Raw genomic sequence first — 72,089 nt, 5'->3', positions numbered from 1 at the left:
ATCAACCTTCGAACCGGGAGAAGATACTCAAATAGATAGATAGATATATAGATACCTTTCAGTAAAGTTTAGTAAAGTGACCCTTTTTGTTGTTGCCCCCCTCCCCACACACACACACACACTTTGGAAGACGCCCTGTCGCCCCTGTCTTTCTCTTACAATTATATTCATCATTAACAAAATGTGAACATTTCATCTTTACACCATGTTAGAATATATCATCATGGGATCAGAGATTGATGATCTATCCTTGTTTGACCTCTTCTTCCCAGCCGCTACAAGCTGCCTTTCTTTTCCTATTTCTGTTTTCTTTCATTTCTTCTCTCTCTCTTTTTTCGTTTTTTGTATGTTATGTGTATATGTGGGGTTGTTATAATAGATTTCATATAAATATTTTATTTTTCTAATTAGTTCTCAGTGTATATAGCCTGCAAGGTGGCTTGTTTATGTAGGTAATGAGCATTGTCGTAGCGGAAATAAACATGCAATTATTTTATTTGTTCTGTTACATGGTTAGTTGTATTCAAAATAAATATTGTTTATGTATGATTTATGCATTGAACGGAATCAATAAATAATATTGAAAAACCAAACCTGTTTCTCTCATGTTCTGCTTCTATTAAAACCAACATAATATCAGGGTGGACTTCTCCTTTGAGATACTGCCTTCAATCTTCATGTACTTTTCTTCCATCTCTCTTTGTCTCCTTGTCCCTCTCCGACTAGTTTGCCCTCAAATCCATCACTCTGAAGTACCTTTTCTTTCCTTTCCTCTCTCTTTCTGATCTACATGTACTTTCTCCTCCATATTCTATCCATCTTCTTTCTGCACCTACATGCACCTACCTCATGTGGGGGGGGGGGGGGGAAGGAGGAGTACATCTCTACTTCATCTATCCTTCTCTCTCTCTCTCTCTCTCTCTCTCTTACCAACTTGTCCACGATCACGAAAATAAAAAGTAGTGTTTAAGAAAGGAGTGAAAGGTAATTCGGTGTTGGTCAAGGACAGGTTTTTAAGAAAAGAGATTTTGTTGAATGCTTCTTCAATGCATACAATTATCTCTTTAAATTGACCACTGTAGTCGGATATACTGGTCAACTTTCTTCCCCTCCCTCCCCAAAAAAGAATAGATACGTGACTAAACGTACAGTACATAAAAACATTAACCCCCCCCCCCCCACTAAAAATAAAGAGAACATTCCTCGATTAGCTTTTGACACTTGACCAACAGTGTGTTTGTGAGTTATTTGTGTAACACCATTACAAATATAAAAATGAACAACTGGAGTCTGTGAGTATGGAGGAAAGAAAATTAGCTCAACATCATTATTCATTTCTTTTTTCTATTTACAAGTTTACATAAACAATCTGTACACATCAGTCGCTCCAGCTAAAGAATGTATGGTAATAATCATTTGCACACTTTCTTGCTAAAAAGAAGAGAGAAGAAGTAGAAGTAGAATTAAAACGAAAACGAACTACATATATAATCAAGTATAAAGACAAGTCGTTGCCACCAGAAGATTGTTCTCATTTATCCCTGTGGCCTTCCAATGTGTCCATTATTATTCGAAAGTAATACGTTACACATGAAGAAAAGAGAGAAATTTGGTTTAACTGTAAAAATATAACGTAAACACATGTTAAATGCCAGTACAAAGCGTGAAGCGTCTTCCAAAGTGGGCGGCTGAGGGGGGGGGGGGGCAACAACAAAAAGGGTCCCTTTCTGGAAAAGGGGGCACCAAAAAAGGGAAACCTCGAAGCGAAAATATGCAATTTTTAGACATTGGTAATTACCCCTACATTTTCATGATTGTTGATTACATCATCAGGAATGATTTCAATATTTGTTTCTCTTTACAAATCTAACTACATGATATATACGAGAGGAACTGTCCAGAAGCGATTGAAAACTGTCTGTAAAGTTATCGGGAAATGTTGATTATGCAGAATATATAGGAGTAATTGTTTAGGCTAAATTGTGTAGGCATATTGTAAGATTTCGGAATCATTAAAAAGATAACACACTGATATCAATCTTGATGCAAATCACAAACAGTGAAAACCGATGCACACAGATATATCACTTCAGCAATGCTGTTTTGCATTGAAATAAGTGTATCCTCGTAGGATTCCATACGTTAAAAAAAATTAAGAAAAATGTTGACAATAAAAAGGAAAGAGAATGAGAGAAATGGAAGGAGATAAAGGAAGAATAGTGGAGAACGAAAGGGTGACATATAAGTGTGATTATCGTCGTGTACCCTTCAAAACAAAGTGATAAAAGCGAACAAAATGTGTTGCTCTATTACCTAGGTTTTTACTAAAGTGGATCTCCGACCAACACAATATATCCACAATTAAAACTAAAAAAGTTGCCCTCTACGTTAAATTGATGAATACCGCCGAAAGTTCAAAGGTGCTTTAACGCTGCGTGCGCTCTCTGTGGGAAAACCCTCTTCTATTTATAACATGCACAAAATGTATTATTCTCACAGACGATCTATGAAGTGCGAGTTTAGTATTGTAATCACATTTGTATTGATGTATACACTTGAATAGAGACTCGGTAGTTTTGATCAACGTTATCCGCACCTCTTTCGACACAATTGTAATCAACGTGAAAAATTAATATAGAACTACATGCAGTATAGGACTCACTTGTTATATAGACTCAGGATGTTGGTACAATCAAAGAGATATTTCTTTGGTACAATCTACTACGTGACTACGTCACTGCATATAGTTTGTGCTTGCATGAACTGACTGTTGGCTTTAAGTACACATTAGCTGATCACACTTTAAGCTGCATTGGACATTGGATATATGCGTAGAATGAGCTCGTTTTTGTAATAAGCCAAAAATCTTATATTCGCTCCAATGGCTGAGAAGACCAAGGAAGAGAAAGCTCCAAGCTCTTCAGAGAACCTGACGTGTCCACTATGTCTTGATATCTTCGACGAGGCAACCATCCTGACTTCATGCGGGCACACCTTCTGTCGGAAATGTCTCAAGAACTATGACCTTTCCCACCAGGATCTCGATCACATGCTCTGTCCTCTCTGCAGGAAGATCACCAAGTTGTCAGCTAATCGTGTCGATGATTTCCTCACCAATGTGACTGTCAACGGACTTGTAGACAATTACCACGCGCAGTGTGGAGGGATGAACGCTGTCCTTGAGATGCGTCCAAAATGCACTGCTTGCAAGTTTCAGCAAGATGCCGTCTCATTCTGCTGTACATGTAATAACTACATTTGTGATAGGTGTCTGGATTGTCATCAATTTCTTAAAGTCTATGAAGATCACGAGATTGTATCCATACAGGATATCAACAACGGGAAGGTCAGTATTGGTCATCTATCCGAGAAGTGCTGCATCCACAGACAAGAGAACAAAGATATGTTTTGCGAGGATTGTAAGGTCCATGTCTGTCTCAAGTGTGTGATCGTCGGTCATCAAAATCACAAGATCAAGAATCAGGCTGACTTCGAGCAGCAGTTACGGCTTAAGGTAATTAGTGGGTTCATTTGACAAAAAATAATTGCGTTTGGCTAAGGCCTGACAAGATTTACTCATACAATTCAGATAGAGAAAGGTACCATAGGCACCAGAAGCGGGGAGGGGACTGGTCGAGGGAACTGCATGGTTCAATAATCACGTGGGGGTTGTTCGCTTCGCAAGGAAAAAAATATATATATATGTATGTAATTCCTTTGCATTATAACGAGATAACAAGTACTCTGAAATCTGAATTGTACATTTTCAGCATCCTAAAATCAACGTTTTACCACTCGTGTTTATCATATAGCCTACATGTATATGTAAACGTTGTCTACAATATAGGCACCGCAAACATGGGAGAAGATATTCTTATCTTCTAAGAGGTTGGGGAAAAGTGAGTCCCCCCCCCCCTCCCCTCTTTTGACAATAAATGTTTGGCAGCAAAGCCCTATCAGCAGATAAGTTCTCTAAGATCTAAGATCCAGAATTCATCAATTTCCAAACCTAAATTTACTAATTTATCGGTCGCTACCATCCCTTACAAAAGCAAAAACTATAGGGGCATATTATTTCCTCTATCGGGGGGTGGAGCCAAATTGTTTCTGCATCCACTCCTTCACAAGGCCAAATATCTTTACAAACAAAGGAGGATTTGCTTTTCCCGCCTCCCTTGCCAGACAAAATCTTTTGACATCAATAATTTTGCAGCATAAGCAACAACAAAAAAGAGATTCAACAAAAAACAAAGTGTCACTATTCCATATTCTAAAATTCCCTCTCGATTGCTACACACCCTCGCATAATAAATGTACCCTTTCTTCCAAAACATAAAAGCGAGGAGGCTGATGATTTTTTTTCTTTCTGTCAAGGTGGCGGCTAAATTATAAATTATTTCCCCCCTTTACAAGCCACAATTTAGCCGTGTATCGATTAGCTTTAAATATTTCTGTAAAGATGCAAAAATGCAACATGCAATGAGCTCAATGTTCACGTTTTCAGTAAACCATGTTGAAATCCTCAATGTAGTTCCTAACTTGCATGTATAACGGTATATAGTCTTCTTTAGCTATAAAATACAAAAGCGCTTTAATACCCAAGGCCCCAAGTATTCGGGTAGAGCTTTCCTCTATAAAGGGGGAGAAGGCAAAGGCCCCGCCCGGCTCGCAAGACAATAGCACAATTACATGTGATGATATTGCAGATTAGAAAAGCAATTAAGTGGTCTAAAATACGGTTATAACTTTCCAAAACACTCTCTTTTTCCTCTCGGTCACTGGTCTTCCTTGCATTTTAATAGTTGGAATGTTTCTTATCATTGTACAAACCCTGTCTCCTATATATATAGTAGTCTTGAAGCGGATAGAGAGTGAAGATCGATGCTTCTCTCTAGTTAAGTGGGTAGGGCGACACTTTTGCCACCCCCTCTTAGAAGACATGAAGCTCTTTCTGTTGCTCACATAATTATATGCAAAATCATTATTTTGAAGCAGGCTGGGATTTGCCGTGGTGTTTCAAACTATATTTGAACTTTTAAATTTCGCAGAAGCAAATAATTTCGCTCGGTCGCTACACTCCCCCGCGTAATAGTAAACTTTCTGTCGAGCTATATAATCCTTGATATCATAGAAACACTTGTATATGAGGTATGCTATGTCATTCTTAAAATAATAATTTTAAATATGCTTCAATTTTCAAATATCTTAAATCTGTTTCTGTGTTTTAAAACATCTGCTTATTTTAAGAAGCTACATTCCAATCCAATACTACAATCAAAAAGAGGAATGCAAAGTCTTGTTCTCTTTTATAAATATCAAGAAAGGAGGGGGAGGGGGGCTTTTGAAGGTAGTAAGCGTAGCTACATTTCATAGCTATACATTAGTCTAAAATCCTTAAAAATCGAGAGTGTTTGCCCCCCCCCCCCCCTCCTCCATACATGGTATCATCTTAAATTCAGTTCATTTTTTAACCATTTAAAATCAAATATATAAGCATGTAATATAAAAAAGAAAACAAAATAAATGGTTACGATGCCCCCTAAAAGTGAAGCCTTGAAAAGAGTGGTTCTAACTTTAGTGAAACTTCAGGCGCGTGCAAAATCGGTGTTTCATTTTCAAACCAGCTCCATGTAATTTGCATACATCTCATTCTATATAGAAAATGTTTTTTTCACTTCTCTATTATTTGTTTTGTTTAGGTGAATGACCTTGTCCAGCGATGTGCCGCTAAGAAGACGGAACTGGAGAAGAACATTCAGAATGTGGAAGTACAACGCCATGAAGTATACGTTGCCGTGCAGAAACTACTGGACGATGTCAGTCAAGCCTACAGCATCAAGGCCAAAGAGCTTGAAGAAAATCATCGAAATCTCATAGAGCAAATCAATGCATTAAAGCGCAGTTTCGACGACAACCTCAATGTCTTGAAATTCAACAATCGACAGAGGATCAAGAGTATTTGTAGTTCAATAACACTGGTAGCTAATGACAGACTGGGTCGTCTTGAGACAGACAATCTGTCTGCTCATACCTTGCTCTGTGAGGAGCTGGATGCCATGCTGAAGAAGGCTAGTGATCACACTTCTGCGGCAGCCATTACGAAGAAAGCTCAGGAGAAGAGGTTCAAGCCTGCAGATGATACTCATCTTGACCTCGGGAGCATCTCAGAATCAGATCCCAAGTTGCAAGTCATTCAGTGTGTAGATCTACTGGGATTCATGTGGGGAATGACCCAGTACTCTGATGATAGTGTGGCTATCGGATATTATCGTTCACATGGTATAGATATCATTGATTCAGCTGGTAAAAAGCACCAGTATGCAAACATACCAAGTAACATGAAGTTTACTGCTCTTGTGTTTCAACAAGACAGGTCGTTATGCGTATCGAGGGATAGTAAAGAAGCACACATATATTCTCCCAATGGATCCAGGAAATCATCTATCCACGTGAATAATAATGAAAACGATCTCCAACTAAACAGAAGTCCATCAGATGAAATCCTCATCGCTAACTATGATAATCAAGTCTACATCTATGACCTGACGGGATCCACTCTCAAACACACTGTTCCAACAAAACACAACAAGACGAGCCAGGTATCTGCCACCAGGTCGGGTTTGATTGTCACGAGTTCATGTGACACTAATCCAAGCGTGTTGACGGTCTATGACAGGGATGGGAAAGCTGGTAAGTCTCTACAAGCTCCAAGCGGTGTCTACTTGTATGCCGCCGTGGATGAGCAGGACAGGGTGTATATAGCGAGTGTTGATTGTGAGAATGATCACGTGGTGATCAGGCTCTATGACCTTGATGGTTTGAACCTGAAGGAGAGAGTTGAGTTCAATGTACTTAATCTGACGCTTGGTTTTCGTTTGTGTTACTTGGTTTCCCTCTCTCCAGACATGCTCGCGTTTTCTTGTTACGATAAGTTGTATTTTATCAAAGTAACACTGTAATCCGTGTCACACTATATACCATCATTGTATACCTCTTTCCTCCAGCTCCACTGTAATAAGGGCCTATCAAGTGTCATAATTATATTGTTTGTTATGTGTTAACCAACCGAATGAGAAGATGCCTATCCTCTCGATAGATGTTAATTGCCTGAATACCGTTGCCAATATCCTATATAATCATAACTTCCCTCTTTAGAAATAGTATGTAAATTGTGTAATCGTTTCTCCTAGATATTTACTGAAAGCCAGTAACATGCTAACATAATAAACAACTTGAAAATTGGTAAGATATTGATTAACTTGTTATTAGTGTCATTGCCCTCATGTTGTTATTCTCAAATATTTGTTTTTAATTTTCGTGCTTATATTTCTTGACTATTGTGGTGATTAAAATGATAAAATAATTAAAAATGACACTAAATAGGACCTCAATGTAAATAAGCTTTTCAGCTTTCACGGGTTATCCCGTCAAGTTATCAATGTATTATTATCATGTTGTCATTTTTAAATATCATTTTACTCTTCGTATAAATGTTACATTGAACCTGCCTGTTAAATACATCAAATCAAATTGCTATGTTCCCTGAAAAAATTCCTACGTATTCAATTTGCAACCTGTCTAAAAATCCATTAAATTGAAAGCTCTGGGAAGTGATAATGTGACGGATTTGTTCGTTATGATGTAGAGAAGAACATTGTGGTTTGGAAAAAAATAGGCCTCGGTTAACAGTCGGAAGTTTTGTTCCTTGACTAAACATCTTAATTGGGCAAAAAGAATTTCCATTTTCGGTTTAACTTAATGAAATTTGGAGTGGACTTTAAAAGATTATTATTATTATTATTATTATTATTATTTAAACGTTTACTGCATTTCTGTTATAATTGGCAATGCAACTTTGCATATTTTATGTGAATTCGGCAGTTTTTCTTTTTATAATAATTACCTCTTAAATCCAATTCTGTTTAGTTTAATTCGTTTTAATTCAATTAAATCTATACAGACCGTCGATTAGTGACGTGGAATTTGGAATAAGGCAAGATAGGATTGTGATTATTATATGTGAAATTGTAGAAATGATGAGGATATTAAACTTCCCTTTGGTCATGCTGGTAGACATGCTTGGCATACCCAGTGATAAATCTGGAATAAACGTCATTTTAATAATTTATTTTTTTCTCATCGTTAGAAAATGACATATCAGAACAAAATGTTTGGATGAATGTGATTATGACATCGCAGACAATTTTCGTTCTCACATTTTTTTTGGTCTTTTATTATTATTTTATTTTTATAGGGGAGGGGGTCTTTTTTAGTAGGCGCATCTCGATGGAAAATTATATCATTTTATGTTTTGGGTGACGTATAGTCATGCAGTTAATAGGTCTTTCGTCTGAAAACCCATCCCGACCTAAGATTTTGTTTCAGTTTTTGTGTCATAATACCTACAACTTACTCCTGACGAAGTTTGGTGCATGGGTATAGATGCGATGACCCAAGGTGATCGACTTGCATTCCCTTTTCGAGGGCTCTTGGGACCAACTCCGGGGGCATTCTCCAGACTGGCGTTTTTTCGAGAATAGCATGGATGGTCTAAGTTTTTACTTTGTTTAGTCAATTCTTATGACTATTTTGGGAAAGACTTCTGGCCTCTACATATAATGTTTTGTACACAGTTTTGTAAAGTACCTTTAAAACATTTTCCTCTAAATTGTTGTCTTTTTTAAAAATTAGAAATATAAAGGAAAGAGAGCATACATTACATGTACATTTTGTTGTTGTAAGTACATGGTATTGTTGATTGACACTGGATATTTGTGTCAGATGATTGTACTCGCCGATATTGCCACCTGCAAAAAAAAATGGTATTCTTTTGTTATTACTACATGCGTAACCAGATTAAAAATAACAAGAGCAGCCTATTTTTCAGATTATAAAAACGTTTTTCTGAATTTTTTTCAGTGTTACTGAGGTAAAAAAATTTTTTTTGAAGGCATTGCATATATCAAAGTCTTTGGAAATATTCATTTGTTTATAGGGGAGATGGAGAAATGGAGAGAAAGAAAGAGGGAGTGGGAGAGAGAGAGATAGTGAGACGAACAGACAGACATAGGGGCAGAGATAGAGGATACGTAGACAGAGAGAGAGAGAGAGAGTGTGTGAGAAAAAAAGAGATTGAAAGCACGAGATCGAGTGTGTATCCTTGTGTTTGAGTGTTAGAGAGAAAGAGAGAGAGAGAGAGAGAGAGAGAATGAGAGAAAGAGTGACAGAGAGAGAGAGAGAGAGAGAGCGAGACAAACAAAATTAATGATAGAAGCATATATCCGACAGAATTGTGATGAGAGAAAATCATATCTTTATTTCATGGTCCTATGCTATAGAGTCTATGCATGATTATTCTAAATAAATCATATTTCCGTTTAATATGGGGTATAGTAACATATTCAATTTGATCTATTTTTGACATTATCAGCTGTTGAGACAGAGACGTAATTCACATATCAGGGTTATACGCCTAAATCATGAGGTTTTTAATGAGAGGAAGTGGTAAAATATTTTTATTTCAGGCAAATGTTAAACGAAATTGTTGACAGAGAAAGAGTAAAAGAAAGAGAGAAATAGATAGGCCGGAAAGAATAATGGAAAAAGAAAGGGATGTAATACAAGTTACCGTCCTTTACCCTTCCAAATAATTGTAGTCATGAAAACAAACGCTCTGTTACCAAGGATTATTAAAGTGGATCTGGAACATAATTCCACACTCAAAGTAGTACAGATTCTGTCCGTTCTATACAATTGTGTATTTTTGGATCATCTATGTCCTCCTACCTTTAACACAACCCACACAGATAGCGCAAACCCCTAACTTCCTAAGATACACCAGTCGTCAAATCCCAAAGGTACCGGAATGGAAGGCAATGGCTGTCTCCGTTTTAGCGTTGAGGGTGTCTTATTTTCTAAGCTGATTGGGCGCGCGACAAGGGAATAGTCCAGGCAGTGGACTGCACCCAAAGCCGATATTAGTCGCCCTATATGACTGAATACTACCATCAAGTTCAAAGGTTTTGTATTCATTGAATATATATCTGAAAACTACTATTCATTTTTCGTAAATAACATAGAAGCAAAGAATACACAAGCTGAAACATTATATCGAAGCTTTTTTGTCATGGGATAAACGAACATGAATACAACATAATACATGAATCATAATTTTACAAAGTATATGACTAAAATATATCGCAATTAAATAATAAGAAAACATTATCGCACTTCACAGTTATTTCATCCCCGAAACTGGAACAAGCAATGCTTTTTTCAGAATAAGACTGGATACTTTTATAAACAAAATCGAGTTTCATATTTCAACATTTCAACATATTATTAGTACTTTTTCTTATACTAAAACAAAATCTACCCCAAAACTCTCCCCCTTCCTTTCCTCCTCCTCTCCAACTCCTTATCTCAAGAACTATGACCTGTCTCACCAGGATCTTGATCACATTAAGCTGTCCTCTCTGCAAGTCCTGTCCTCTCAAAATGCAGTTTCACAAACTTAACTCTTACGATTACCTTATTACATTATTATTTCAAATGAATCATATTTCCGTGCAATAATCGGGCCTACACATTGTATTTGATATAGTTTTTTTTTTTCCATTATCAGCTCTTCAGACAAACGTGATTCACATTATCATGGTAAAAAGCCTAAATCATGAGATCTTTTTTAAAAGAAAGGAAGTGGTGAAATATATTTTAAGGCGAATTTTGCATTGAAATAAAAATAACCTCGTAGGATTCCATGAGTTAAAACAAATTAAGAGAAATTTTGACAATGAAAAGGAAAGAGAATGAGAGAAATGGAAGGAGATAAAGGAAGAATAGTGGAGAACGAAAGGGTGACATATAAGTGTGATTATCGTCGTGTACCCTTCAAAACAAAGTGATAAAAGCAAAAAAAAATGTGTTGCTCTATTACCTAGGTTTCTACTAAAGTGGATCTCCGACCAACACAATATATCCACAATTAAAACTAAAAAAGTTGCCCTCTACGTTAAATTGATGAATACCGCCGAAAGTTCAAAGGTGCTTTAACGCTGCGTGAGCTCTCTGTGGGAAAACCCTCTTCTATTCATAACATGCACAAAATGTATTATTTTCACAGACGATCTATGAAGTGCGAGTTTAGTATTGTAATCACATTTGTATTGATGTATACACTTGAATAGAGACTCGGTAGTTTTGATCAACGTTATCCGCACCTCTTTCGACACAATTGTAATCAACGTGAAAAATTAATATAGAACTACATGCAGTTATAGGACTCACTTGTTATATAGACTCAGGATATTGGTACAATCAAAGAGATATTTCTTTGATACAATCTACTACGTGACTACGTCACTGCATATAGTTTGTGCTTGCATGAACTGACTGTTGGCTTTAAGTACACATTAGCTGATCACACTTTTAAGCTGTATTGGACATTGGATATATGCGTAGAATGAGCTCGTTTTTGTAATAAGCCAAAAATCTTATATTTGCACCAATGGCTGAGAAGAACAAGGAAGAGAAAGCTCCAAGCTCTTCAGAGAACCTGACGTGTCCACTATGTCTTGATATCTTCGACGAGGCAACTATCCTGACTTCATGCGGACACACCTTCTGTCGGAAATGTCTCAAGACCTATGACCTTAAATTTCCCACCAGGATCTCGATCACATGATCTGTCCTCTCTGCAGGAAGATCACCAAGTTGTCTGCGAACCGTGTCGATGATTTCCTCACCAATGTGACTGTCAACGGACTTGTAGAGAATTACCACGCCAAGTGTGGAGGGATGAACGCTGTCCTTGAGATGCGTCCAAAATGCACTGCTTGCAGGTTTCAGCAAGATGCCGTCTCATTCTGTTATACATGTAATAACTACATTTGTGATCGGTGTCTGGATTGTCATCAATTTCTTAAAGTCTATGAAGATCACGAGATTGTATCCATACAGGATATCAACAACGGGAAGATCAATATTGGTTATCTATCCGAGAAGTGCTGCATCCACAAACAAGAGAACAAAGATATGTTTTGTGAGGATTGTAAGGTCCATGTCTGTCTCAAGTGCGTGATCGTTGGTCATCAAAATCACAACATCAATAATCAGGCTGACTTCGAGCAGCAGTTACGGCTTAAGGTAAGTAGGTTCATTTGACAAAAAATAATTGTGTTTGGCTAAGGCGTGACAAGATTTACTCATACAATTAAGATAAAGGAAGGTACTATAAGCGCCGGAAGTTTGGGGAAGGGCAGAGGGGCATAATGTCCCTGCGTTATTTAAGTTGGGGACAAAATTGATTTCAGCATTTGTCTCCCTCCTCGCAAGGAAAAAGAGCAGAAAGTTACTTTGCATCAAAATAAGCTTTCAAGTGCTCTAAAAAGTAGTTTTTCAGCATCCTAAAACCGAAATATTCTCCACGCAGTCGTTACATACACTCCCTCGAATATTAATAGGCCCAGTGTTAATTATATGTATGTAAACCCTATCTACAATAAAGGCCCGCAACCGAGGGAGCAGAATCTCTCATCTGTCAAAGGGTGGGGCGAAATAAGACCCCCTCCCCTGACAAGGATGGTACAGTCCACGTCTGTCCCAGTTGGTCATTAAACTCAAAAAATCAAGAATCGGGCTGACTTCGAGCAGGAGTTACGGCTGAAGGGAAATTTGAATTGTACATTTTCAGCATCCTAAAATCAACATTTCCCCACTTGTGTTTATCATAATGTATATGTATATGTAATCATTGTCTACAATATAGGCACCGCAAACATGGGAGAAGATATTCTTATCTTTTTAAAGATTGGGGCAATACAATAAATATTTGGCATCAAAGTCCTATCAGCAGATACCTCTTAGATCCAGAATTCAACAATTCCAAAATATTAATTTACTCATTAATCGGTCTCTACCATCCCTTACAACATATAGAAAGAAGTGTATTCCTATGTCTATACTGGATATAGAATGCCTGTCTCCAAGAGGCAGCAACATCTATAGGGGGCATATTATTCCCTCTATCGGGGGTGGAGCCAAATCGTTTCTGCCCCCATCCTTCACAAGGCCAAATATCTTTACAAACAAAGGAGGATTTGTTTTTCCCCGCCTCCCTTGCCAGACAAAATCTTTTGACATCAATAATTTTGCAGCATAAGCAACAACAAAAAAGAGATTTCACCAAAAGAAGTGTCACTATTCCAAATTTTAAAATACTCTCTCGATCGCTACACACCCTCGCGTATTAATAAATGTATCCTTTCTTCCAAAAGCGTCAAAGCAAGGAGGCTGATGATTTTTCTTTTCTGTCAAGGTGGCGGCTAAATTATAAATTATTTCCTCCTTTACAAGCCACAATTTAGCCGTGTATCGACTAGCTTTAAATATTTCTGTAAAGATACAAAAATGCAACATGCAATGATCTGAATTTCATGTTTTCAGTAAACCATGTTGAAATCCTCGATCCTCAACGGTTTCAACTTTCCAAAATTCTCTTTTTTTCTTCTCGGACACTAGGCTTCCTCGCATTTTAATAGTTGGAAAGTGTCTTATCATTGTTCAAACCCTGTCAATTGTTTCGCTCGGTCGCTACACTCCCTCGCGTAATAGTATACAAATAATGAATGGTTATGAGTTCAATAGTGCGAATATGTTCATGAGTTGAAAGATTAACATTCTATTCAACGAGGCGTCAGCCGAGTTGAATAGAATTAATGTTAATCTTTCAAAGAATGAAAATATTTGCACCATTGAACGAATGAAAAACATTCATTATTTGTTTTATACAACATCGAAGAAGATCTAATAGAACGTTAATCAACAAATTATGCTTTACTCCTTATATTAAAGATAAATTCAAGTTGGATTCAAGCCTTCTCGATTACGTTCAGATTGCCTTCGCGTCAGATACACGCAGGGATACGCGCGCGCACGGCGGAGAGGTACGCAGTCTGCATATAACCAAAAATGCACGGCGCATAGAACCAAAAATGCACGACCGTGCAATATACCATCTATTGAATATCATGTGACCAACAATCCTCCAATCAAATGACAGGGATCCACGTAGGTGTTGTATAATAAACTTTATGTCGAGCTTTATAATCCTTAGAATTATAGAAACACTTTTGAATAATATTTGTTATCTCATTATTATATTGATAACTTTAAATATGCTTCAATTTGCAAATATATTAAATTGCTTTTGTGTTCTAAAGCATATTTCTTTTAATACTTTATTGAAAGCTATACATTTCCATCCAATACTACAAGAAAGAGGAATGCAATGTCTTTTTCAAACATCAAGAAATATTTGTATGAAAGGATTTTTTTTGGCCAAGGAGGGGGGGGGGGGGCTCAGGTACAAAGTGGTACGTGGTATGATGGTATCATCATCACAATTTCAATTTAGGTCACTTCAGTTTGTTTTATTCAACCATCCAAAATAAAGTATACTAAGCATGTAACATAAATAACAATACTAAATGAATAGTTAGGATGCCCCTATAAGCCAAGGCTTGATAAAAACAGAGCATTCAATACATATATTTCTTTCTTCTCTCCCTGTCTGTCCGTTTCTCTCAATCTCTCTATCTCTGAGTTACCTCCTCCGTTTTGTGGCTTACCATTTAACGTTCCCAGATTATTCAGATAACTAACCATTTCGGAACTGAAAATCAAAATCCACAAAAATCATATAGATAAATGTAGGGAATCAGTGAAATTTCATTATGTTGTAGTTGTTCAAAAAGGCCTAGATAGCAATTGTTATCTTTTTTAGCACTTTGCTTTAAAGTAACAATGCAGAAATATTTGTCCATGATTATGATGACGATGAGGATAATTTGTTTTCATAAATAATGAATAATGCTAATAATAATAACACTAATAATGAAAAGAAGAATAGTAATAATGTTAATGAAAATCATCATCACCATAATTGGTGATAGAAGTAGTCAGGCGCGTACGCAGGATTTTTTCAAGGGGGGGGTTTTAACATTTATAAATCGGTCCGAAAATTTCGCAACGACTCAGCCAGCCGCTGAATAAGCGGGGGGGGGGGGGGGGGGGGGTAAGAGGACACATTTTTTTTTTTTTTTTTGGTCCCAAAAAAATCGCAACGACTCAGCCGACCGCTGAATAAGCGGGGGGGGGGGGGGGGGGGGGGGGGGGGGGGGGGGGGGGGGGGTAAGAGGACACTTTTTTTTTTTTTTTGGTCTCGAAATTTGGAAATTTGACATTTTGCTCCGTTGGGGGGGGGGTAAGGTCACCTTTTTAGGTCGGCCATGGGAATAATTTTTTTTTTTTTTTTTTTTTTTAATAATTTAAAAAAAAAAAAAAAAAAAAAAAAAAAATCCAAAAGGGGGGGGGGGGGGGGGGGGGGGGGGGGGGGGGGGGGTTTTAGGTTTTTTTAGGGGGGTTTACACACAAAAATTTTCCAAAGGGGGGGGTTTAACCCCCCAAACCCCCCCCCTGCGTACGCGCCTGGAAGTAGTAGTATCATTAATCTTCTTATTATCATTATATTGCTTTTATTAAATATTTATTATCATTATGTTTTCATTATTATCATCGTGATGACTATTATCATTATTATTATTATTATTATACTATTAGTTTTTGGTCCATCTCCATTCCGTTTATTTGATATCACTGCTTTCATACAAATGGATTTATTACGAGGGCTGGATTAATTTTTAAGAAAGCAGAACAATGTATTCAAATCCTCTGTCCTCGTATGATATATGATGATGGTGGGGGGGGGGGGGGGTTAGTTGGTCGTGGTTCTAACATTTGTGAAACTTCAGGCGCGTACATAATCCGTGTTTCATTTTCAAACCAGTTCCATGTGATCAGCATACATCTCTTGCTAGAAAATGTTCTTTTCACTTCTCTATTATTTGTTTTGTTTAGGTGAACGACCTTGTCCAGCGATGTGCCACTAAGAAGACAGAACTGGAGAAAAACATTCAGAATGTGGAAGTACAACGCCATGAAATATACACTGCAGTGCAGAAACTGATGGACGATGTCAGTCAAGCTTACAGCATCAAGGCCAAAAAGCTTGAAGAAAATCATCGAAATCTCATAGAGCAAATCAATGCATTAAAGCGGAGTTTCGATGACAACCTCAATGTCTTGAAATTCAACAATCGACAGAGGATCAAGAGTATTTGTAGTTCAATAACACTGGTAGCTAATGACAGACTTGGTCGTCTTGAGACAGACAATCTGTCTGCTCATACCTTGCTCTGTGAGGAGCTGGATGCCATGCTGAAGAAGGCTACTGATCACACTTCTGCGGCAGCCATTACAAAGAAAGCACAGAAGAAGAGGTTTAAGCCTGCATATGATACTCGTCTTGACCTCGGGAGCATCTCAGAATCAGATCCCACGTTGCAAGTCATTCAGTGTGTAGATCTATTGGGATACATGTGGGGTATAACCCAGTACTCTGATGACAGTGTGGCTATCGCATATGGTGGAACGCATGGTATAGATATCATTGATTCAGCTGGTAACAAGCACCAGTATGCGAAAATACCAAGTGGCATGGATTGTTATGATCTTGTGTTTCAACGAGACAGGTCGTTATGCGTATCGACGAGTTACAAAGAAGCACACATATATTCTCCCAATGGATCCCGGAAATCAACCATCCACGTGAAAGGCACTGCGAATTTTCTCAGACTAAACAGAAGTCCATCAGATGAAATCCTCATCGCTAACAATGTAAAGCAAGTCTACATCTATGACCCGACTGGATCCACTCTCAAACACACTGTTCCAACAAAACACAACAAGACGAGGCAAGTATCTGCCACCAGGTCGGGTTTGATCGTCACGAGTTCATGTAACGCCAATCCAAGCGTGGTGACGGTCTATGACAGGGATGGAAATGCTGGTAAGTCTCTACAAGCTCCAGACCGTGTCTACCTGTATGCTGCCGTGGATGAGAAGGACAGGGTGTATGTAGCGAGTGTTGATCGTAAGAATGATCACGTGGCAATCAGGCTCTTTGACCTTCATGGTCTGAACATGAAGGAGAGAGTTGAGTTCAATGTACTTAATCTGACGCTTAACGATGGTTGGTGTTACTTGGTTTCCCTCTCTCCAGACATGCTCGCGTTTGCTTGTGGCAAAAAGTTGTATTTCATCAAAGTATCTTTGTAATCCATCTCACACTCTTTATTACCATTATTATTGGTGTATACCTCCCGCCTCCAGCTCCACTCTAATATGGGCCTATCAATATTCTATTGTTTATTATGTGATAACTAAACGAATGAGAATATGCCTATTCTCTCGATAGATTTTAATTGCCTGAATACCATGGTCATTATCCAATATAATTATAACTTCCCTCTCTCGAAATAGTATGTAAATTGTGTTATCGTTTCTCCTAGATATTTACTGAAAGCCAGTGATATGATATCACAATGAACGACTTGAAAATGTGTAAGGTATTGATTAAATTCTTATTAGTGTCATTTCCCTTATGTTATTATTCTCAAATACCTTTGTTTAATTTTCGTGCTTATGTGGTGATTATTTTGTATCTTTAAATGAAGAAATAATTAATATTGACATAGTAAATAGGACCCCATTGTAAATAAGCTTTTCAGCTTTCACGGGTTATCCTGTCAAATTATTGGTATTATCATTTTGTTTTCATTTTATAATATCATTTTACTCTTCGTTTATATGTTACATTGAACCTGCCTATTACATCAAATCAAATTATAAAAAATCCTTGGATTCCATTGTATTAATTTTGCACCCTGTCTGAAAAGCTATTAAATTGAAACCTCTGGGAAGTGATAATATGACGGATTAGTTTGATGTAGAACAATGTATTAAGGAAAAATAGGCCTAGGTAAAGTCGGAAGTTCTGTTCCTTGACTAAACATCTTAAAGAATGTAAGAATATAATGATATCTTTGTAAAAGTTTATTTCATTTCTGTTATAATTGGTAAAGTCACTTTGCATATTTCATGTGAATTCGGCAGTTTTCCTTTCCATAACGACTACCGCTTCAATTTAAATCAGTTAAGTTAAATTTGATTTAATTCAATTAAATCTATACCAACCGTCGATTAGTGACGTGGAATTTGGAATATCTTTCTCTGAATTTTATAATGGTAGAAAGAGAATTGGGTAAGATAGGATTGTGATTATTATAATGATGAGGATATTAAACCTACCTCTGGTCATGCAAATATACATGCTTGGCATACCCAGTGATGAATCTGGAATAAACGTCATTTTAGTAATTTACTTTTTTCTCATCGTTAGAAAATGACATACCAGCATATGTTTCGATTAATATAATTTTGACATCGTAGAAATTCCTTGTACGCTTAAGCAACCTGACTTGGGGACAATTTCTTTCTCACGTTTATTTGTTGTCTTTTATTATTATTTTATTTTTATAGGGGGGGGGGGTCTTTTTGATAACCGCGTCTCGATGTAAAATTGTGTCATTGTATGTTTTTGGTGACGTAAAGTCATACAGCTTTCATCTTTCGTCTAAAAAACCCATCCCAACCTAAAAAGCTGTGTCATGATAATGTACCTACAACTTCCTCCTGACCTAGTTTGTTGCATTGGTATAGATGCGGTGACCCAATGTGAGGCCTAAAAAAAGATGTTGTTTTGCCCTTTGCGACGGACCCCAAAATATTGAAATCTACGGTCGGCTTTTTAAAAAAGTTTTTTTTCTTCTTCGAAACTGAGAAATGTCAGCCCAAAGAGGGAGGGGAACAAATTAAAAAAGAAGAAGATTTCCGACCGACCGACCCAGGTTTTGGAACCTAAAGGGCAATACAGCATTTTTTTTTGTTAGGCCTGATCGACTTGCATTTCCTTTTCGATGGCTCTGGGACCGAATGCGGGGTCTTTCTCCAGACTGACATTTTAGCATGGAGGGTCTAAGTCTTGTTTGGTCAATTCTTATGACTAACTTGAGACAGACTTCTGGCCTCTATAATAATTTGTACACAGTTTTGTAAAGAACCTTTAACACATGTCTCCTAGCTCATATTTTGAATTTTCCTCTATTGTTGTCTCTTTTTTAATTAGAAATAGAAAGTAAAGAGAGCATATACTAGATGTACATTTTTTGTGTTGACACTGGATATTATTTTGTGTAAGATGCATTGAACCCGCTGATATTGCCATCTGTAAAGAAAAATGGTATCCATTTGTTATCATTACAAGCATGACCAAATTAAAAATAACAAGAGCAGCATATTTTTCAGATATAAAAACGTTTGCCTGAATTTGTTTTATTGTTACTGAGGTGAAAAAAGAAAAACCTTGAAGGAATTGCACACACCATAGACTTTGGGAAGATTCATGTGTTTATGGGGCTAGATAGAGACAGAGAGAGACAGAGAGAGAGAGAATGAGAGAGAGGGGGGAGAGAGAGTGTGAGGGAAAAAGAGAGTGAGAGCACGAGATCGAGTGTGTATATGTGTGTTTTTGTGTTAGAGAGAGAGAGAGAGAGATAGAGTGACAGAGAGAGAGAGAGAGAGAGAAAGCGAGACAAAAACAAAGATAGAAGCAAAAATGTATAACCGACAGAATGGTGATGAGAGAAATTCATATCGTTATTTTATGGACCTATGTTGTAAGGTCTTTGTATGGTTATTTCAAATAAATCATTTCCCCGTGCAACATGGGGTATAGTAACATGTTCAATTTGATATACTTTGCACATTATCAGCTTCTGAGACATACATAATTCACATATCAGGGTTACAAGTCTAAATCTTGAGATGCAGTAGAGAACGCCAAGTGATGTACGCTGCAGCTGAAAAGGGACACTCAACAGAGATGAACAAAGGTACTTGTGAGAATGGAAAAGGGAATCTGTTGAAGGAAAAGGGCACCTATCAGATTTTAATAGGGGCATTTAGCAGATGTAAAAAGGGGCATTTTGAAAAGGGGGAGGGGCTCATTTAAAAAAAGGAAACGGGGCACTTATCCGAAGGAAATATGGTACTTATTAGAAAGGAAAAGGGGCACGTGTCAAAATAAAAGGGGCACTTATCAGAGGTGAAAAGTGGCATTTAAGAGAAAGGGAAGGGGGTTCTTATTACAAAGGAAAAGAGAAACGAGTCAAAGTAATAAAGGACAAATATATCAGAGGTGAAAAGGGGAATTTCTCGGAACTGAAAAGAGGCACTCATCAGAGATGAATAGGGGCACAAATGAGACTGGAAAAGGGGCGCTTATTATAAAGGAAAAGGAGCACCTGTCAGATGTTGATAGTGGTTATTATTGGGGGTGAAAAGGGGGCATTTTAGAGAAGGAAAAGGGGCACATTTAGAAAGGAAAAGGGGCACGTAACAAAACAAAAGGGCACTTATGAGAGGTAAACAGGGGCATTCATCAAAGAAGAAAAGGAGCACTATCAGAAGGGAAATGGGGCCAATTATTACAAACTAAAGGGGGCACTTGTCAGAGAAAAACGTGCACCTGTCAGATTTGAATAGGGGCAATTATCAGAGGTAGAGGGGGAACTTCTCAGAGGTGGTAAGGGGGTACTTCTCGTACCTGTAAGAGGCACTTACCAGAGAAGGAAAAGGGACAGATGAGAATGGAAAAGGGGCACTAATCAGAAGGGGAGGGGACAGTTCTTATAAAGGAAAAGGGGCACTTTGGGGGTACCTGAAAAAGTGGGGGCACTATGTCCCCTCCCTGGCCGCCTCTGATTGTAAGGTCCACGTTTGTCTTAAGTGCGTGATCGTTGGTCATCATGAGAAGCTCCCTGATCGCACAGGCTTTCGTTCACGGAGAAAGTCTCAAGGTATATTTACAATGATTCCTTTCAATAAGGGGCGAAACTCTCGAGGGTCGGAGAGTTGCCCCCCATGATTTTGACGAGGGGACAATATCAAATTCCCACCCATTTTTTGTTCCTGTATTTTTCTCTATAGTTGTTGTTCACACCAATCATAAAAATACATTATTTGTGAATTAATCAAGTAAAAAATAAAAATTGGTACTCCTAATTACCTTCGAAAGTAAATGGAATCTTTGGGGGCGGGGGCGGGGAGGTCGGGAATCCGCATTACATGACAAGAAAATCCTCTGTCATTTTGGCTCGTTTTCAAATTGTCCTATACTTGAATATTAATTCAGTCCTATAACGTCGCTGTCATTGCTTCGGAAGAGGAAGAGATTTGCAGAGAACAACGTCATCAACGGCACAGAAGGAGAACTTTGTAAGAATGAGGTATGCTAATGAACAAAATAGATCGCAAGCATTGTCATGATTTAACCCACAACAAAATAACAATAATACTCCATTGATGACGCCAGACCGACAAAATACCGAACAAAAATTTGATAAGAGTCGATCGGTTTGGAGGCGGTAATAGCGGTGTAACAGGGGCATGAAACCATAGACACACCCCCAAACCGACTTCGCACCGGACCAAACCGATTCGGACCGTTCGGGGTAATTTAATTTGTTTTCGGTCTAGTGTCGGTTTCGTTGGTGTGACTGAAGCATAATAGTCGAGTCACTGAAGCATATTTCATCGAAGGGTAAAAGAGTATAGATCAGAAAACTAAATTGTAGACCATTCCAAATAATCTGATGTATTGTTGTATCCAGGGGCGGCGATCACTGTCTATAAAGTTATCATAAAATGTTGATTATGCAGTATTTAGGAGTAAATGTTTAGGCTTATTGTGAAATTTCGGAATCATTAAAATGATAACGTACTGATATCAATCTTGATGCAAATCACAAACAGTGAAAACCGATGCACACATATATATCATTCGAGCAATGTTTCAGACTTATTCTGGCTACTTTGCTGGTCCAAAGCAACCCATTCACTTTGCTTTTAATACAATGAAAAGAAAAACAATTTTGACAGTTTCCCCAAAATGCAGTATCGGAAACAAAACTCTGATTAAAAGCCTAAATCATGAGGTTTTGCATATAAGAGAGGAAGTGGTGAAAAAAAAATTTACGGCGAATTTTGCATTGAAATAAGTGTAACCTCGTAGGATTCCATGAGTTGAGAAAATTAAGAGAAATGTTGACAATGAAAAGGAAAGAGAATGAGAGAAATGAAAGGAGATAAAGGAAGAATAGTGGAGAAAGAAGGGGTGACATATAAGTGTGATCATCGTCGTGTACCCTTCAAAACAAAGTGATAAAAGCCAAAAAAATGTGTTGCTCTATTACCTAGGTTTCTACTAAAGTGGATCTCCGACCCACACAATATATCCACAATTAAAACTAAAAAAGTTGCCCTCTATGTTAAATTGATGAATACCGCCGAAAGTTCAAAGGTGCTTTAACGCTGCGTGCGCTCTCTGTGGGAAAACCCACTTCTATTCATAACATGCACAAAATGCATTATTTTCACAGACGATCTACGAAGTGCGAGTTTAGTATTGTAATCACATTTGTATTGATGTATATACTTGAATAGAGACTTACTAGTTTTGATCAACGTTATCCGCACCTCTTTCGACACAATTGTAATCAACGTGAGAAATTAGTTATAGAACTACATGCAGTTATAGGACTCACTTGTAGACTCAGGATATTGGTACAATCAAAGAGATATCTCTTTGGTACAATCTACTACGTGTCTACGTCACTGTATATAGTTTGTGCTTGCATGAACTGACTGTTAGTGTTGGCCCAAAGTTCACATTAGCTGATCACACTGTTAAGCTGTATTGGACATTGGATATATGCGTAGAATGAGCTCGTTTTTGTAATAAGCCAAAAATCTTATATTCGCTCCAATGGCTGAGAAGACCAAGGAAGAGAAAGCTCCAAGCTCTTCAGAGAACCTGACGTGTCCACTATGTCTTGATATCTTCGACGAGGCAACCATCCTGACTTCATGCGGGCACACCTTCTGTCGGAAATGTCTCAAGAACTATGACCTTTCCCACCAGGATCTCGATCACATGCTCTGTCCTCTCTGCAGGAAGATCACCAAGCTGTCAGCTAATCGTGTCGATGATTTCCTCACCAATGTGACTGTCAACGGACTTGTAGACAATTACCACGCGCAGTGTGGAGGGATGAACTCTGTCCTTGAGATGCGTCCAAAATGCACTGCTTGCAAGTTTCAGCAAGATGCCGTCTCATTCTGCTGTACATGTAATAACTACATTTGTGATAGGTGTCTGGATTGTCATCAATTTCTTAAAGTCTATGAAGATCACGAGATTGTATCCATACAGGATATCAACAACGGGAAGGTCAGAATTGGTCATCTATCCGAGAAGTGCTGCATCCACAGACAAGAGAACAAAGATATGTTTTGCGAGGATTGTAAGGTCCATGTCTGTCTCAAGTGTGTGATCGTCGGTCATCAAAATCACAAGATCAAGAATCAGGCTGACTTCGAGCAGCAGTTACGGCTTAAGGTAATTAGTGGGTTCATTTGACAAAAAATAATTGCGTTTGGCTAAGGCCTGACAAGATTTACTCATACAATTCAGATAGAGAAAGGTACCATAGGCACCAGAAGCGGGGAGGGGACTGGTCGAGGGAACTGCATGGTTCAATAATCACGTGGGGGTTGTTCGCTTCGCAAGGAAAAAACAAATATATATATGTATGTAATTCCTTTGCATTATAACGAGATAACAAGTACTCTGAAATATGAATTGTACATTTTCAGCATCCTAAAATCAACGTTTTGCCACTCGTGTTTATCATATAGCCTACATGTATATGTAAACGTTGTCTACAATATAGGCACCGCAAACATGGGAGAAGATATTCTTATCTTCTAAGAGGTTGGGGAAAAGTGAGTCCCCCTCCCCCCTCCCCCTCTTTTGACAATAAATGTTTGGCAGCAAAGCCCTATCAGCACTAGATAAGTTCTCTAAGATCTAAGATCCAGAATTCATCAATTTCCAAACCTAAATTTACTAATTTATCGGTCGCTACCATCCCTTACAAAAGCAAAAACTATAGGGGACATATTATTTCCTCTATCGGGGGGTGGAGCCAAATTGTTTCTGCATCCACTCCTTCACAAGGCCAAATATCTTTACAAACAAAGGAGGATTTGTTTTTCCCGCCTCCCTTGCCAGACAAAATCTTTTGACATCAATCATTTGCAGCATAAGCAACAACAAAAAAGAGATTCAACAAAAAACAAAGTGTCACTATTCCATATTCTAAAATTCCCTCTCGATTGCTACACACCCTCGCATAATAAATGTACCCTTTCTTCCAAAACATAAAAGCGAGGAGGCTGATGATTTTTTTCTTTCTGTCAAGGTGGCGGCTAAATTATAAATTATTTCCCCCCTTTACAAGCCTCAATTTAGCCGTGTATCGATTAGCTTTAAATATTTCTGTAAAGATGCAAAAATGCAACATGCAATGATCTGAATGTTCACGTTTTCAGTAAACCATGTTGAAATCCTCAATGTAGTTCCTAACTTGCATGTGTAACGGTATATAGTCTTCTTTAGCTATAAAATACAAAAGCGCTTTAATACCCAAGGCCCCAAGTATTCGGGTAGAGCTTTTCTCTATAAAGGGGGAGAAGACAAAGGCCCCGCCCGGCTCGCAAGACAATAGCACAATTACATGTGATGATATTGCAGATTAGAAAAGCAATTAAGTGGTCTAAAATACGGTTATAACTTTCCAAAACGCTCTCTTTTTCCTCTCGGTCACTGGTCTTCCTTGCATTTTAATAGTTGGAATGTTTCTTATCATTGTACAAACCCTGTCTCCTATAGTCTTGAAGCGGATAGGGAGTGAAGATCGATGCTTCTCTCTAGTTAAGTGGGTAGGGCGACACTTTTGCCACCCCCTCTTAGAAGACATAAGGCTCTTTCTGTTGCTCATATAATTATATGCAAAATCATTATTTTGAAGTAGACTGAGATTTTCCGTGGTTTTTCAAACTATAATTGAACTTTTAAATTTCGCAGAAGCAAATAATTTCGCTCGGTCGCTACACTCCCCCGCGTAATAGTAAACTTTCTGTCGAGCTATATAATCCTTGATATCATAGAAACACTTGTATATGAGGTATGCTATGTCATTCTTAAAATAATAATTTTAAATATGCTTCAATTAGCAAATATCTTAAATCTGTTTCTGTGTTTTAAAACATATGCTTATTTTAAGAAGCTGCATTCCAATCCAATACTACAAACAAAAAGAGGAATGCAAAGTCTTGTTCTCTATCATTTTTTGAAAATTCAAACACTATTATTTATAAATATCAAGAAAGGAGGGGAGGGGGAGGGGGGGGGGGCTTTTGAAGGTAGTAAGCGTAGCTACATTTCATAGCTATACATTAGTCTAAAATCCTTAAACATCGAGAGTGTTTGCCCCCCCCCCCTTCATACATGATATCATCATCTTAAATTCAGTTCATTTTTTACCATTTAAAATCAAATATATAAGCATGTAATATAAAAAAGAATACAAAATAAATGGTTACGATGCCCCCTAAAAGTGAAGCCTTGAAAAGAGTGGTTCTAACTTTAGTGAAACTTCAGGCGCGTGCAAAATCGGTGTTTCATTTTCAAACCAGCTCCATGTAATTTGCATACATCTCATTCTATGTAGAAAATGTTTTTTCACTTCTCTATTATTTGTTTTGTTTAGGTGAATGACCTTGTCCAGCGATGTGCTGCTAAGAAGACAGAACTGGAGAAGAACATTCAGAATGTGGAAGTACAACGCCATGAAGTATACGTTGCCGTGCAGAAACTACTGGACGATGTCAGTCAAGCCTACAGCATCAAGGCCAAAAAGCTTGACGAAAATCATCGAAATCTCATAGAGCAAATCAATGCATTAAAGCGCAGTTTCGATGACAACCTCAATGTCTTGAAATTCAACAATCGACAGAGGATCAAGAGTATTTGTAGTTCAATAACACTGGTAGCTAATGACAGACTTGGTCGGCTTGAGACAGACAATCTGTCTGCTCATACCTTGCTCTGTGAGGAGCTGGATGCCATGCTGAAGAAGGCTACTGATCACACTTCTGCGGCAGCCATTACGAAGAAAGCACAGAAGAAGAGGTTCAAGCCTGCAGATAATCGTCTTGACCTCGGGAGCATCTCAGAATCAGATCCCAAGTTGCAAGTCATTCAGTGTGTAGATCTACGGGGATTAATGTGGGGAATGACCCAGTACTCTGATGATAGTGTGGCTATCGGATATTATCTTACACATGGTATAGATATCATTGATTCAGCTGGTAAAAAGCACCAGTATGCAAACATACCAAGTGACATGAAGTGTTATGATCTTGTGTTTCAACAAGACAGGTCGTTATGCGTATCGAGGGGAAAAAAAGAAGCACAAATATATTCTCCCAATGGATCCAGGAAATCAACTATCCACGTGAAAGGCGATCCCATTTTTTTCAGACTAAACAGAAGTCCATCAGATGAAATCCTCATCGCTAACTATGACAAGAAAGTCTACATCTATAATCCGACTGGATCCACTCTCAAACACACTGTTCCAACAAAACACAACGAGACGAGCCAGGTATCTGCCACCAGGTCGGGTTTGATCGTCACGAGTTCATGTTACACCGATCCAAGCGTGTTGACGGTCTATGACAGGGATGGGAATGCTGGTAAGTCTCTACAAGCTCCGTACGATGTCTACCTGTATGCTGCCGTGGATGAGCAGGACAGGGTGTATGTGGCGAGTGTTGACCAAGCGAATGGTAACGTGGTGATCAGGCTCTATGACCTTGATGGTCTGAACATGAAGGAAAGAGTTGAGTTCAATGTACTTAGTCTGAAGCTTGGTTTTCATTGGTGTTACTTGGCTTCCCTCTCTCCAGACATGCTCGCGTTTTCTTGTTACAAGAAGTTGTATTTCATCAAGGTATCACTGTAATCAATCTCACCCTCTATATTACTATTATTGTTCCTGTGTATACCTCTCTGCTCCAGCTCTACTCTAATATGGGCCTATAATGTGTCATATTCTATTGATTATTATGTGATAACTAACCGAATGAGAAGATGCCTATTCTCTCGATAGATTTTAATTGCCTGAATACCGTGGACATTATCCAATATAATTATAACTTCCCTCTTTAGAAATAGTATGTAAATTGTGTTATCGTTTCTCCTAGATATTTACTGAAATCCAGTGATTATGATATCATTATGAACAACTTGAACATTGGTAAGATATTGATTAACTTCTTATTAGTGTCATTGCCCTTATGTTATTATTCTCAAATATTTGTTTTTAATTTTCGTGCTTATATTTCTTGACTATTGTGGTGATTAAAATGATGATATAGTTAATAATTACAGTAAATAGGACCTCAATATAAATATGCTTTTCAGCTTTCACGGGTTATCCCGTCAAGTTATCAATGTATTATTATCATGTTGTCATTTTTAAATATCATTTTACTCTTCGTATAAATGTTACATTGAACCTGCCTGTTAAATACATCAAATCAAATCGCTATGTTCCCTGAACAAATTCCTTCGTATTCAATTTGCAACCTGTCTGGAAATCCATTAAATTGAAAGCTCTGGGAAGTGATAATGTGACGGATTAGTTCGTTATGATGTAGTGAAGAACAATTAAGGAAACAAAGGCCTAGGTTAACAGTCGGAAGTTCTGCTCCTTGACTAAACATCTTAATTGGGCAAAAAGAATTTCCATTTTCGGTTTAACTTAATGAAATTTGGCGGAGTGGACTTTAAAAGATTATTATTGTCATTATTATTATTATTATTAAAACGTTTACTGCATTTCTGTTATAATTGGCAATGCAACTTTGCATATTTTATGTGAATTCGGCAGTTTTTCTTTTCATACTAATTACCTCTTAATTCCAATTCTGTTTAGTTTAATTCGTTTTAATTCAATTAAATCTATACAGACCGTCGATTAGTGACGTGGAATTTGGAATAAGGTAAGATAGGATTGTGATTATTATATGTGAAATTGTAGAAATGATGAGGATATTAAACTTCCCTTTGGTCATGCTGGTAGACATGCTTGGCATACCCAGTGATGAATCTGGAATAAACGTCATTTTAATAATTTATTTTTTTCTCAAAATGTTTGGATGAATATGATTATGACATCGCAGACAATTTTCGTTCTCACATTTTTTTGGGGGATCTTTTATTACTATTTTATTTATATAGGGGGGGGGGGTCTGTTTTAGTAAGCGCATCTCGATGGAAAATTATATCATTTTATGTTTTGGGTGACGTATAGTCATGCAGTTTAGGTCTTTCGTCTGAAAACCCATCCCGACCTAAGATTTTGTTTCAGTTTTTGTGTCATAATAATGTACCTACAACTTTCTCCTGACGAAGTTTGGTGCATGGGTTTAGATGCGATGATCCAAGGTGATCGACTTGCATTCCCTTTTCGAGGGCTCTGGGCACCAACTCCGAGGGCATTCTCCAGACGTGACATTTTTGGGGAGAATTTTTTTGTTTCGTCAATTCTTATTTTTGGGACAGACTTCTGGCCTCTACATATAATGTTTTGTACACAGTTTTGTAAAGTGTACCTTTAACACAATTTGTCTCTAAGTCATATTTTGAATTTTTCCTCTAAATTTTGGTCTCTTCTTTGATTAAAAATAGAAAGTAAAGAGAGAGCATATATTACATGTACATTTTGTTGTTGTAAGTACATGGTATTGTTGATTGACACTGGATATTTGTGTCGAATATATTGTACTCGCTGATGTCGCCATCTGTATAGAAAAATGGTATCCCTTTGTTATTACTACAAGCGTAACCAAATTAAAAAATAACAAGAGCAGCATATTTTTCAGATTATAAAATCGTTTGCCTGAAATTGTTTCATTGTTAATCAATTCATTTCAATTCAAAGTTTATCCAACATATTCTTCATAAAAACATTTAAAACATACAAATACAGAATGGAATTTTAAAGAAAAGGACAAGATAGTACAATGCCAATCTACGAGAGCATTTGGAATAGGCAGAAAGGAAGGATTCCTTATTATGAAAGCATACCTTTCAACACACATAAATGTACAGGGAAAACAAAGAAGAAGAAAGAAGGACCTTGAAGGAATTGCACATATCATAGACTTTGGGAATATTCATGTGTTTATAGGGGAGATGGAGAAATGGAGACAACGAGAGAGAGAGAGAGAGAGAGAGAGAGAGAGAGAGAGAGAGAGAGAGAGAGAATGAAAAGAGAGTGGGTGTGTGTAAGTGTGCGGGATGCGGGGGGGGGGGGGGGTACGATGTATACTTGGAGATAAGAAAGTCCCAATTCATGACAACAATATGAAATGAGACGACACAAATTAAGATTGGATCTCACACCTCCACACCCCTCTAGCTGCCAACGGTGAACGCCCTTGGACCGAGCCGACCTTGGAATGAAAGGCAAAATGTAGCCCAACGGCCCCTTTTTGCTCTAATTTGGATGATTAATCAATTATACATTCTCTTAACTTTTAAAGCATATATGATTTGACTTGTAGTGATGTAGATACCTTTCATTGATGTTTAGTACTTATCATCCGCTTATTTTGATAAAAAATAATTCGAACTCTAGTGATCTAAGGGGCCCGATATACACTGTCGCTCATATAGTTGGTATATTTTTTTGTTACCCCAATTTATGGAATTATTTTGACAATGATTTATTCCTAATAGATCTAGATAATGGTATACATTCTCAGGTTTTATTGAATAATAATTTGCCAGTGTTTGTTTTGCGTGACTGCTAAAGCATGTGTATGCTACTATGCTTATCAACTGGGGGACCAACGCCCTTGTCATAATTGACAGTAATGAGGATTAATGCCCCACAAAAGGGCACTAATATGGCACATCGACACGGTTTTTATCATGGGGCCTCACAGTTACGAGGCCATTGCTTTGCCACTGAACCATGACTGTATGCAGCGGGGGCTATAGTCCAGATTCTGGCCTATTTAATTTTGATCTCCACCACACGTAACACTACCTCTCCCTACTTACTTGCTACCAGCCGATGATGGCGTGATCATTAAATTAGGACACCCGCCAGGCTAGGCTTGCGAGCATAATTATGAGTTTGTTGATAACGCCACCTTCGACGGCTTGAATCAAGTGTGTAGGGAAATTATAAAGGACCGTGCAGATTCTGGACTACGGGGGCTAGGGTAGGGAACAGTTCCCACAAATAAACAAGGGAAACGCTCTCGGCGGTCTCGCCTGCATAACGCAATTCAATATGATAAACCAGAACGTCAATGACGTAGCGCTCATCCGCATCTCGCAACAACAAATATCGTAAATTGTATGTGGTACACTTTTGAACAGGTCAAAAAATAAAAATGTGATGCCCTGGAAGGGACATAATTTCATTTCATTTGCATAAAGTACCATAAATAATCAATGGAGCAAAATCTCACAATTCTGTGTAGAAGTATACGTTTAGTGTTCCAAATTTAGCTCTACCAGATAAGGCAAACCACATCAAAATCGGTCAAGAAATGAGGGAAAAGAATCAATTTTTGTTTTTTTTGGAATAAATTTGTATTAATTACCATAATTAATTAATGGAGAACAATTTCAAAATTCTGTGTAGCAGTTTAGTGTACCAAAGTTAGCTCTACGATATAAAACAAACCAAATCAAAATCGGTTGAGAAATGAAGGAGAATATTAAGAAGCCTTTTTTGTGATTTAGAATAAATTTGCATAAATTAGCATAGATAAGGAATTTCACGATTCTGTGTAGAAATGTTAAATCCCCTCCTAGCCCTATCATATGAAACAATCAGAATCAAAATCGGTTGAAAAATAACGAAGAAGAAGCATTTTGAAAATCTTGATGTTGATGCCACAACAAAGTCTAAGTTTGTTAACCTTAAATGACCTTTGACCTTGACTTTGTGTTCTGAAATTCTACTCACATGATTGGGGATACTTGATAACCCTATAGTCAAAGTTTCATTGACTAAGAACTTATACCTTAAAAAATTATATCAAAAATTCAAAAACTTAACCTTAGGTTAAGTTTTTGATGTTGACGCCGCCGTCGCCGTCGTCGCCGTCACCGGAAAAGCGGCGCCTATGTCTCGCTTTTTGCTACGCAGGCGAGACAAAAACAAACAAGGTAAAGAAAATAGATTATCAATAATTCATTTAATTCCCCCCCCCCCCGGTCCCCAACAGAAAAAAAAACATCTTCTGTGTGCCCATGCCTTGAGCCATAATGCATATAGCCGTATACAGACAATTTTGTTATGTCGGGGACCGGGGGGAACTCAATGAATTATTGATAATTTATTCCATAAATTGGGGTTAAAAAAAAAATATTCCAACTATATGAGCGACAGTGTAGTAATTGCTCCCTGAATTCAGGTATAATTATACATCTCTTAGAAGGCACAATGTGTATACATGTTTTGACATCAACTGAGTTATTTTGTTGCCTAAAATAGCATACAATATAATTTTAGTTTGCTAATCAGTGGGTCAGTTCGGCCAACCCAAATCTTCTTTTACTGACTTTGGTTGTCCGATAGTACTTTGTTTGCTTCGAGACCTCAAACAAGTTAAAAGTTGAGCTCAGTTCCGAGGATAGATCTATTCCATGCTAATAATTGAAGGAAATGCATTTTCATCAAACGTCTTGGTAACAGTATTGTATTCGATGAATAGACGAAGATTAGAGTATGTGAATATTTTAATGTATAGACTTATTTTATATTCATAGAGCTGTGTCTTAATGGGATAGTACATTAACCTTTAAAGGTACTATGTCCCTTTTGCAGCCAACCTCAAATGCTGTAGAACTTTGCAGGAATTATGAATATGTCATGTATGTCCTATCTGTGAAATTTAAACGTTAGCAGTGTCCTCATATTCAAATTATGCAAGGAAACCCGTTTACTTGCTAGACTTCACTGTCAGACACTATTGAGTGACTGACTGGCTTTTTTTCTTCTTTGGGAATAACATACATGAAAAGAGTTGTAAAGGGTACATGAGCATTTGTCTACATCAATAACCCACTTCTTGTGATGGCCAAGATTAAACTGATTGAATCTTTGCGCAGCATAAAACATATGACCATTCAGTACAATTGTCTGAAAATCAAGACTATTACTTTTGGGCTCTATAGCCCTAAAGTCGATTTGACAACTAACAGTCGTTATTTTCCCACTTGAAGACATTTTCAAGCCCCACCTTTTTAGGGAAGTTCTAAATTAGTATTATCTTTCAAATGCAGTTGGAATTTAACTTTTTCATTTTTTGGGCCTGCAAATGGGACATAGTACCTTTAAAGGCTCTTTAACAATAAATATGTATAGTTGAATCCTGAGTACATATCACCACAATACCACATGTATAGAAAGCTTACCTGCATATAAAGACCAGATTTTTTTTGTATCACTTAAATTGTGTTTCTCATTGAAAAATGTATTAAAAGAACCCGTACGTAAAATCATTCATGTTTTCTCATTTTTTTTCTTCTCACAACGTTTCAAATGTACCTTATAATTTATTCCATGGATTTTTAACCTTCTGCAATACGTTCCCCCACAATCCCTCTGGAAAAAAGAAGAGGATTTTATGAAAAAATAAAATAATATTATTATAATAATTTTGTTTACCCCAGGAAGCTTCATCAGCCTCGATGCTTTTTCTCTTCAATCCCTGCGATTATAATTGCCAGAGGACATTAGTGCCTGGCTGGGATTCGAACCCTCAACCCTTAGATTGTGAGTCAAGTGAATAAACCAAAGAGATAAAAGACATCCAAAGTAAATTCAACACCCTTTCGCTATCATCATACGATTACAAAATAAATAAGTTTTCTTCTCATCTTCTCCATCACAAATAACACTTAAACTCTTATTTTCAAGGTAGTATTTGCACTTTATTATACATGTATTTCAATTGATTTATTCTGCCACACACAGAGTCACATGAACACACGGATAAGGAAATCATTCTTGAAACAAACTACATAAAGAAAATGCACATCCATCTGATGAGTGACGTCATTGCTTACAGCCAATCATCAATTCTGAATTAATGGATAGTGAATACAAGATATATATATTTATACATGTATAATAAAAACAACTGTATTCATTCTCAAACAAATGTCACGATTTTTTTCCATATCTGAAGAAAGAAACAAATATAAGAAATAATAAGTTATTTTGAATTACTCTTTGGATTACAATCGCATAACACTTTTAAGTATAAGAGAGGTGTGCTGTATATCAGAAACAATAGGAAATTACATATTGGAGTAAGCGTCTTAACGGTTTAATAATTCTACAGAGGACAGTCTACAAGAATGGTACATTAAAAAAATTACATGGTTTGAGAATCTCAAAAAGATTTACTTACTTTCTGATTTATTTGGCAATATTTCTAGTCATGTGAAAAGGAGATGTGTTACTCTTAGATTCTATTTTTCCCTGATATTAAAAAGAAAATTTGGACAGTAAAGTGTTGCTAGAAAACTTCCCAGTAGATAACATGCTCTAAGAATTCAAGAGATTTGAGCAACAAATATATCTCACAATTTGAAAAATATCTCACCAAAAAAAAATCACACAACACTGTATAATAAGACCACCAAAGTAACAGAAAAAGAAGCTATTTAGATAGCACAATATATCCCAAGACATGCACATTTGGAATGAAATAAATAGAATAAACACAAATAGATATTGATTTACCATACATACATCAGCTGTGATGGTTAAGTGTTCAACATGTATCTAATTTTACATCAGGACTGTATAAGTCTGGGCCGGTATTCAATTCAATACTTAAGTTTGAAATATGAGTATTTTACTTAGGCTTAGATAAAATCCTTAGCCAATTTTGGTTTTCAGTTCAAACTTTTGACTAAGTATTTTACCATAAATTTAAGACAGCTCCCTACCAGACTTAAAGTCAATTAATTGGAGGCCTTGATTGGTAGGCATATGGTTTTCTAACCCAGGATAATATCCTATGCACAATTATATTAGGACCCATTTATTGCGACGTATTTTACTTAAATTTTATCTTACGTATTTTAAAGTCTAAAATGCGATTTGAATACGAGATAAGTAAAGTTCTAAGCTTAGTAATTTATTTAGTAAATTTCTCACTTATTCTAAGTATTGAATTGAATACCGGCCCTGAAGTACATAACTCTTCAAGCAACCCTAGCCCTGTGATGAGAAAACAAATCAATAATTGTAAAAAAAAAAAAATTACTATTTGAATCACCGAAGTTAAAAGATACAAGCTTTACTTTATCTGGTGCCATCCCAGGTCAATACATGTACATCAGAATAAATGAGAGGAAGATACCCTCCATTCCCAATCTGAGTTGTGAACAAATGTTTCATTTTCATGTTTCATCCTTTCGGCCAAATGTTTCATATCAACCGATTCCCCAACAAAGCAAATGGAAATGAATATTAAATTCTATAATTAGCAAGTAATCTGTAACATAAGGAGATCAATCACCCCTATCAAGACCTACATAAATCCAGAATATTTTTATATCATGCAATATGAGCTTTTTTTTCTTGATTAAACAAAGGAAAGCATCTTCAGGTCTTCACCATCCTTTCAGCCAAGCACATATAAACCTCAAAGCCCCACTGCACTACTTATAGCTACTTGCGCCCTCTATATAGCAAACAATGCCTAAGCGGTGACCGTTGGTCCCCCATGGTCCCCTTTTTCTTACGTTAATTGAGAGCTGATTTGATGAGATAACCACCTGCCAGTGACCATGCAGGGAGGTCTTATCCCTCCTGGCCAAAACTAGTGCAGGTAGGCTTAACCCTTACTGTACTGGGCTATTTTGAGCACCCACTGACTGGGGGGGGGGCCTGGGAGGCCCCCCCCTATGATCTCGGCCGTCGATTGTCCGATGAACACGAAAATTTGCATGTTTGTAGATATTTACGTAAGGAACAAGATGGTATAATTAGTTTTTTCCGAATATGCAAATTTTTGTCGTTAGCCTAATTAATTATGCAAAATGCACTAATTTTATGCATTTTACCGAAAACGTGTCAAACTCCACTTTTTGAATGTTGAAACTCATTATTCATATGAAACTTCTTTTCTAACACAAAAAAGTTATTTTAATGTAATTAATAATGATAATTTATGCAAATTTTGATGCGATTTTCATTTTTTTTTTTTTTTTTGATGACATGCGCATACTAATTGTTATGTAACGCCTTACAGGTATATCCGATTTCGACGAAAATGGTATCAAAATGTGCGTAAGACTTGAGGAAAAAAAGTCATGAAACGACAATTCAAAATTCCAAGCGGTTGCGGCGCAATCTCCGAAAATGTCGAGGGGGGGGCCTCCCAGGCCCCCCCCCAGTACAGTAAGGGTTAAACATGGACCTACAACATTGGAGGAAAACTCCAAGGCATTCTGTCCAATGTGTTTTAGTTTTTCTGATCATTACATCAATGTGACAGCCATAATTTAGCTTAGATCAGAGGGAGGAAATATGAAGGTCAAAGGTAGCTATCATGTTCAATAATTTCAGCATTACCTAATACAGTCAAACCCCCCAGGAAAACACAAAAAGTGGTCTTTGTAGACAGGTTCCTTTAGTACATGTTTCAATGAGAAACCATTTTCAAGGAAAACTAAAAACATGGTCTTTGTGGACAGGTGGTCACTGAAGCAGGTTTGACTCTACATGGTAATGGACACAAGGAGAACACAATGAGACCTGGGGGGGGGGGGTGTTTCACAAAACTTGTCATCAGTGACAAATGACAGTTTTTTTTAAAAGCTACTGAAATCCTTGCTGCTGATTGGTTATCAGCAGATTTGTCACAGATTTTTGTCATTTGTCATTGATAAAAGGCTGTGTGAAACGCCCCCCAGATATCTTGGATTTGCACTTGATCATTTAACTATCGTAGCCAAGACCTACATATACATAGAAATTATGTAACACATAACAAAAATGGTCTATTGCGTGGAACCCAGGACATGACTCATAAATATCACAATCTATTTTATAAATCAGCTGCAAATCCTTATATGTCGGTTAAGATATAAAGCTAAAATTAATTGAGGTAACATGAATAACACTCTTTACTTTCAATTGTAAGATGCATGATGCTCCCTGTCACTTATACTGGTACACATACAGATTTCCAGCTATGTGTTATAGACCTGTTCCTATGCATGTAGTTCCAGGTCTTGGAACACAAGTTCTAGACTACATCACTGATTTGCTGCATGATTCTACAGGTGGAAATTCAATATAAATTATAACAAAAATAGCTGTAATAAAGAGAACCTTGAGTGCTAGTGTAATAATTTGTGAGCTTTACAAGGGTACGGGTACCATAGAAACCATGTCACGTGAAAAGAATTTGTATTACCCGGCTATTAGATTTAAAACAGTTTCAAACTTTGGATAAAATTGTGATGCAACTTGTCAGTGTAGTTCCATATACTTAAATCTGTGTTCAGTGCTTTTCAGTGCTTTTCATTGTTTGCAGTTTTCAGCAAGGTTGAGACAATTTGTTACCATTTTGATTATAATATTCTAAAACCTTCCAATACACAAGTTATCTCTTATGTAATACATAATCACCCTTTCCTATTAACTTATCTACAGACACATGCAATCTTAAGACCACCCTCAATTTAATCTTCAAATCCGCCCCCTAACCCTCCCCTTCTCACAAAGAATTCATACTGCCCATATAGAATTGCCTTTCAAACAGATGACTGAGCAACACAGCACAATCAAAGAATCCAGTAAAAATGGATATCTACCGGGTGAAGATACAAAGCAGAAACATGAGAGGCATGTTACATAACAGGGTCAGAGGTTACATAACAGGGTCAAAGGTGAGAAGAGGCACATTTCTTGGGATGAGCAGGGTGAGATAGTCAAGCCTTGGTGTTCACAAAATGGTTGTTGTTGTCAACTGCAATTTAAAGATACAGATATAGGAAAGGTGAATACAAATTAGTGTTGTTGTAAACATTTCATTACTATTCACATTCAAGAAAGGATTATATCACTTGCTTCAAAACACAACTCTGGAATAGATATAACAGTAAAATGTTATACTATCTACTCTAAATTCACATGTTCAATGTTGATTCTGCTTGATTTTTCTTTTGCATTCAACAGAATCAGGCATAAGGAATAACATTTGCTGGTAAATGCAATTATCCTTTTACTGTATGCAGGATATTGGTGCCGCAGCGGGACTTGAACAGCGAACCATGTCATCCATAGACCGGTGACGTATCCACTAGACCACGACACCTCCACAATGTGCTTCACATTTCTGTATCTTCTTCACACAGACAAGGTAACAGTGATGACTACCGTACAGTAATAGCATATCTGTAAATGCTTACAGATATTGTCATAGTCATCAACGCTTTGTATATTATTTACCATTCCTGCATTTTTCTAGAATAAATGAAAGTGATCTTACCTTCTGGGTCCCTAGGTATAAGATCAGCTACAGGTGCAGCCTGAAGGTGGGGAAGAAAAACAAGTGTTTGATATTATAGTTCATTACTTCAAAAGTATATAAATGGAACATTCCTAGAAAAAAATGTTTACCAAAATGACATATAATTTATATGTTATAATGCAACTAATATTGAAAATTCACTCTGACAATGCTTTTGGATGAATTTTGTTTTCCTATTTAAAAAAAGGTAGGGGTTTTAAAGACAAGTCAACAAAAAAAAAACACAGTGCTCTAAATAAAATCCATGATTTAAACAAAAACAATATTTACTTAGACTGCATTACAGGGGATGAGGCATGCATTTTCAAGGAAAATGTTAAGGTTTCTAGACAAGATATATCTCTGAAAATAAGAGGGAATCCATTGGAGATTTCTGATGCAGCAACTGTAACCCCTCCTCCTCTCCTTCTTCTAAGGGCTATGCAGCCTATCACGAAGATCTGTAGAAAAATTACCGGTTTTGTATGCAGGCACGCGAAACACAGGGTTTACACCCTACTCTTTTTCGAGAAGTGTAGCGTATTTACGTGTGACTCTACTCCAGATGGGGCCTCCGGTTAATGCTCTTGTCCGATAAACGGAGTGTTTTCCCCTGAACCCAAGCATGCATCTATAAGGAGGGGAGGGGCGCGCTCTAATACACACAATGCGCGGCAACCATTTTGCATTTTTGTCTGCTTAGCGCGGGACTCAAACCCAAGCGCATAACAAAAGCATACCTGCCAACATTTGAAAATAGGATTAGGAATTTTTATCACTGTATACCTTCGAAAATCAGACTTGCAACGGCAGCGTAACTGGCAATACGTGGTAAATCTTCACCAAAAAGCGAATACAAATTCGCTGCTCGATCATGCACAAGACGTGAAGTCTCACATCGCGGCACATGTTAAAACAAGCTTAATATGGCTTTTGAGTATTTAAAAAAAAAATACTAATAACAAAATAATAATAATAATTTTAATTATTTATAAAAAATAAAAAAAATTGAAATTTTGAAAAAAACAGAATATTCCGGATTTTCAGGTCCTAGAAATCCGAAAAACGTAATATTCAGGATTATTCTTGAGGGTTGGCAGGTATGCAAAAGTCATGAGACCCAGATGACGATCCTCTTGCGCCACATCGCCTCCTCAAAACTAACCTTGTCAAATTCTGCCTGCGCCTCTGCGGCAGACACCTTGTACTTGCTGGAGTCCACTGTAACATTTTGACTGTGGATAAAGAAAAGGGATAAATAATGTGACGTTATGGCAAGGAGCTGGATATCTAGGAAGAACAGAGCCATTTCATAATAGCTCTGAGTAGAGCAATCCAGCCATATTCTTTTCGAATAATAATTTTTAATGTTCATAAAGAACATTGCATGTACATGCTTTTAAAGGTACTACACTGTATGTCCCATTTGGAGGCCCAAAAAATGAAAAGGTTAAATTCCAACAGCATTTGAAAGACAATACTAGTTAAGAACTTCTCTCAAAATGAAAGGGTTCGAAAATGGCTTTTAGTGGGAAACTAACGACTATTAGTAGTCAAATCAACTTGAGTGATTGCAATCACCTAAGTAATAGTCCGATTTTCAGGACATTTCGCCAATTGGTTGTACGTTTTGTGCTGCAAAAATATTCAATCAATTAAATTTTGGCCATTACAAGTAGTGGGTTATTAATGTAGACAAAAGCACATGTACCTGTTACAGCTCATTTCATGTATGTTATTAGTTATTACCAAAGAAAAAAAGATGTCAGTCAGTCACTCAAATGACTCAATAGTGTCCGACAGTGGAGTCTAGAAGGTTAAACGGGTCTCCTTGCATAAGTTGAATACTAGGACACTGCTAATGTTTAAATTTCACAGCTACAACATACATGACATATTCATAATTCCTGCAAAGTTCTACAGAATTTGATGTTGGCTGCAAAAGGGACATAGTATCTTTAAACCGGAAATAAAACAAAACAAAACAAAACCAGCTAAATAAAATTTGAAATGGGTTCCACATTGGGGATATGGTCATGAAAATACCGAGTGTTACGAGCAACTGAGAGAGGTAACTTACCAGCTTAATTTGCCTGCATCTGACTCGCCAGAGATAAGCTTCTGCCATTGTCCTGAGGTCTCGTTAACAATGCCCATGGCAAACTCCTGCAAAAAATACAGAGGAAAAATATTTGTGATTCCATACATGTATGCACATATCTTTTGCCACAGTGTGTTTCCATCGATTGTGTACTAAAGAGAGAAGATTTTGGCTGCATTTCATATAAATTGAAAGGAAGACCTTTTATACAAGAATACTAATTATACATGTACATGTCTCATTTCAAAAGCAATAATTCACAATACTTAAATCTACTACTTAGGCGATAGAAGCAATCTGCTAATCCTTTAGTAAAAACGAAACAGCAGCACAGATAATTATCCAGGCCAGTTATCATTAGAAAGTTGTACAGGGGTGATTGTACAAGGGGCAATCATCCATGTACAGTAATTTTCAAGTATTCTAGAGTTTCTTAGACTGGCAAGACCAAAGTCACCAAATATTGCTGAAAGTAATTTTTAAAGGAACATTACACACACGGATTACAGAGGACTAGGAAATGAAACCTAAATGCCACTCAACTAGATTAAATCAAGGGTTCAGTGACAGAAAGACGTAACTCAATATTTTGCCAAAATGAGTACTAGTATTTGATATAAAAATATTCACAAAAATGTGGGCTTTCCAGGAAACACAAAGACTGTTCTCCACCCAACACCCCATTAAAGTCAATGGCTAGTGAAACATGTACTTAACTATTTAAGGCCGAATTGCTCAGTGACACATAAACCACTTTTTCTCAAAATGGCCAGAATGGAGTTTCGTCTTTGTGTCAATGACCCCTCAAAATGTTTCTCCAGGTCAGACGCTGTAAAAAGACACCTTTCATTTGCTTACCCTGTTCTTTGGCTCTTCATTGAAGGCGAACTCATTGAGGGGCTTTCCGTCGGGAACCTTGTAGATCTTGAACCAGTTCACACTTGCCTGGAAAAGGAAGCAAACAATAAACCAGTTCATACATACAATCTGCACATGGTAGCAAACAATAAGCCAGTTTGAAGATACATCTGTGCAAGAGCTATACAGGTCGTTTGTCTAAAATTGTAAAACCCATCAGGACGAATACTGGATTAGTTCTAAAAAAAAGTTATGTTATCATTATGCACCAACCTGGTACATTCTATAAAACACAGGTGGAAGTATTCTTCTCAATAGTATTCACAATGCACCTTCATCACTCTGGCAGTGATTATTCTAAAATGAACGAAGTGGGACTTCTCCATGATTAAAAGATCTGTGAATAGTTTGGGTAATTTGAACCATGTGCTAACTACGGAGTGGTCTATCCCAATAATATCATATGCCAGGAGAAGAGAAAATGGATGCACATGCAACAGATGAATATTTTGAGAAAAATGTGTCCAACAGTCATTATTATTCTTTAACTACACCTACAAAGAATGGTACATTGTCTAAATTGTTATTAATCAGTCATATTACAAATTCAGCAATCCCTAACCTGCCTGAAAGGTTGACAATAATTTGAGCTAACGCCGATCTGCTTGGAATGCAGAGAAATTGTCTGAGAGGGTGTTAACTCTGTGTTAAAGAATATAAAGTGGTTTACTATGTCAAGTCTTTGCTGGGCTTAATAATAACAATATGGGGGCCTCGTTGCAAGTAACCATCACAATTGAAGTTCATGTTGTTTTATTTATTTTTTATTTCATTTCATTTCCAGCAACATAAAGTAGTAACAATAACTAGAAAACGAATTACAATAATTAATACAATAACCAGGAAAAAGCCATCAACTAATGCCGTAGGATTACCGAAAGAAACTGAGTTTCTGTAGGAGGCTCTCTTCATTAGTTGATGGTATACATAAGTATACAAAAATCTACATAAATTACATAAGATCGTTCATCCAATCCAAATGTATGTAACATTTTTAATATTAAATTGAATGACGGTTTTTTTCAATTGACATACAGCTGTACAAGTTTTAAGGGTATCCATCAAATGTTGTAAGATCTTGTTTATTTTTAAGAACCATTTCTACTCACCTCCAGAAAGCCGGGCATCAACCTCCGAATGTCATCAATGTCTGAAAAAATTGTTTTAAGATAAGAAATGAGAAGTAATGAAGCTCCATATTTATGAGTTATGTTGAAATGTTCAAAAAAAGAGGAAAAAACAGCTATTTTGAACCTCTTAATTTCATCTCATTCTAGAAGGAAACATGTGTTGAAGAACCTTTCTAGAAAGGCCACCTGTCTACAGTGGTTATCTTATGTGTTTCCCTGGGGTGGCCTAAATACACAGGTTTAACTGTACGTTTTTTTCCCCAGAAAATGTCCATGTGCGCACGACTATGGGGCAAACAAGACGAGGCACCCCCTGCATCATTGTTTTAAAGGCCCACTGCACTACTTGTAGCTACTTGCGCCCTCTATATAACAAACAATGCCTAATCGGTGACCATTGGTCCCCCATAATCCTCTTTTTCTTATGTAAACTTAAGGCAGAGTTGATGAGATAACCACCTGTCCAGTGACCTTGCAGGGCAGTCTAATTCCTCCTGTAAACTACGGCAGATAAGCTTTAATATTGATGAAGTCTGCAGTACAGTTCATCGATTTCTCCAAAATGGCAACTATGCAAAGAGGGTCGGCGGTGGAGCTCCTGCAAATGCATCACGGTAATAGAGTATTCCAAAGTATCCAAATTTAAATAACCACAGAAACGCACAAACAATGTAACTTACCATTCATGTCTTTCGCCAGTGGGTCGGTCACATCAATTGCAAAAATCTTCCAGTCAGTTTCACCTAGAAATAAAGAGGTTCCTTGGTGGTTAGGTGACTTGGAATACGTACATTTTTACTTAAAGCCCAAGTCCACTCCAAAAATAAGTTACTTTCAATAGAACCAGAAATATCAGACAAACCAATCAAAAAAAGTTTAAGCAAAATTGGATGACTAATAAGAAAGTTATGAATTTTTAATGACATGAATTTTTTTCAAAATCACTACGAAAATTGGCAACTCACTCATGAGTCTGTGACGTATGGTCCTCACTATCCACTAATTATTTTCTTTATATTGATAATATAAATTTCTTATTTCTTCACACCAGCATCCAAGTTAGATTGTTAGTAATATGTTTTTGTGTGGATGCACAAATAAAGGGTAATTTTCGTCCAGTTAAATCATGAAAAATTGAATTTTGATCAACTATTTATATAAAAATCAATAATTATGAAATACAATATTCGGCAAATAGTATCGATTCTTCAAAATTCATAAAAGTTTTTGGGAAATGTCATGCACGCAATATAATACAAATCATATAACCTGGGCAAAGGCATGGGGAAATCAAGTTGTGGGGGATAAAAAGGGAAATTAATGGGATTAAACTATATAAAAGCAATTGATAAGTTGTGAGGACATGACTTCACAAACTGATAACCATCTTGGCAATTTGTGTCGTGATTCTCATTGTTCCATTGTTTTACATACTTTTTCAAAAATTCATAACTTTCTTATTAGTTATCCGATTTTGCTCAAACTTTTTTTGATTGGTTTGTCTGATTTTTCTGCTTTTATTGAAAGTAAGTTTTTTTTCGAGTGGACTTGTCCTTTAAAAGAAACTGATCCCTTTTCACATTACTCTCTTTACTGAATAGGCCAGTTCGTAAATACAATCCGTGCATGGGCAGATATTTAAAGGTAAATTGTACCAAAAGCAGAGATTCCAACCTCTGGACACAAAAAAACAGACTGAGTATCCTAAAAAAACTGATTTTGACAAAAAACTCAACACTACGACTGGCTCGTCGGCCCCGGGTCAGTGAGATTTCATAAAAATGTTTACTCTTTCATTAAAATTTAATGAGAAAATAGTAAAGCAAAGTTTTTGTTGGGCGATTCTGTTGTTTTTATGGGTTAAAAAAAAAAAACTAGATGGACCTTCGACCGTGCGCAGTCGAAAATCGATGCCTTCGCCATGGAGCAATTTTACAAACCAAAAAGAAACAAGTTATTTTTGCATACATAATGAGCCCTATCACCTTTGACATGTGACCTCGTTACCCCAAAATCTAATCAGTTCATTGGCTCTGCAAGATACATACATGACCCAAGTTTGGCGGGAATCCATCAATGGGTTCTTGAGATAACGCGTTCACTGGTTATTTTTGCATACATAATGAGCCCTGTGACCTTTGACCTTGGATCTCGTGACCCCAAAATCTACTCAGTTCATTGGCTCTGCAAGATAAATACATCACCCAAGTTTGGCGAGAGTCCATCAATGGGTTCGTATGGATGTACGTACGGACAACCAGAAAACATAATGCATACATGCCAACATTTGAAAATCAGAAATCTGTACAAATTATGCTATTTTAAAAAAAAAGAGGAACAATCCTAACTCTCCTATTCAATACTACAGACAAATTTGTACAGGAAGAGGAACACCTGCATTAAAATGATAATTATCTTCTCCAAAAAAGAGGAATGTTCCTCTTTAATCTGAACAGTTGGCATGTATGATAATGCCTTCGGCTACTTTGTAGTGGAGGCATAAAAAACATAACCATAAACAATGAACTTTCATGTTTTATAGGGTACCCCATTTCTTTGCATGTAACGTCAACAGTGTAGATTCAGAAAGATCGACATCACAATTTCCATTATCAATACTTTTAGGAAGCTTAACACAGGGACCGACAGGAGGAAGAGATATTGAATTACCTTCATCAATCATAGCAAGAGTTCCTAGGACCTTCACCTGGATAACTTCTCCTCTCTTGGCAACCTGCAATACAAATAAACAAATCAGAAAATTACATTAAGCCTGTCTGCAGTAGTTCGACCAGGGGATTAGACCTTCCTGCAAGGTCACTGACAGGTGTATATCTCATCAAATCAGCTCTCAATGAACATAAGAAAAAGAGGATCATGGGGGACCAACAGGCACTGATTAGGCATTGTTTGCTATATAGAGGGGGCAAGTAGCTTTAAGTAGTGCAGTGGGGCTTTAACAACCACAATACAAAAATTTTTGAAGTTAGTAAATGACTACTGAGAGAAAGCAGACTGGACCGTGCTCTGAGATGAATTCAAAGGCTTATTGCAGTCTCAAGATTGTCAATGCGATCTTGCTTTAACCATGATCCCAACATCTGCCGTCTCTATTTGTAATACCGCATCCAGCGTATAGATTTTCAAAGGCATATTTGACAAAATATCATATTAAAAATGTATGAATAAATATACATAACTTTTAAGAACTGCACATGTGACTCTCCATTTAATATCAGAAAATTAATAATTGATATCATTCCTATACATAAAAAAAAAAAAAAAAAATTGAACCAATAAACAGGGGTCAACACCAGCAGGTGCCCGCCACACATGGGTGCCCTAAATTTAAGTCTGGACCCCCCCCCCCCAAATATCCAAATTCTTAAATACAGTCAAACCTGCTTAAACACCCACATGTCTTCAAAGACCAAAATTTCTTGCTTCCGTTGAAAAAGGTTTCTCATTGAAACATGTACCAAAGGAACCTGTACATAAAGGCCATCTGCCTAAAAATAAAGACCACTTTTTTGTCTCCCTTGGGTGGTCTTTATAGACAGATTTCACTGTACTGCATTCTGACTATAATGAAAGTTCAGTCCTGACCCCTTACCAAACCCAATAGTGTGGAACCCTGAATTGGTTTGACCTGCCTCAGCTGCATGTCTGGCAGTAACAAGGTTAGTTCTACAGAGATATGATAAGAGACCGAGAAGAGATTTCATACCTTCCTGCCGATTTCACACACATCCAGAGGATCATTGTCTCCTTTACACTTTGTACTAGCGTCTGTATGGTTAGGATCCTCCCATGTCTAAAAGAAAATGCCACAAAAGGTCAAGAAAGAAATGAACGAGATGTGAAAGAAACTTGCTGAAAATATTTTTCTAATATTTCATTTACGAATGAAAACTCTCTTGATGTATTAAACTAAGTATTGATACTGTTATTCAATTGCCATATCTGTTTGATACTTTACTTTAGATTTGTTTTCAACATGTCTACTAAATAACACTTTATCAGAGAAGCTGTTTATTATGTTATTTCAAATTATTCATTTACTGGTACATGGTGTTAGATGTTTTTTTTATTCAACGCATCAACAAATATGGAATTAAATTGGATAAAGTGAGATAACATTCAATAAAAGAAATGAATAAATAAAAATTTTAATAGATTTCTTCATTTTGTTATGAAACACATGGAAAAAAGATATTGCAAGGAGTCGCCCAATGGCTATCGTTAATTACCTGAGGGAAGGCACCATAATTCCAGATGTAGCCGTGATGAGGAAAGCAGTTTCTGACGAATCGTAGCTTGCCCTTCTTTACATCCTGCTTGATAGGGTTCATGGGAGCGGCGGTGTCGATCTAAACAACAAGAGTGAATATATACAATACATAACCAATGAATAGAAAAACAATGTTAATAATAGCTTTATCTACAGTTAACAACAAAATTATTCATAGTTTAAACATATTTGTGGCTTACACCCAGTAAAAAAGATCGATTGGTCGATCTGTAATTGAAAAACAAGTCAGAAAAAATCTTGGAACCAGCGGGATTTGAACCTGCCATCTACTGCTTGCCGGGCAGCGACTGTTTTTCAATTACAGATCGATTAATCGATCTTATTTACTGGGTGTAAGCCACAAATATGTTTAAACTATTGAAATTTCTCCCAGGAAGCATTATATTTATAAAAAAAAAAAAAAATTATTCATGTTTTTTTCGAATCTCAAGACTGAAGATGGACTGGTTGAATTAGGGGCCTTTGTTTAATACTTTTAGATAGAAGCTTTAAAACGTACATTCTCAAGAAACATGAATCGGGACAAATAAATATTTCACATAGTTTTAAAAAATAATGACACTGTGTAAGGGTATGAATAATTTAGTTGTTAACTGTTTATCTATACATGTATATTGCACAGTAAGCATCCATCCCAGGAGATGCTCCAACAAAGTGTATTATTATCCTGTCTTTCGCTCAGCTGTTCTTCTCAGGAGCTGACAACTGCAAGGAATCAGTTCCTAAAAGGTACCCAGTTACTACACCTGGGTGGAGAGTGGCGAGTATAGATTGATGTCAAGCTAATGGACATTAGTGCTGAACATACTTGAACTACAGAACATGTGATCCATAGTCTGGTGATGCATTAGTCTAGTTCTGGACCCTATATTGATTTTTTGTTATTCGCCGACTATGAACGTTAAGCCGAGTGATGGCGTGATCCTTAGTGATTGCGCGATCCCCACTATTATCGGCGGTTTGTGGGGATCGCGCAATCACTAAGGATCACGCCATCACTCGGCTTAACGTTTATAGTCGGCGAATAACAAAAATCAATATATGGTCCAGAACTAGACTAGTGACGCATCCACAAGACCTCAACACTCTACGTGAGCATACGGTCAACCAGGTATAAAAATCTTTGTTGGCAAGTGCAGGGTGGAAGAAGGAAAGGGTACCAGCAGAAAAGACGTGAAGAAATTAATCCAAATGGACAGGTCAATCCTTCGGTGGTACCCAAAGCATTGAAAAGATGGAATGGGATGGCAAGAAGTTGTCTTTCATTCATTTGTTCATGTGCATATATATTTACTAAAACATCATAACTGTACCTCTCCAAGTCGCAATATTATGGTGTTATGCCAATAGAAGCACCTACAGTAAGTGGCCCTGTGCATGAATAACTTATTAAGATGGTTTTAAAACAGTGCAAAATGAATCAGATTCAAATTGGCAACTTTAAAATGGTGCCTATTTAGGGATGTGTTTAACATCATACAATCTTACCTCCATCTTGGCGTTGGTCCATCGAGGAACCTCCACAACCATGTTCAAAATCTGATTCTGTAAATTACAAAGGGAAAGGAAACCGATGAAGAATTTTTTACCGCTTACAATAATGAATTGTAATGTATTTGTACATCAGTGCCGCTAATTTTGAGCAGAACATTTCAGTGTATTACTATAGCTCTGAATAGAAAGTATAGCTGTTTACCATAAAAATAAAAACAAATCATCTTTATGTATATAGAAAAAGTCTCACTTGCAAAGTATGATTTTGATCGTGAATTCTTCATTTGTCAAAGTTGGTATATACATGTAGTACCATTATTTGTAAATTGGTAATCTTTAAAAATATATCAAGTTGTTCAGTATCATTGCTTGCATAGAAGTAATCATAAACGTATGTATGTCAAAGTTGACTATACAAATAGAAGAAATGTTTACATAAAATTTAATATTGACTCTTTAAAAGATGTGAAATAGAATATTTATAAGTGTTTTGATGAGCCACCAATTCCTCACTGAATTCTATGATATTTTATAGTTTTAATGTTTTCCTACATGTTGCTATTAGGCAAACAATTCTTTTCTTTTTTATTTATTCAAAGTCATTATTTTGAATAAGCTTGTACTACAAACCACACACAGATTGCAAAACTTCATAAAAGTAGACACAAATACTTGGCAGATAAATCTTTCATGAGCTTGAAAGATCAATATACACTTAGCTCAGACAGAACAAAAGTTCAATAATTTCTGTATTAATGACCTCTTGGACTTTGCCTAACTCAAACACAGGGAGTAATTAATTTCCTGTGTATACAATAAAAACACACACAAACATTTAAGAACAGCAGCGACTTCAAACATACTTATACTTTTCATCTTGCACTCATTCAACAGAAAGCTAAAATCAGACAAAATCAGAAAATATAATCGGAACCTAACGGAACAAAGCGCGCGAAAAATAACAGGCTGTGATTGGCTGCCGGAATGTAGACATTAATGACAACAAGCTTTAGCAATGCTAGCTAAAATAACACGAGAGTCCTCACAAGCTCTTTCTGTCGGCACAGGAAAGCTTTAGTATGTCTATATTCATTGCTATTCTCTGATTTTGTAGAACATACAAATCTGTTACAAAAATATGATGAATCAAAAGACTTGCAAATCTGCTATTGAAATGTCATCTTAACCCTATCAGGGCAGTAGGCCATTGAACTTTTACCTACATTTTCAAAACAGACCTAGTATCTGTGCCTTTTAGCAATTTTATCAGTGCATATCTGTTCCTGTAAACAGAGTACAATATACATGGACAGGGTAAGGAGGACCAAGACAAATTAAAAAAATGAATAAAAGGTTCATATTAAAAGTATCTTTATGGCTATCCAGTCGATGAGTACAACTAACAAGTGCCGTTTTGCTTTTTTTAAATACCACACAATGATCGGACAGAAAGCCTCCCCAATTTGTGTGATCTTTATACACAACAACATGGTTCGTATTCTACAAATTCATTTAAACTCTGTTGAATTGAGTTAAGCCTGTCCCTGTGTCTAAGATCATGTAGAACAAAAGGAAAACCTAGACCTCAGAGGCTCAGACTAACTTAGTTTGTTTAACGATCTATTGAACAAAAGCCCAAACTCAGTCTCAGGCCCATGCCTTCAATTAGTGACCTTTACTTCAAAGATAGAACACAAATATTCCTTTTCTTACTTCTTTATCAGCATAGAGCGGAATGTCGTGGAATGGAGATATCACTTGACCATTGCTGTTCCCTGAAAGGACATAAAAAAGAACATGTGGTGAATACATGGAATGAGCATGGTTAAAATTAAATATAGGGTCATCTGAAAGAAAGTAAGCAAGATCAAATTTATGGCATGATTGCACTCTCTGGATTTCTACAGATTTTAAAATAGCACAACAATGACAAAATATTAACAGCTATTGTTGTGAAGTAATACAAAAGCAGTCATTTTCGCATACACAACTTGTAATTCATTTATTCAACTATTCGATTAATTCGATATTGTATTTTGCGCGGATCGTCGTGTGCTGGAATCATGAAAGGTAGTCTATAGACTACTGTACCTACACTTGTACTTGTACACATTAATTTGACGATTTGTTTGCATCACTTTCCACACAGACAAATGAGATTCTAATTATGGCTTTGTGATATATCAATATCATATTTCATAACATCACCTTGCTGGGCTTATGAACATGATGAAGGCTAATTTTAACAGAAGTTAGATTACAAAGTCAGAATCAATGGACATGATGTCATGATCCTTCATTAAGTTCATCTGTCATCTCCGCAACATCACTCAATTCTTTAAAAAATAGTTTGGACAAACACTGGTCTTCCCAACACCAGTCTTCCTCAACACCGGTCTTCCCAACACCGAAATTCTTCCATAAAATATGTGCGTCCACCCACCATGCTGCATGCACAAAATAATAATCTTAGGTTGCTGGTAGTGATACACAACCAACACACATGCACATACAGCGACCTAACTTACAGTTGTAAGTAGAAACAAAACTTGAACAAATAACGGCGCTTGTTCAGAAACAATACAAGGACATACCGATGGTGGGTTGCGGGCGGGCGCCTGTGTGGAGTTATCTACCGTGTCTCAGATCCTCATTACGGTAGATAACTTCACACAGGGGCGCGCCCACCCGCAGCCCACCTCTGTATGTACTTGTTTAGCTAGTGCAACAGCGCTGTTTGCCGTGAAACCTGTGAAAAAGTTTATACTAATATCAACGTTTATCCGAAAAATACTCGAAAAATAACAAGAAAATTGACACGAAACAGGTAATATTAATAAACATAACGACTTTTAGTTTTTAACTCATGATCTTTATTTGGACATTTAATGAATATTTACTTCATTTTGGGTAGATCTATGTTTTAGTAGGGTACCTCCACGCGGGAGTCACGGGTCAAGTTTTGGATACGTTTCTGAACAAGCGCCCAAATAACCCCGAATAAACCAGGGCTGTCAACCCTCCCGCATTTTGAGCGAGTCTCACATCACACCACCACGTTCACGCTCATTCTCCCGCCGTCCCACCAGCTGCAGCTCGAGAGTCGTAAACTCCCGCCACTACGCCCTCCGGCAATCTCCCGGTTTATGAAAAAACCTCCCCGTAAAAGTGTAGTCTGGAATGAACCAACGTATTTATGATTCATTTTTTTTTACTCAACTGCTCAACAGTAGACCTAGTCTAGATCTATAGATCTAGACTATACCAATTGGTCCTGTCCAGTACCAAACCCCCCCCCCCTTCCTTGTTGAGCCAAAAACAAATTGATTGCATACGATCGCCCTGGTAAACTGTTTTAACAAATTAATCTTGACTATCCCATCAAAACGTGTGTAACATCAGAGATATTGACAGAGAGACCTTCGCGAATAGCATTGCTGACTGCAACATCACTGCTCCTGCTACATGTAGTGTTGAAGAAGCTGTTCATCAATACAAGTTAGAACTCGGGAGGGTTCTAGATGCTCATGCCCCTCAGAGATCACGGAAAGTGAGGAATCATGCAGACTGTCCGTGGTATACCAACGACATTCGTACTCAGAAGAGGATACGTAGACAACTGGAGAGGAAATGGAGGGCCAATGGCCGACTTGAGACTGACAAAGAACTGTACTGTGCCCAGCGTGACCTCGTAAATTCACTTGTGAAAAAGGCGAAGCGCTCATACTTTGTAGATCTTATTGAAGACTGTCGGAATGATTCAAGAAAGCTCTTCTCAGTAGCAAACCGACTTCTGAATCGTCGACAATTACCACCACTTCCAGCCCACACGGATAGCCAGCAAATGGCCTCTACATTCATCCACTTCTTCCAGACGAAAGTCAAGACCATCTGCGACAGTTTATCACCTGACGAAACACCACACCATCCCCTTACTTCCTCTTCCTTTGAAGTAATACAACCTACTACCCCCAATGAGATTATGTCACTCTTACGTAAACTACCCCCCAAATCATGTCAGTTAGACCCTGTTCCCACTAAATTATTAATGGACTGTTCCTCCACATTCGCTCCCATCCTTTCTTACTTGATTAACTTGAGTTTAGAGCAGGCACATGTTCCTTCCTCATTGAAAATAGCTCATGTTACTCCGTTGTTGAAGAAACCTTCTCTGGACCGAAATTCCCTCCAAAATTATCGACCAGTTTCAAACCTACCTTTTTTGTTCAAAATTCTTGAAAGGGTTGTGTTTTCTCGTCTTTCGGATTATTTTCTGGACAATCATTTGTTCGACCCTTTCCAGTCAGGTTACAGAACCCATCATAGTGTGGAAACACTGCTTGTGAATGTGTCCAACTACATCCTGCAAGGGATGGATAGGGGTAACTCAACTGCTCTCCTGCTGCTAGACTTGTCCTCCGCCTTCGACACCGTTAATCACACTATCCTTTTGAACACACTTAGTTCACTTGGTGTCAAGGGTGAGGCATACAAATGGTTCGAGTCTTATCTGTCATACCACTCTCAGATCGTTTGTATTAATGGTTGCAAATCAGTTGCTTTGCCTCTCTCTTGTGGAGTACCACAAGGTTCTGTGGGCGGGCCCACTCTTTTCTCAATTTATTTAATCGGATTGCGACAAGTTTTGTTACAACATGGCATAGATTATCATATTTACGCAGACGATATTCAACTTATGATTTCCTTCAATTCAGATCAAGCCGCTGCAGAACGAGCTGTTCATCGCCTTGAATCTTGCATGGCTGATGTTCTTGATTGGTTGCTCGCACATTCCTTGAAATTAAATTTAGACAAATGTGAATTCCTTATATTTGGTTCCAAAGTACAGCTTAGTAAAGTTAATATCAATTGCATTTCATTTTCTGGCCACATAATTCACTTGTCACAAACGTGTCGCAATCTCGGTGTTATGTTTGACTCACATATGACAATGTCTAACCAAGTTCTTAATATTTGTAGATCAGTAAGGTACCACTTGCGTAATATCGGTTTTATTCGTAAATATTTGTCCAAGTCTGCCACCGAAAAATTAGTTCATGCTCTGATTTCCTCCCGTCTTGATTTTGGCAATGCCCTCCTAATCAATCTACCCCAGAATCTACTGTCCAAGCTCCAGAAGCTTCAAAATGCTGCAGCTCGTATTGTTTCTCTGACCACCAAGCGTACCCACATTTCCCCAGTTTTGCAGTCGCTACACTGGCTCCCAGTAAAAGATCGCATTGTTTTCAAAATTTTGTTGCTTACCTTTCATTGCGTTCACGGCTCTGCTCCTCAATACCTTATCTCTCTAATCCAAAACTACACTCCTGCAAGACCTCTACGCTCATCCACTTCCAATTTTCTTGTGACCCCCAAAATTACCAAAACGTGGGGGGAAAGATCATTTGCATACTCTAGTCCTAAATTATGGAATGGCCTTCCTGAAGACATCAAAAAATGTTTAGGCCTATCCTCTGATTCTTTCAAAACTCATCTCAAAACATTTCTTTTCAAGTCTTGATCTTTTTTCCTGTTTACACGCGCCTTGAGCACTCCACAGAGTGGATTTGGCGCGATATAAGTTACATTATTATTATTATTATTATTATAAAATTAACACACGTATCAATGGGATAATCAAGAAGTTGGACTTATGACGGTTTCGAGGAACGGGCCCCTGCATTGGACAGCCAGAGCGGCGGGTCCGGCCTGGAAGCGCGGACTGGGTGCGCGCTGTCAGTGTCATACTTACTGAAGAACAGGCGGTAGTCGAGAGAGTTGGGTGCACCTCGAGGTTCACCTGAATAGGCCATTGCTGAAATTCGAAAATTTCCGAACTGAAATTTCGATGGCTGTACACGGGAATAAGAAGCCAAAGAGACTTTGGTAAAAGTTCTCTGATGACAGGCGGCCGAAAGGACACGTCGAAAATTATTCGCAAACATGTGGATAGATAATTTTACGCATGCGCGATAAGCGACGTACAAACAAATGTAATTAATGGTATCCTTGAAGATAACCAACCGGTAATCATAGAGATATATAAGTATATATCTCTATGCCGGTAATTGACCTTCTATGTCACCGAAAAGTTACAAGTGTTACTAGATCTCTGCAACACGATAACAGTTTTTCATCACGTTATTCGACTAATTCGTTGACTGCATTCGTGGTCCAAAGTCCAAAGTCCAAAGTCTAACGTTCATCAGATAAGTGATTCGGTATCACAACGTCCTGCTGGGTGAAAGCCCCCCCCCCCCCCCCATCGGCATCCCTCTCTCTCTCAGGGGCCGTACAATCCCACGCTTCTGAGTATAAATACTCCCTTCTTCTTCTTTTTTTGAGAGAGAAGAGTGCACGATAGCATCTAACTCATCTAGCTGAGGCATCCTTTTAGTCCTTATATAGCGCTTTCCAGGACCCCGGGGGAGGAGGGTAGTGAGCAACAATTTTTATTTTTTTGGTTTTGCTCCCCGAAATTTGAAAATCGCGCCGACCGATAATTCGCTCAGTGGTGGTGGTGGGGGGAGGGGGGAGGGGGGGGGGGGGGGAGGAATATTCATTTTTATTTCCCCAAAAAAATTGAGGGGGGGGGGTTAACCCCAAAAACATCCCCCGGCTACGCGCCTGAATACTACTACTACTCCTACTACTACTACTACTCCTACTACTACTACTACTACTACTACTACTACTCCTACTACTACTACTACTACTACTACTACTACTACTACTACTACTACCGTACTACTGTTCCTTATCCCATTTTCAGGATATTCGGGCATTGAGATCACCTTAAAAACGGGGGCTGCAGGCCCAACCCCCCCCCCCCAACAAAAAAAGAGGGAGAAGCCTAAATTTATTTTTTATTTTTATACTGTTATCCACATTATATTATGTACAAAAGAAAGAAAGTAGCATTAAAAAGAAATGCGTTCGTGACCAAAGTAAGTTCTTGACTGATTGTCATTACACCCCCCCCCCCCCAGTAGGCCTACGCCATGCATCGGAGCAAGTTTTTCCCGGATACCTTACTTCCTCCTTTCCGTTAAACATAAATATTACGGATGTCCCATTCTATTGATAAAATATGATAACGGTGTGCATTTAAAAAAAAAAAAACTTTTTGGTATCATACAACTCTTCTAAAATGATTCCCCATCCACTAGCCGGTACCAGTGAAATTCGCCACGCATTTGTGGAAATATACGAGTCCACAATATTTTGTTATTATTTGAAGCATTTCATCTTATTTGATTCTTTAGAACTGTACCGTAACAAAAGATATCAAGAGGAACGAACTTCAACGGCAAAGTCAATGCAAACTTGCTATACAGTGCGTCCCAGAAAAAACGAAACCGAGATAATTATATCGATGTTTTATCATATTAACTTAGTCACATTTATAATTAATAAATGACACATATTATGTGGAAAGCTTAGATCCTCTTCTTTCATTTGATGCAACTCATAATTATGATGCATATTTCACGCATGAGTGATTAAAATATTTTGAAGAGAGGAAACCAAAATGTCATTCGGCGGACGGTATCTGACGGTATCCGGATCCAGGATCTCTTAGGGGGGGGGGGGGGGGCAAATTTGATTTATGCGAGCCGAATATTGGTACGTGATGATGACCACCAGTGACGTAATGGGGGGGGGGGGGAGGGGGTGCAGGGAGGGGCGAGTTTCCCCTCCCTCCTCGAAGCGCGGAAGCTTTGACTTTTAATTTTATTATTAAAGAAAGAAGACGATTCGTTGTACTGTTCTCGACTCTTATTCGTCGTCTGAATTCAGTTTTCCCCCTCCCGCGCAAAGCGCGGAAGCTTTTACGTTTCATTAAATGATTCGAGAAAGAAGACGATTCGTTGTACCGTTCTCGACTCTTAATCCTTGTCTAAATTCATTCCCCCTCCCGCGCGAAGCGAAGCGCGGGAGCTTTTACGTTTCATTAAAACATTAGAGAAAAAAGACGATTCGTTGTACCTTTCTCGACTCTTAATCCTCGTCTGAACTCAGTTTTCCCTCTCCCGCGCTAAGCGCGGAAGCTTTTACGTTTCATTAAATCATTAAAGAAAGAAGTCGAGTCGTTGTACCGTTCTCGACTCTTAATCCTTGTCTGAATTCAGCTAAAGGGTTTAGGCATTAAATTTCGGTCAAATGAGTATCAAGGGGCCCGCCTTAGTGTCCTTGGTTGGGTCCAGGGGTCAGAGCCCCGGAAGCTTAGGGTTTAGGCGTTTAATTACTGTCAGATGAGCATTTTTGTGATACCTTATTATTTTGTGACACTGGCAGGACACTATTTGGCGTGGGTTCTAGGGAGCGGAGCCCCCAGAAATCAGGGATCAGATGAGTATCAAGGGCCCGCCTTAGTGTCCTTGGTTGGGTCCAGGGGTCAGAGCCCCCGGAAGCTTAGGGTTTAGGCGTTTCATTACTGTCAGATGAACATTTTTGTGATACCTTATTATTTTGTGACACTGGCAGGACACTATTTGGCGTGAGGTCCAGGGAGCGGTGCCAGTGGCGGATCCAGGGGGGGGGGGGGGGGGGGGCCCGGGGCCCGGCCCCCCCCCCCCTTGAGAAAAAAATCATGTAAAATCACGTGATTTTTACCTTTTTTGGGGGTTGGGCCCCCCCCCCCTGGCGCTCAAGGGGGGGGGGGTTCAAATTGAAATTTTTTTTGAGGATCAAAAAAAAAAAAAATGCGCTGACTACCCCCCCCCCCCCCCCCCCCCCCCCCCCCCCCCCCACTGAGCGAATTTTTGGCCGGCGCGATTTTCAAATTTTCGGGAGCAAAAAAAAAAAAGTTGGGCCCCCTCCCCTAAGAAATCCTGGATCCGCGCCTGAGCGGTGCCCCCAGAAATCAGGGGTTTTAGGAATTAAATTACCGTCAGATGAACTAAGGGCCCGCCTTAGGGCCCTAGGCGGAATCTAGGGGCAGAACCTCCTGGAAGCTCAAGGGTTTTAGGCGTTTAATTACGGTCAGATGAGCATTTGTTGATACCTTATTATTTTGTGACACTGGCAGTTAACTATTCTTTCTTGCTCTCTTTCTATCTATTTCTCTTTAATATACTTTTTCAAAAAAAGTTTGGGGAGGGAGCTCAAGGCTCCCGATCCCCGCCGTTCCACGGGCGCTGACATGTAGGCATCTCAATTTTCTTCCCTGACTGTAAATTAGGAATTTTTCAAATTCCAACAAACGCATAAAAAAGTGAGGAAAAATCTCGGAACTATGTAATTTCAGCATTATTTGTAGATCACCGTTATGGAATTTAAAAATAAACCGTGTTTGATTTTTAAGTCCCCCTCCACCCCCCCCCCCCTTTCAGTACGCCAGTGCCCCCCCCCCCCCTCCCGGACTATTTTGGCGGGAAAAATCGCAACTGATCTCCCTACCTTTCTTCTTTCTCTTTTTTTCTTTCCCTTTCTCTCCTCATTCCCTTTCCTTCCTTCTCTCTCGTTTAGGTTTGCTGGGAGGGAGGCAAGGGCCTTTCGGCCCCCACCCGATCCACACGTTGTTGGCGGGATTAACCGCAACTGATCTCCCCTTCTTTTCACCCTTTTCTTTTCTTCTTCCTCTTTTTTGTTCCCTTTTAGCTCTCCTCTATCCCTTTTCCTTCCTTCTCTCTTTTATGTAGCGGGGGCGGGGGGGGGGGGGGCAATGGCCCCCCTCCCGATCCACAACTTGTTGTCGGGAAAATTGCATCTGTTGTTTCCCCCCTTTTTTTTCTTCTTTCTTCTTTCCCTTCTTCCTTCCCTTTATCTCGTCTTTTCCCTTTTTTCGCTCTCTTTCCTTCTCTCTTATTTTTTTTTGATTGGGGGGGGGGGGGGAGGTAACAGCCTGGGAGGCATGGCCCTTTCGCCCCCCCCCCCGATCTCCTTTTTTTCCCTTTTTTTTCTTTCCCTTTCCCTTCTTTCCTTCTCTCTCTCTCTTTTTTGCGGGGGGGGGGGGGCAATGCCCGCTCGCCCCTGGATCCGCGCCCGTTCATATGACACCTCAATCAGGAAAATTGAGCAAGGAATTACAAAGTTCTGTTTGTTTAAAGTAGTGCTTGCATTTCTAGAATTTTATCAAACGAATTCGTTTTCACTGGCTGCCTGCCTGAGCAACAAGCAGAATTGACAAAAGATTTAACTCCGTTTTGTTGACAATCAGCCTTAAATTAGACGGAAGACTTTCATGCAATGCTGATTGTCAACGAAACGGAGTTAGGTCTTTTGTTAATTCCGTTTGTTGCTACGGCAGTCAGTCTGCCAGTGAAAACGAATTTGTTTAATAAAATTATGGAAATGCAAGCACTATTCTGAACAAACAGAACTTTGTTATTCCTAGCTCATTTTTCCTGATTGAGATGTCATATAAAAGGGCAGAAACTCAAATTTCTGGAAATGTGATTTTCTCTTTGAAATTCAGATACCGTCCGCCAAATGACTTTTTGGTTTCTTCAAATTGATTTTAATCACTCATGCGTGCAATATGCATTATATGAGCTGTATCAAATGAAAAAGGAGGATCTAAGCTTTCAAAATATGTGTCATTTATCAATTACAATTGTGATTAACTTATGATAAAACATCGATAATTCTCGGTTTCGTTTTTTCTTGGATGCACTTTATACGTCAGAATGGTGCCGAGTCGAGTAACTAATAACAATAATAAAAGCCATGACAAAAATACAGGGACACCAATGAAAAATTAATACAGAAAAGAGGTTTTTTAATTTTTAATAACCAAATTACATACTACAAAAAAGTTAGTGATGATATACTGATTGCCATATAACGCTTAAAGTCAACAACTGATGGATCATGGATGAAGCTATCCACACACACTCTCATTCGAGGATGAAGGTAGGTAGGCAATAGCGTGGTTTGACCCTGGCAGAAACCACAAAGATTCTTGATTTGACGGAGCCAATCTAATGATGCCTTCATGAAACTAGCGATTCATTATAGTGTACAAATCGCTGAATGTAAACCGAACATGGTGCGAACAACCTAACTGTAAAAACGTATCCGAAGTATTTTCATTTTTGTTCTTTATTTCTTGTTTTGTTGATTTGACTTTGTTTGGCAATTAGTCAAAATTGACTATTTATGCAACACACTTTTTGTATGAATCATTTATATATATATATATATATATGTCAGAGTTGAGAATTCTCGCACTTATAAAGGACAAATGACGTAGACTTTAATTCAAGATCGTCTATTTATGGTTGTAACAATTTAATCATGATGAGCTATTCGTTATTCAATGGCTAAAAGATGGGGGGGGGGGGTAGGGGGAGCCCAGGAAATATTACTTATTATTTATGTAACGAATGTGAATGTGAAATATGAAATAAAACTAAAACTGAAAACTAAACTAAAACTAAATGTTGTCATTTTGCTATTTTGTTGAAGCCTAAAACATTGGACACAACTTTCATAGCATCGTATTTTTACTAAGAAAATCATAATGGTTTTTTTTTTTTTTTTTTTTTTACTAACTATCAAATGAAAATATCCGGGGTACCCATTTAAAGAAACTGATTCACTGGTCAATACCCAGAATTATATTTTACAGGTATAATTCTTTGGTATTGCTAATTGCAACTAAGGCTATGTCTAGGCTCATCTTCCCACCAATAGTATAGTTATAATGAGATGTATAGCTCGGACAAGCTTTTTGAGGAAGCTTTTCGTGAAACTGTTATGCCTCAGTCACTCCTATGCATATTTGGCTTGCGTATTGCTGCGTATTTATGACATGCCGTTTTAACATTTATTCCTCTTTCTTGATATCAGGAAATGATTTTTTGTTGTAAACCAATGGTAATTCTTTATATCAAGAAATAGGAATAAAATTATGTTAAAACGTCTTGCCATAAAAACGCAGCAATACGCAAGCCCAAAACGCAAAGGTGTGACTGAGGCATTAAGGGAGATCGGAGACATCTCCGTATAGTTGGCGGATAAAGTTATTACTGTTTTATTATTGGTTTCGAGAAACAGGCCTCAGAAAGATGAGTATCAAAATGCCCTCTACGTTTTGGGATTTTTGGACAAACTTTGCTAATGCCTAGTTCACACCGACGCCGAATGTCGCGCTTTAAATCGGCGATCAATTCGGCGTCATTTTTTCAAAAAATCTCACGATCTCCTGAGATATGTTATGCTAAGTTCACACCGACGCCGAATTGATGGCGCATTAAATCGGCGAGCAAAGCGGCGGCAAAGCGTAACAAAGCTTAATTAAAGCGTAAAGACCGTAATAGAGCGTGAGAAAGCATTGAGCAATTCGGGACATTCGGCAAGAGCGCCAAAAATTTAAACTCTGTTAAGCTTTCCTACGCTTTGAGAAAAACTTTGATAAGCTTTGTGACGCTTTGATAAGCTTTAATACGCTCTCCCCGCTTTACGCAATTCGTGACAGATCGCCTCAAATTTTTAAACAGTTTTAAAAAAATTGGCGCTCTTGCCGAATGACCCGAATTGCTCAAAGCTTTCTCACGCTCTATAATGGTCTTTACGCTTTAATTAAGCTTTGTTACGCTTTGCCGCCGCTTTGCTCGCCGATTTAATGAAAAGGCAGACTTCTACGCAAAAAAAGCTCTAACTCAGGAAATTGAAATGCATAATAAATTGACGTTATTTGAAAACACAAGTTTAATTTTGTACAGTTAAAAGTTACTTTGGCAAGAAAGGTGGAATGATACCCATCGGCATTAAAAAATCCTTCAGCCAAATATTATCTCACAATATTCTTGTAAATTGGGAAGAAAAACTGATACTATTCTTAGGCGACTACGCCTGGGAGTGTCTGGACTCAACCAGGACCTCCTACATTTGGGCATCCACTCCACAGGTTTCTGTGACAGCTGTCCAACAAAAGAAACGGTCAGACATTTTTTGATAGAATGTCCAAAGTATATAATAGAATGGGCCATGTTAATGTCAGAAGTTAATATTTCCAAGGAAGAGGACATTATGATATGTTTACGAAAAGGTGACTCTCGTGTACAAATGGCAATTGCTCGCTTCGTTTTTAGAACGAAGCGATTATGTAAAGAGTAAAATCAAATTTAATTAAAAAGAAAAGAAAAACAGAAACCGCAATCAATTTGAACTGAATAGAAGATAAAATAGGTATTTTGTGTATAACCTTATATAGGCCTATTAGTGTATTGTTTATTTGAAGTTTTGATCGTATAGACCTATATCTTATTTAGGCCTCTTTTAATTTAAAAAATAAATAAAACAAACAAATAATTAAAACAAATTATTATTATTATTATTATTTATTTAACCAATCGGAAAATATACAGTGAGTATAACAATCAGATAATACATAGCAATATAATACATACACACAACTTTAGGGAAGTGGAGAGGAGAGAGAGAGAGAGAAGGATACAATCTGCTGGCCAGGGGTGACAAAAGCAATTAAAATTGCTATTACTCGAAAGCATGTCACCCCCCAATAATAATTATAGTAGTTAAAAGTCATGCACTATATAAATAATTTCATGAACTAACTCATATAAACTACTAAAGACCCCAAGTGTTTTGCTTATGCCTGTTTTTGCAGTTGTTTTTTCCTAATAAATAAACAAACCCTCTAAACATACAGGTACACGACGCCCCCTTGTCTATGCCAGAGTGACCTAGGTTGAGTTTATCAACCAAGAAGCGTACGGCGTAACGTAACTCGCTGGGCTGGTAAGAAGGCATCATAGAAAGGACAGTGCCAGCGTGAGTTGGAACTGTGTGCGGATCGTGGTTTAATTTGATTTTTGTTTTGTTTTTTTGTTACATAACACTGGGTAGACTATGACTAATATTATATTAAAATGAGATTGGGAAAGGGGAAAACAAAAGAAAAAAAGAAAGAAAAAAAAAACCAAGAAAGAGATGCGATGAAATTGGCAACAATAGTCAAATTTGACTAATAGCCATTATAATACCAAACGAAGAAGAAGAAGAAAGATGAAAAGACGTATACCCACAATATTAGAAACGTTGATATTTCCTCACGGAAGTGAACTTTTTAAATCATCTTTTGTTAGCATTAGCACATTCTGCCAAAGTTCAAACTGCTTTAATAATCAGACGGATAAGTTCTGTTCAAAAATGTTAAAAGTACTAATTGACGAGTTTAAACCAAACAAACAAGGCAGCACCTTTTCTTTGTTTGTGCTCTTTATTGTTTATACTTCTTTGATGTTTAAATATTGTGCATTCTATAATCATATTTATCAGTACTCGTATTTAATATATGCCTAAACATCCCCTGCTAGAATGGTCATACATTTAATGTTCACTTGGATTGCATTATCTAACTCTATTAACTGCTATCTCTACTATTTAATGTTTAACCTAAACATCCACCCTCATAATTTATAACACAAGGTTTTTATGTTTATTTTATTATGCATAGTCTATGTTTATATTCACAACTTATATTTTCATATTTCATCGTTTACATTCTAACACATTGTCGTTGACCTATTAATCAACTTGTTCCACTGCTTAGTAGTCGTAGTAGTAGTAGTAGTAATACTAGTACTAGTAATAATAATAATAATGATAATAATAATGATGATAATAATGATAATAATAACAATTGGTTATTTATTAATTTATTGTCCAAACATGTGGTAATAATGCTTTCCACCACCAGTAGCAGGTAATAACACTAATAATCAATACAAACAAAAAGTACAGTAGAACATCGTTTATGATGGAATATGCCTTCGTATTTTATGACATACGTGTATATACATGACTCAATATTTTTTCATTATATTTGCACCTGCATTGACTCATTCAAAATATATCTTATATTTCCTTTTCATCAGATACCTCAGCAGATGGAAAGAAAAAAAAATCGAAAATAGAATTAAGTTTCGTTGCTCCATGATGTAAGATTCATGTTTTTCTGATACATCATTCACATCATTCAGAAAATGACAGTAGGAAACAAACTTCAATGAAGGAAGATAAACATATATGTATATATATATATATATATACCCAAAAGGAGATATTTCAACTGATCCCCGATATCAAAATATTAAGAAGTAACGCGAGTAGAAATGGTAAATGAAAATGAAGGAGGAGCACAGGACGAAGAAAAGAAAGCCATGATAGTTTTTGACAGCTTTTCGTCATGGTATTATAATTGGATACATGACAAGAAACGCCACAGATTATCATCATAGTTTATCTTTAAGTTATTAAGATAAACTTTAATATTTCAAGATAAGTTTTAAAGCATGTTTCATCTTCACGGAAATATTGATACATGGACAAATTATATATGTACTAAAATAAGACTGAAAATATTTTGTCTCTCACATTAAAAAAAATACATTTCCTGATAACTCTAAGTCATTGTGATGGACTTGGATCTTTCTTCTCCTCGTGTATTCAGGTCTTAATCAACACATTAAGACTGTATTTAATGTTTTATCATAGTACTGTTTTAATGCCTGGCACCTTGACATAATCTCTCTTTGTGGCGTCATTCAATTCTTCGTAGTTAGCTTCTTGATCGGGTTTCTTAAGATCTTAGCTATGAGAATCGGTATTCAGATCTTGGTAGGTATGGGTTTCAAAATTCAGGTCCTGGTAGGTATGGGTATCAAAATTCAGGTTCTGGTAGGTATGAGGGTCGGTAAAATTCTCGTACCTCTGAGCATTGGTATTCAGATCTTCGTAGGTATGGACGTCTGTCTGTGACTGATCAAATACAGAGTTCTCATATTGCGGAGAAGAATCGGACTCCTTCCCCTTAGACTCTGTAGTGGCTGATTCATCGCTGAAAGTTAATATTATGAACTCATAGATAAATTCCATCCATAAAAAACATAATTACAACAAAATAAAGTCCCAAGAAAATATAAACATGTCAACATGACATGTGGGAATTGGTATGGTACTTTTAAAACGCATGTCATTAACATAATAAGTCTTTCAAGCGGGTTCCCTTAATATTTAAAGAGCTTAAAATTGCCTGAAACGTACTCTAATTTGAATAAAAAGTGATTTTAAGCATTTTAAAATTTTGCTTTTGTTTAATTTGTAACATTTGTTTAAGTTTATATCATGGAGGATCCACACTCAGATTCATCTGATTTCAACAGTGTGCGTGAATTCGACGAAGGATCTGGATCGGAGTCAGAATCGAGTTCTGGGCCCCGTTGCACTAAACTTACCATTGATGACAACTTTGTCATCAATGGTAACTACCATGGAAACCTTGATTTTGATTGGCTATTGATCCCTGTTACCATGGTAGTTGCCGTTGATGGCAAAGTTACCATCAATGGTAAGTTTTATGCAATGGGGCCCTGAATTGACAGATCCTGAAGATGAACTGCTAAATGTGCGTTGGCAGCCAGTGATAGGGGTACAACCGTATAGATTTGAGCCTCCGGCTAAGCAAATTGCTGACGATGACGACAATGATGTTGTTGGCAACGAAGAAAACTACATTGAAAGAAGACTCGGGAACAATGACTGGTGAGCTGGAATAGATTCGACGTTGGCTTGCCCGGTCACACAGCCTTTCGCGTCTGTATCGCGGGTAAAATTTCGCGATTTTTTTTTGCCCGCGGTTGCCCGTGGTGGAAAAATGTGCAAAATTGGCTTACCCGCGGTTTACCCGTGGTATGCCCGCGGAACAGACGCCGGCGACTGTTCCGCGTCCTTATCGCGGGTGAAGCGCGGCGGTACCGCGGCCTACCACGGGTATAATAAAGCAGCCGAACCGGGCTGTAGAAATCATAACCGCTCCGTGCTTACACGCGGTACACACGCTAATGCATATTAGCGGTACAGACGCGGTACAGACGCGGAACAAACGTGCTTTGACCGTGCTCCACCCGCGATTACCCGCTAAAATTTCGCGTCCTACCGCGTGTAACCACGTCTTAACCGCGGCCGTAGCACGTCCTAGCACGTTCGTTCCGCGTCTGTACCGCGTCTTTACCGCGTGTGTACCACGTGTACCGCCCGCGATTACCCGCGGTCTAAATTTTTGGGCAGCCCAAAACTTTTTCGCGCGGCCAACCGCGTGTGAATTTCTTACCGCGTGTAACGACGGGTAAAGTACGGCTGTATCGCGTCTGTATCGCGACCTCAAAGCGTCCAACAGCGTCTGCTTCACGGGCAGAAATTTTTGGCCGTGATTCGGCCGCGATACGCCCGTAAAGGGCTGTGTGACCGGGCCTTTATAATAAAATGTGTCATTCACTCGCGGTAGCACCAGGAAGCAAAGCTTCCTGGTAGCACTGAGCAGATCTAGCAGTAGGCACTAACACTCAGTAGTGGCTACTGCTGCATTCTGCAGCTAGCTGCGACCAGGATGGCCGGGGGGACAGCGGGCGGGATGCCTGCACTGCGCTAATTTGGCTTCTACTGGTCACCTTGTGTCTTTGAAAAATAGATTGTGGCATATCAATAAAGGCACATATTCAAAGTCATACACTTGAATTAAAGCATGAATTTTACCCGACCTTTAACATAATAAGTCTTATAAACTGGTTGCCATAACATTTAGAAAGCGTTATGCTTTCCAATATTTACATTGAATGGCAATTAAGAACAAAGAAGAAAGAAATTAAATAACTTTATAGATTAAAAAAAAAAAAATAATAATAATACTAATAATCATAATTCAGCTTGTATTTTTTCATGACCATACGGATTAAGCATTTTTCATGGAGAAGTTCTGTGAGAATGGACTGATGAGAAGGACAAGTTAAGTAAAAGGTATCTCTCTCACCTGCTTCGCTTGTAAAAGATGAAGATCGAAATTATAACGATAACAATCACAAGAATAGCACCAACAGTGATTCCTACGATAGGTGCTTTGGAACCTGAAGGAACCCCAGCTAAAGTTGATGTCGGTGGAGAAGACGTAGTAGGTGAAGAGGATGGTGGATGGTAATGGAAAGAATTGACAGGAGTTAGAAATATTAAGGTAGCAGTGATTTCATGACCGGGGGGGGGGGACGACGAAATGCGAGGGAAAATCTGTATTCCGTTGGTATCACGGTGATTCCAACTGAATACAGATTTTCTACAATATTTAATCGTACATTTTGAAGGATATTTTGCGAGGGAGCGTAGCGACCGAGCGAGATGACTTTTGCATTTGTATTAGTCTAAACGCTGCACTATTGGACCATCCAGAGCTTAAAAGTGTGTTGCAGTCTTAAAGGTACTATGTCCCATTTGCAGGCCAAAAAAAATGAAAACGTTAAATTCCAATGGCATTAGAAAGATAGTACTAATATAGAACTTCTGTCAAAACGAAAGGGCTTGAAAATGTCTATTTGTGGGAAAATAACGACGATTTGTTGTCAAATCGACTTAAGTAATTGCAATCACTTATTAGTAAATAGTCTGATTTTCAGACCCTCGTACCGAATGGTTGTATTTTCGCCCCCCCCCCCCCGAAAATAAAATCAGCAGTAAAGGAGTAAAAGTGGTTTGTATTTTTTAACCAGTAAAGAAAATGAAAAACGAGACAATCGGCTGAAACACCCGAAGTAGAAGTAAAGAGAGGAAAAACATTTCATCCATTACCGCTGTTACATCGATTTCGCTGAATTCCAAAAGCATTTACTAGTATATATTCTGTTATCCCATTTAGGACAAATTAGTTCAAGAGAAGATAGATCAGTTAGATATTTAGTATTAATGACTGCTTTGAGAGAAATAGTTGTTTTTATACGTTCTCGGGAAGGTTAGAATTGGGCTATTGCCCTCGGCGTTTTTATACGCTCAAGGGAAGGTTAGAATTGTGCTATTCCCCTGAGGCGTGCCGAGGGCAATAGCCCAATTCTAACCTTCCCGAGGGCGTATAAAAACAACTATTTCTCGAATATTAAAGCAGTCATTAATACTTTTATATGCCGAAAAAAAAGAGTCAACTTATGACACCACCTTGGCCTTTCTCTAGTTTATCTGCACGGTTGTTTTTTTATGAGTTTATCTTTGAGAGTAGACTAGATCTAGATTCTAGTCTAAGCAAGATATTTTTACAATTTTTGGGGTGGGCCGGCCCTGTGGGAAATATGGAGAAAAACCTGCGCTTTCATATGACACCTCACTTATTGAGTATCACCTTCAGGATCACGAGCAATATTAGTTTGAATCTCTGGCAATTAAAACATCGACCAATTTAGCATGAGTGCGATGCACAATGGCCAATGCATAGGGATGTGTGCACTCTCTTCGGGAAGGATTTTAGCACTAGGGCCTACTAGAGTCTAGACCTACTTACTAGAATCTAGGCCTACTAGTTATGGAGAATTTAACGTACCCATTTTGGTGCTCTTACTGTCGGCAAGTCTTGCATTTGATCATCATCAAGAGGTTGAAATCTTGGGAGAGCTTCTTCAGCCACTTTTGCCTTCGGTTTGGATATTGAAATTACCGACCAATTCTTCGCACACGTACGGTATCCTCGATCGCTCAAACCAGTTTTTAACATGTGAACCTATGGGTATTTCACCAAGACTGAACTATTTTCCCGGCAACCATGGTAACTGGAATTTTGCCGGGATTTTAGAACTATTTTTTTAGAACTATTACATGGGTTTGGAATTTTACCGGGAATTTTACAGGAATAGTTAAAGTTTATGAATGCAATTTCGACCAATGAGATGGCTGGATTCCTTAAGTGAGTTATATAAAACTTTCTAATGTATTCTCATGAATAGCAAAATTCAAAAGACAAACTAATCACCTTTTCTTCTGCTTGAAATGAAACCCTCACATGTTACAAAGAGATTTCAAAAAGTGTTTTAGAAAGAAGAATACAAGGGCAAATATGCTGTTATGCATATTGGGATAATTACCAGTTTGTATGAAGGAAAATACAGATTTCGAACTTTTCGATACGTTGCCAGCTTCAAATTGTTCATGCTCTGCTCATTGTTCTTTTAAGGTTTTAAAATATAATCGCATTTGACTTTTAGTCCAACCATTACAATAGACAAAAGATCATAAATCATGAGACAATATTAGATTAAGCTCAATATCGATAATGTTTAAAAATAATTTAGAAGAAAGGCGACGACTCCAAACCTATGCATTCAGGAACGGCATTCAACCAGTTTCCGTCGTCGCACGTCGAACTCGAGTCCCCGACCAATGTGAACCCGAGGCTGCAGTTGAAAGCGATGATGCGGCCATGATAGAACGGCTCGATGAGGCTGTTGGCGTAGCCATCGTCAGGGGCCGAGATCAATGGACAATTCGCTGTATACAAAATATGAAATAGTTGAAAGACATGACCTATCACAGGGTATGTTCTTTGATTGATTGATTGAAAAGGTTTTATTAATTGCACTTCGCAGCAAGATGGCTGAATTATGAACAATTTACATTGGCAATAAATTATAATACATACAAATGTGGTTTGACATTGTCACAAAGTATAATATACAGTATATAACAAAATTCATAACAAAGTTCATAACTAATATGACTAAGGCAATAACAGGCAAGTTAAGTCACGTTTAAAATATATTTTGTGAGGTGACACAAGAGTGGGTCAAAGGATGAGCAAACAGGCCCTTTGCTCTTCAATACACGCTCTCATTCCTATACACGCTCCTATTCTCACTCCTGTACCTTGGACACTCTCATAAACACTCACATTTACACTTTTATACACACTCCCATTCAGGCGCGTACGCATGATTTTTTCAAGGGGGGGGGGGGGGGTTTAACATTTATAAATCGGGCCGAAAATTTCGCAACGACTCAGCCAGCCGCTGAATAAGCGGGGGGGGGGGGGGGGGGGGGGGGGGTAAAGAGGACACTTTTTTTTTTTTTTAGGTCTCGAAATTTGAAAATTTGACATTTTGCTCCGAGGTCACCTTTTTTTTTTTTTTTTTTTTTTTTTTTTTTTAATAATAAAAATTTAAAAAAATTAAAAAAATTCCAAAGGGGGGGGGGGGGGTTAACGTACGCGCCTGCTCCCATTCACACTCCCATACACTAGCTAACGGTCTGCTCGCTCATCCTTGGACAAGTTGGACTTCTCTTGTGTCAAGGAGTGTCGGGTATTTCAAAAAAATAAACAACAACAAAACAAGCAAGCTCCTTCCCGACTTTCGTACATTGGGGAGAAATAAGCAAATGAATTAAAAACTTGAACACCATCTGATCTGAATTGCCATGTCATGATTGCTACAAAACCTTATCACTATTCAATGTACATTTTAAAAAGATGTTACAAGTAATTATGAAAGCATAAAATTTAAACATTAAAATGCGGAATGTAAAATGTAAAAAAATAAAAATGTATGCAGACAATGAGACTCCGGACCATTCAACAGGTAGACAATTAAGATTCATTCATGCATTCAACAGGTCTATTAGGTATGGAATTGAGCTATTTCTATAGCGGTTCGTTTTACAATGAAATTGACGATACTTGGTCCTTCTTCGCAGTGAATAATCTACATTATTGTTAACAGGTAACCAATGTTTACAAAGTGGGTTGTAGACAAGAGATGAAGAAAAATTAGTGCATAATTGTTCGCGTCTATCTGACAGGGTCTGCAAAGAACACACTTCACACGGCATCGTAGACATAAACTTTAAGTTTGTGAATCCTCGAAGTTTAAAACAAAGCATAACCTAAAGGTTAATTCTGTTCGCTCGGTACTAAAATTTGAGTGAGGAAACCCCCTCCCGTTCATAGTTATAGCAATAATATAAGATTACTCGAAGTTTTGAACTTTAGGTTAGCTTTAAGTTAAGATTAGAAAAAAGGAAAGGCGATGACTCCAAACCTTTGCACTCGGGAACGGCATTCAACCAATTTCCGTCGTCGCACGTCGAACTCGAATTCCCGACCAATGTGAACCCGAGGCTGCAGTTGAAAGCGATGATGCGGCCATGATAGAACGGCTCGATGAGGCTGTTGGCGTAGCCATCGTCAGGGGCCGAGATCAATGGACAATTCGCTGTATACAAAATATGAAATAATTCAAAGACATGACCGATCAGAGGGTATGTTCACACGGCATCGTAGACATAAATGTTAAGTTTGTGAAACCTCGAAGTAAAAAAAAAAGCACAACCTCGAGGTTAATTCCTTTTGCTAGGTACTCATAATTGAGTGAGGAAACCCCCTCCCGTTCATAGTAATAGCAATAAAAGAATATTACTCGAAGTTTTAAACTGCAGGTAAGCTTTAAGTTAAGGTTAGGATAAAGGAAAGGCGATGACTCCAAACCTTTGCACTCGGGAACGGCATTTAACCAATTTCCGTCGTCGCACGTCGAACTCGAATTCCCGACCAATGTGAACCCGAGGCTGCAGTTGAAAGCGACGATGCGGCCATGATAGAACGGCTCGACGAGGCTGTTGGCGTAGCCATCGTCAGGGGCTGATATCAATGGACAATTCGCTGTCAACAAAATATGAAATAGTTGAAAGACATGACCTATCACAGGGTATGTTCACGCGGCATCGTAGACATAAACTTTAAGTTTGTGAAACCTCGAAGTAAAAAAAAAAGAAGCATAACCTCGAGGTTAATTCCTTTCGCTTGGTACTCAAATTTGAGTGAGGAAACCCCCTCCCGTTCATAGTTATAGCAATAATATAAGATTACTCGAAGTTTTAAACTTCAGGTAAGCTTTAAGTTAAGATTAGGTTAAAGGATAGCCCACCAAATTGATGTAGGCCTATGACGAATTGGACGTCGGACCAGTTGGAGGTACGATCAATCAATGGGAATGAGCCCGTTTGGACATAGATCCAGTGGGTTGTAGGATCGATATGACAGGCACATGGACCTATTGCACGAAACACCAGTGGCACATTCGACCAATGAGACATACTAAAGATTTTACATAGAACTAAATAGATATACGACAAGTGGAACATATGACCAATGGGAAGTCGGCCCAATGGTATAAGTAGGGCAAACTGTATACATAGGAACAATAGCCCATAGAACCCATTGCACTTAAAGGTAAAGACCAGTATTGGAAACGCCCCAATTTCAAAAAAATGAAATGGAAGCTCTTACTACCAATCATGTGAAAGAATATGTTTTGACTAATACATGATGATAAAATTTTTGCCGGGAAACCGCCTACTAATTGATATATTTGGTAACATATAGCTCCGTTTAGTCTTATTTGACAACGCCCCCTATCGTCAGAGTCAGCAGCCTAACATGTTAGCCTATGGACTTAAATAAAATAAAATCGTTAAAAATTCATTTTTTATTTAAACGAAAAGCACATCCACCCCGACGTACGTTATCACTAGCTCTTTCATTGGAACCCTCATGTATCATTGACTTTTGAAAGTTCACCCACCGTAATTTGATCAAAATAGGTCGCAAGCTCGCCATTGTCTTTATAACACATGTACAACAAGTCGAACTTTGGACTCAATTTACCACGCGATTGTAAGGTTATAAGTCAAGCACACGAAGGATAAGAAGCATGAATTATCATAGATCAGTTCTGATTTGTTCATTATGTCCATTTCATCCAACCCCCACCGTAATTTTTCCATTTAGTAGAGGCAAGCATTTTGCCGAGGTAAGCAAAAACATGAATATTCATGAACGGTCAGACAATACAGCCTTTTAGTACGTAACGTATAGTGAATGGGAATGGCGATGATCCGTCCAGGAGGTAGAGGTCAGTGGTTTGTGCTGGCAATGTTCCAGCGAGCGAAAATGAGATGACCGGAGCAATATGATTAGTTTATCTATTGAACTGTGAGAGATAAATGCACGTGTCGCGCACTTGTGCGTAGTCCCATATACATCTTTATGTGTACAGTGCTTGTAACTTTACGAAGACTGGGCCAAATTTCTTATCATTTTGATGATTCCAGAACCTTGCAGTACACACCAATACTTATAATATGCTAGATATGATCAACCTTTTCTGATCGATTCCACAACGTTTCTTTCACAATGCAATCACATGACCATAACTGGTCTTTATCTTTAAGATTAAGTATGTTTGAAACTAAGTTAATTAATAGGGTAAATATTGCACCCAAACAACACTGCCATACTCACAATAACAGTATACATCCACGTCCCAACTACCGTTTCCGCAGGTCAGAGGTTCTGATACATTATCCCCTGTTCCGGAAGTGAAACCGTCGTCACAGGTCACCGTCACGATGATGAAGTCGCCGTGGTCTGTTTCCGATTGGTTTGTTGCAAAGTCCGAATTCGCAATGTCTGGCGAGGGGCAATTTGCTGTGATAGATTTGATAATTAAAGGAATAGTCACAATATATAGTATGCAGGTTTAACAACTCACGGTCAACTGTCATCACACAGTAATTACAATATAAGATAGATTCTTGGTGTGCGGACATTCTGTAACGAATCTATACTTACGGTTCAAGGAATAAAAGTAAAGAGATCTATTACTTAAAGTAAAACTTCTAAATGTTGGTCAATACTTATGATGATTATCTTTTTAGATATTGAATTTGCTTTCATCTTATCTATTCATCAATCTTACTGTGACGTTTTGGATAGAAACAAACTTAAAAATTATAAACACAAAAACGGTGTGTGAAAATAAAGATACCTACATCATTCTGTCCGGTCACTACGCCTTGAAAGTGAGCGATG

At 37.9% G+C, this 72,089-nt stretch overlaps 4 protein-coding genes across 5 annotated transcripts in view; 2 read left to right on the top strand and 2 right to left on the bottom strand.

The window, feature by feature from the left end:
- Positions 1-2,681: 2,681 nt before the first annotated feature.
- On the top strand, positions 2,682-7,972 carry LOC100889166 (E3 ubiquitin-protein ligase TRIM71). Its single transcript, XM_030979204.1, has 3 exons — positions 2,682-3,514; positions 5,700-6,848; positions 7,961-7,972. The coding sequence occupies exons 1-3, from the start codon at positions 2,882-2,884 to the stop codon at positions 7,970-7,972; spliced, it is 1,794 nt and encodes a 597-aa protein (XP_030835064.1). The 5' UTR covers positions 2,682-2,881.
- A 14,468-nt stretch (positions 7,973-22,440) lies between these two features.
- Positions 22,441-26,888, top strand: LOC115921602 (E3 ubiquitin-protein ligase TRIM71-like). The gene is made up of 2 exons (XM_030979203.1): positions 22,441-23,416; positions 25,632-26,888. Exons 1-2 carry the CDS (start codon positions 22,784-22,786, stop codon positions 26,886-26,888), a joined length of 1,890 nt encoding a protein of 629 aa, XP_030835063.1. The 5' UTR covers positions 22,441-22,783.
- An 8,606-nt stretch (positions 26,889-35,494) lies between these two features.
- On the bottom strand, positions 35,495-53,431 carry LOC115918466 (inorganic pyrophosphatase-like). Of its 2 annotated transcripts, XM_030979907.1 has the most exons (13): positions 53,202-53,431; positions 49,163-49,224; positions 47,444-47,500; positions 45,894-46,013; positions 45,371-45,457; positions 44,314-44,377; positions 42,324-42,386; positions 41,623-41,663; positions 40,454-40,540; positions 39,575-39,660; positions 38,660-38,729; positions 37,474-37,513; positions 35,495-36,951 (listed from the first exon to the last, which is right to left on the bottom strand). In XM_030979907.1, the coding sequence occupies exons 1-13, from the start codon at positions 53,392-53,394 to the stop codon at positions 36,914-36,916; spliced, it is 1,008 nt and encodes a 335-aa protein (XP_030835767.1). In that variant the 5' UTR covers positions 53,395-53,431; the 3' UTR covers positions 35,495-36,913. The 2 variants fall into 2 exon arrangements, with proteins under 2 accessions (XP_030835767.1, XP_030835768.1); XM_030979908.1 differs by lacking the exon at positions 49,163-49,224 and having other exon boundaries at positions 53,202-53,429.
- A 13,624-nt stretch (positions 53,432-67,055) lies between these two features.
- LOC115921601 (E-selectin-like) overlaps positions 67,056-72,089 on the bottom strand; it is a 12,361-nt gene continuing 7,327 nt past the window's right edge. Inside the window, exons 5-8 of the mRNA XM_030979202.1 lie at positions 71,520-71,705; positions 69,705-69,878; positions 69,259-69,432; positions 67,056-67,714 (exon numbers count right to left, since the gene is read on the bottom strand). Coding sequence (XP_030835062.1) covers positions 67,515-67,714; positions 69,259-69,432; positions 69,705-69,878; positions 71,520-71,705 — 734 coding nt within the window. The 3' untranslated portion in view covers positions 67,056-67,514. The remainder of the gene's footprint in view (positions 67,715-69,258; positions 69,433-69,704; positions 69,879-71,519; positions 71,706-72,089) is intronic.

The sequence above is a fragment of the Strongylocentrotus purpuratus genome, unplaced genomic scaffold (assembly GCF_000002235.5).
Source record: "Strongylocentrotus purpuratus isolate Spur 01 unplaced genomic scaffold, Spur_5.0 spur5_scaffold_10, whole genome shotgun sequence".
NCBI lineage: Eukaryota > Metazoa > Echinodermata > Echinoidea > Camarodonta > Strongylocentrotidae > Strongylocentrotus > Strongylocentrotus purpuratus.
Note: the sequence above shows the minus strand (reverse complement) of the source record. Positions and strands in the feature narration are given on the sequence as shown.

Bases quoted from the DNA above. Each gene is read 5' to 3' on its own strand.
- LOC115918466 (XM_030979907.1), bottom strand. From the start codon at position 53,394: ATGTTTGCGAATAATTTTCGACGTGTCCTTTCGGCCGCCTGTCATCAG. The intron at 44,378-45,370 runs GTATGAAATCTC...TTTGTATTGCAG, and splicing joins TGTGTGAAATCGGCAGGAAG to GTTGCCAAGAGAGGAGAAGT. The intron at 41,664-42,323 runs GTAAGTTACATT...CAATTTTTTCAG, and splicing joins ACTGGCGAAAGACATGAATG to ACATTGATGACATTCGGAGG.
- LOC100889166 (XM_030979204.1), top strand. From the start codon at position 2,882: ATGGCTGAGAAGACCAAGGAAGAGAAAGCTCCAAGCTCTTCAGAGAAC. The intron at 3,515-5,699 runs GTAATTAGTGGG...TGTTTTGTTTAG, and splicing joins AGCAGCAGTTACGGCTTAAG to GTGAATGACCTTGTCCAGCG.
- LOC115921602 (XM_030979203.1), top strand. From the start codon at position 22,784: ATGGCTGAGAAGACCAAGGAAGAGAAAGCTCCAAGCTCTTCAGAGAAC. The intron at 23,417-25,631 runs GTAATTAGTGGG...TGTTTTGTTTAG, and splicing joins AGCAGCAGTTACGGCTTAAG to GTGAATGACCTTGTCCAGCG.